Raw genomic sequence first — 72,089 nt, 5'->3', positions numbered from 1 at the left:
GCGTATTCGTTTCAGATTTTTTTTAGAGAATTAACAGATGCTTTTTGACGTTGAATACAGAAATAAATTTATACATAAACTTTAAATTCAAAAATGTAGAATTATTGACAAATTTAACTTTGTATCGTTTCTTTTGTTGACTAGTATAGAAGTTTGAATATGTAAAGATACAGTACAACATTATAAAAATATTCTTATGCTCTGTTTTATCACGTAAACTTAAAATTAAACATTATTAAAGGACCGCAATGTGATTATTAAATAGAATTATTGAAGAATGTTAATTGCGCCATTAAGGTATGTTTGCAATTGTTTTAATATTTCTTTATTAAAGTTAGTGTATTCCAATAATGCAACCATAATCTATTAAATTACATAAATCAAGTTGTCATCATAGTTATTTTTTTCCCTCATTTCGATCCTCCTAAAATAATGTTTTCTTAACTAGATTTTGTAAAAACTAAAACAGTATAGAATTGTGCGTTCGCTACAAATCGCCTTTAATTAAAAGATCTTTAATATTAATATATGCAATCAGCCATAAATAAATGCATGAAATATCCCCATAAACAACTAAATACGAAACTAGGAAGTTTTATATAACACGGTTACACGAGGTGGGAGGGTGGGAAATAGTATTTCGAACTAACTTTATCCCTACTATCTTGTAACGAACGTTGCACTTAAAAGGCACACATTAAATTTGCTTTATATACCGAGCGCCTAAATCGTCCGTGAAGAAAAGGATTCAAAGGGTATTACACTATCTCATTTAGAGACTGAGAGAACGTAATGTAAAACATAAGACAGTAAAGTAATATAATAACTTGGTTGAGTACACAAAAGTTGTATGTTTTATAGGTTCAATATTTCTGTATTAAATATAAAGTCATACAGTCTCGTTATCAACTGACATAGCGGTTATTCCATTACTGTTTTAACAACGTAACATAAAACGGCATAAAAGAAATGCTTGTAAACGTAAGACGATTTTAAACAGCAAAGCGCAATAACAAATTAGCTGTTTTACAAAACTCAGTATTTTTTGTAACATAAAGGCTAATTTTCCACAGGCATAGATTACCTCAGCTGTATTTGACAGAACATGCATTTGGGAATTGTTAATCCTCAGTGCTCTTCAACTTCGTACTTTAGTTTGGACTTTTTAACTTTGTTTTATTCGAACGTCTCTGATGACTCTTCTGTAGACGAAATGCGCGTCTGGTGCAAATACAAATTATTATCCTTGTTACTATGATGAATTATTTCAACCCTAGTTCTAATATCTCATCAAATAATTTTGAATATTGAACTTTTTATTTTCATATGCAATCATTGTAACAATTATGTGTTTATTAACTAACACAAGTGATTAACTAGCTAGTGCTTTTAAAAAAATCCAATTAGATTTTCACAATAATTTGACGCCAAGCGATAAAGTGAAGACTGGTTTATGACTCATATATTTTTTTAAAGATATTCTTTTAAGGGTGCAAACTCTAAACATTCTGTTGTGTTGTCTTTAATCGAAAGTGTTTAAAGAAACGAAGAACATTGAATTGCTTTTTATCTGTTTCTTTTATCTCTAATCCAATATTGCAGGTGGAACAGTTGATATTGCCGTTCATGAAATCATAACAGATTTGCGATTGAAAGAAATATATCGATCAACTGGTAGCAACTGCGGAGGAACATCAATCGACAATGCCTTTTTGGACTTTTTAAAGAACCTGTTTGATAAGGACGACAAGTCAGTGATGGAAAATTTGAAAAAACGACATCCGGAAGAGTATTTAGAGTTGTTTCGAAGTTTTGAATCGAAAAAGAGAACAGTTAAGACGGATAATCAGAAAGTTGTCAGAATGATGATCCCTATTACGGTTTTGACTAGTTTGTGTAAAGAAGTACACGGCAAAAATCTGGATGAAGTTTGGAAAGGTTCTGACTTTTCCAAAGAGATCAGCATAAAGGGCGATAAACTAAGTATAAGTCCAAAAGTATTTGCTGGATTTTTCACACCGACAATTGAAAAAATACTAAAAATTCTTGAGAGTATACTTAAAAAAGAAGAAATGTCTGACGTAAAAGATGTAATTTTAGTAGGAGGATTTGCTGAATGCGGCATACTACAAGATAAAATCAGATCTACTTTTGAGTCAAGACAAGTTTTAATTCCCCTTGATTGTGGGCTGGCTGTACTTAAAGGGGCAGTTCTTTACGGCCACAGACCGTCAGTTATAGCAGTAAGACTAATTCGTTACACATATGGAGTCGATGTCACAATTCGATTTAACGAAACTTGTCATTCGGAAAGACACTTGATTGAGATTCGAGGCATGAAATATTGCAGAGATGTTTTTCAAACTCTCATTGAAAAAAATACAGAGGTACAAAACGATCAAATAGTGACCAAACAGTTCAAATTGAGACCTGGCCAGGAACGTGTAGCAGTTAAAATTTATATGTCAACTGAACAAAGTCCGAATTATATAGATCATATTTCTTGCTGTCTTCTTGGTCAGCTGATTATACACATTTCAAATCCAATAGAACGTGAACGGATGATTGATGCTAACTTTATGTTTGGAGGAACTGAACTAAAAGTAACGGCAACTGATCGCGAGACAGGAGAAATATTTCTCACAGCTATTGAAATGGTAGCAGAATAGCTGGTAAATATTTGTCATTTCATACCAAGTTTTCGTTGTTTATATTAACGTGAAAATTATTTTCTATTGCAGGTATAAACAGGTTCTCATATAACATCAAAGTCTCAAGTATTTTCGACTAAAATTAGTTAGATCAATGTGTAAGCAGAATCATTGTTGTAATACATATACTTTTCACTCCTATCAAAAAAAAATTGTGTTATATATAATTTTTACTATTTTAAATTGAAATGAAACAATTGTTTAATGTTATTCCTCAATATATATATATACATAAGTTTGTGTTTGATTGTTTTTATTAGTATACATACGTATACCATGAAAGTTTGTTATGATGTATGTGAAAAATAGCATTATGAAGATTTCTCCCGGATTTAAATTTTAAATTTGACTTAATTCATCTATATCGTGATATTTTTGTTTTTATATTGTAGTTTTTAAGTACACCATATGTGTTGTATACTTTAACTGATTGTCATTTATTCATGTTATTCAGTATTACTCTTCATGTAACATCTTGAGTGAAATCATTTGGAAGAATTAATAACTTTTTTTAAATATCTAATATTTTTTGCAAGTCCAGACGAGAAACAACTGTTTCATACTTTGACAATGTTCACAGTTTCAAAGCTTTTAATGAGTTGTGGTATATATTGATCATAAATAACATTAGACGATTTTGTATTGGCCTTTCCTTTTTTTTTTTTGTTATTTCTAGCATTCATGATTTATAAGAAAAAACTATCAGTATGTGTTACGTTTAATAGTAGGTAGACAAACTATTTCATTTACACTTAAGTGCATAAAGTGTTTTTGACTACAAGGCAGTACTCTCACCCGAAAAGAGGGATTAATACAAGTTGCAAAACTTGTTTACCAATCTATAAATAAATATGCTTAAACGAATCGTTTTTGAGAAGACCGGAATATGTCCATTCGTTTGATTTGTTTGGGCTTTTGATTTTGCCATTTTATTTAGGATTTCCGTTTCCTCGGTTTTTTTTTAGTTATTTAATTTTTATATAATATTTTGCACTTTAATTTCCTTCTGAAAACATGATTATCTGTATGTTCATATATAAATGCATGGTATCCAATATTGGAATTAAGCTATTTACGTCAGTCAAATTTAACGATGTATGCGCCTCCGTTTCAAAATTCTAATCGTTTTAAAAGAATACTATAAATTTACCTAAAAAAAAGAACGAAACTTAAAAAGCAGAAAAACAAGGTCCGCGTCTTTATATGTATTAAATTACTTTAGATTTAAGGGAAATTATAAGCTTTTTTGTATCTGACAATTGCGGCTTTTTATTAAAGAAAACTAATAAAAATAACAAACAAAAGTATAGGTTAACGGACACTATTTTTGATGGTATACAGGGATTACACTGGAGTAGCAGCGGAACCATAGCTCTTAGTTCCTTATGTTATTTTTGACTATTTGCGGACCATAGAGCTACGGAATTTTCATATTTCAAAACGTTCGGAATTGCGACCCAGGTTCAGGTTGCACTTATTGCCGAAAAATATGTTTTTTATCCACGAAAAGCTTGTCAATACATAAATTTTGTTAAGTTAGATATTGTTCTAGGATATGACGTAACTACTTATGTTTGAATATTCATTTCCGTAACACTCTTTTTAATTATTTCAATGTGTATACATTCTTCGAATATTTTGTTCAGCCATATTAAATCTCGTAGTGACGTCACGCAAAACAAAAAATAAGTGCGACCTGAATCTGGGTCGCACTTCCGAACGTTTTATAATAGGAAAAATCCGTAGCTCTATGGTCCGCCAATAGTAAAAAACCATAAGGACCTAAAAGCTACGGTCCCGCAGCTAACAGTGGGGGATTCCGAAAATTTCACAAAAATTCAAAAACAAAAGAGTAGTAAACATCCTTTAAATGACTAGCGTTTCCGTAGACTATCTTTCATCACCTTTTCGAATTCACGTTTGGGTTTAGGAGTTTATTTTCATAGTTTAAGTTGAGTGCTGCGTTGAATAGTATTTTAGCTTTAATGTCCGTTCTAACTGTTGCTTATAATTCGCAGTGGATGACATATGATTAGATTTTACTAACACAAATATTTTTTAAAGTGTTTTCCTCTGTGAACAACCCTTTATTAATTTAAACTGTGATAAAAAAAAAGCTCGTGATCACAGAAGTGAACTTGTCAAAACTGGAAGGGTTTTTCTTATTTTTCACAAAATTATATAGAAATTGTATATGTTTTAAATCAGTGTGAGAAACCTTTCATTATGTACCAATAATATCTTTGAGTTCACCAAATTGTAAAAGTTGATGTGAAAAGACCTTTAGTTTTTCTCTGAATAATTGCGTTTTAATAGTATTGATCTGTTTTGTTCTATATATAGGCCAAATACATTTTATAGATTTTTTAATAAAGAAATATATATGGTAGTCGTTTTGAATTATGTGCTGTGTGATGTTTTCTAATACATGTGTTATTAATTTGCTTGTATATTCATTAAATTAGAAACTCCTTGGGTTTTTCTCAATACTCGGAGCGCAAACATCATTCTCGAAACATGATATTCATCATTTTGATTGTTTGGTTTTGCAGTATGAGTTCTGGTATTATTACTGTAAATATTGAACAGGTATGATGATGATATGTAGATTTTTCAGTCCGGTAATCCTGCCTGGATATTGCGGACTAGCTGAAACGTATTGTTTAACCTTGCATCTAGGAGTGTGGAATGTTGTATCTGGCCGTTCAAAAATCGTAATTGCTGTTGATACTGCATTTGCATGCCGACGCAACTGAGCAACCTCGACCCTCTGTCCGTCCCGTATTCAATTCCTCACTATTACAGACATAGTTTTAATTTACGCACTGAGTCATTTACCTCCATAGAGCTATGTTCTTTTATTATTTTTAAAAAATTAGCACAAAAATACCTCAGACTAGAAAAATAAAATTATTTAAAAAATACAAAACAAAAAAAAACAATGATATCAAATGATTTCAAAAAGTTTTTTCACGTATTATAGCATGATTGAGCGGGGGATTCATGCCTTTATTATATTTACATATGAGTCCCTGCTTTCATATTATGTTTTTTATAATTATTTTCCCATACATAAATTATTGCGACGGTAGGATCACACTTACAGATATTTGTATCATATAACACAATGTCTGTTCTTTTTTGCAGTATGCATCACATTGCATTATTTGTAATATTAAAAATCTGAAACAATTTTTGAATATAGCAATGCCATTGGTAAAGTTTGAATATATGTTGGTACAGCGAGTTTAAACTTTCTATGTTCAGTGGGAGTTGAGGAGTACACTTATTTACTAAACATCACGAAATTCGATTCTCTGCATCCTCCCTTATACCTTCTTCCTAAATGGTATATATATAGTACTGAATTTATCAACTCATTGGCTTGTTGGCATTATATATCACGTTAAATATAGATAAAGGAGATGATGGGTATTCGTCATTGAGACAGTTATCGATCCAACGACCATAATAATCAAAAGACATTGGTATGTCATTGCCTTCAACAATAAACATGTAACTGTATGATAATTTAAGCCTCAATGTATACACGTTATTAACAAATTTAACAAAAAACGACGATTGATCTTCAATTAGCAACCATTTCTCCAAATAACAAATCACGTTTACATTATATGAAAGACAACAGTGCCGACATTAATTTCCTTTTTCATTCCACTCATCTCACAATTTACCCAACAATATATGCAATGTATATACTAAAGGGGAAAGTGATTTTCAGTTTAATAGAAATTAGTTTACAAATGCTGAAATCGGATATCGTACATTTTGCATTCGACATCTAACTTAGCACTGTCCCAATGGATGAGTGTAAGCTATTTACACTTGACGTTCGTTGTCCGTCTTTCGTGACCTTTTCATTAATTTTGAAACAACTGAGGTAATTGGAACCAACCATGATCCACAATCATATTCAGGGTAACCTGCTTGCTAACCAACTAAACCAGCAGAAAATGAAAGAAAGAGGGATGAAATACTAATTCAATTTGTCGGTCTAGAACAAAGCAGGGTTCTATTTATATCACAGACATAAAATTTATGTTCGTCGTAATATCCGTAATATTTGCCACTGCACATTAAAAAAAAGCACTCCACCTGTCAAAGTACGGTATGGGTTTTTCTCATTGTTGAAGGCTGCATGTTTGTTTTTATTTGATTTACATCTATTTCATTCGCAGGTCGTATTGGAAATTCCTATCCCTCTTACTTTTACTTCTCTATCTTTAATTTTTAGCTGGTTACCAAGGGGATTATTGGGTATATTTTGTAAGCTAGATACTCCAAAGCTGATTCGCCAGTCTCATGTTTGGGGAAGGTTAACGCACTCAAGCATGTTTAATCCCGTTGTCGTTAGTTCATATCTGTCATGTCTGTTTTTCATAACTTATTTTGTTGTTAATTTGGCCGTTTAGTTTTTCAAAGGAATTATTTCATATATCACGTCGAGGCCGATTATATGGTATTGGTTATTTTTCATTGTAAAGGCCGTACGATTCACTATAATTGCTTACATCCACTTCATTTGAACTTTGGAAGCTAGTTGTCACATTCACATTCACACCAAATTGCCTTATTTTTATGTGGTGTAAAGAATTATTTATTTTGATGAAAATTAAAGAAAGATCAAATATGAACACGATGAAGGAAAAGAAATTATTGTAATTACTAAATCTACCTACTGACTACTTTGATCAAAACTTTCTGAAGACACCTGATTATAGCTATTGCCTCTATATAATGATTTTCACCATTTGTTGCAATCTGTTTTTTGTCTTCAAAGACACTGTAAATACTTGTGTCTTTTTTAAAGTCGGCTTTTTTGTGTCCTGATGGGTCAAGTTATCTTCAACTGAATTTAAAAATTTTGTCTTGTGTTGTGATGGTGTGTTGTTTGAGTATTATCACAGGTGTGGAGCAATAAATGTCTAATCCCATGTTTCATTTTCTATATAATTGTCCCATATCAGGAGTCTGTAATTCAGTGGTTGTCGTTTTTTACTGTCTTTTATTTCGTCGTTTTTAGTCTATTGTTTTGTCATAAAGCAGGCCGTTGGTTTTTTGTTTGAACTGTTTCATATCGTAGACTTTTACAGCTGACAACGATATATGTTTTCCTATTGCGTTTAACATGTTTAAGGTCGTACGGTAATCTTTAGTTGCTTAAATAAGCCTCGTTTGAGCATGTTGGTTATCTGAGACCACGTAGGGCCAAATGACAGACACTTATAAAGTAAGAAATATTTTATTTGGCAAAAGAACAAAATTATACAATTACGGTTTGACAAAGAATGGGACTACCGAGAAACATAATTGGCAATCCCTAGTATGTATAGTTAAACCTTATTGTCCATTCCGTATACCTGATTTCCACATTATTGTCCATTCCGTGTACCTAATTTCCTGATTATTGTCCATTCCGTATTCTTTATTTCCACATTATTGTCCCTTCTTTATACCTAATTTCCATATTATTGTCCATTCGGTTTTCCTAATTTCCACATTATTGTCCATTCCATGTTCCTCATTTCCACATTATTCTAAGTTCTTATTTACACTTTGCTATTATTCCTTATAATGTCATTTCCTTATATATCACTATAATATCCCTATTAACATTATTGCTTCTAAAATATATCGGATGCTGGCTCTGGGAAACAGATGGTTAGCGAATGCCTCATTCCATTTCAAGAAGAATGATAGATTTGTAGATTTTGTGTCGCTATTTTCGCCAAATGGTCGAAGTCTTAGTTTAAAGCTGTGACGAAGAATTTGGGATAACAATCGAAATAAACTATCAATCATTTCAACCTGAAATATAGAAGGAAAAATATATAGAAAATCGAACAACATGATATTACATATAAACATATTAGTTACATTTAAAAAATAAATCTTAAATTGTAGTGGTTTGGGTGGGTTTGAAACAACCTTTGTTAACTCATACGGAATCCAATTTTTTACGTCTTCCTCTCTCTGCTGCAGCATGGGAAAGAAAGAATGATGTCAGAGTTATCAATGTTATTTTATGTTAAACCCTCCCAAGTGTATACATAACCAAGCGGCAAAGTTGTTCATTCTTGTAGCTGCTATGTTCTTTGCCTGTTGGTTTTTACCATATCTCCAATTAAAATGCTGAAGAATCTGGGTCCACACAATGTTTGTTTGGTGTAGTGTTTCATGTATTTTCAAAATATTAGACTTCAAGGTTTCCCTCAAATCAAAGAGTGATACAGCCCCTATACTATAACAACCACAATGTATAACGGAAATTTAGAATTGGATTCAATTTGGAGGAGAAATTTTCTTCTAGGTACAAGCTTTACCTTATTTCATGCCACCTTTACCTTGCCACCATACCCTGTATTGTTTTCTATGCAGTCCTAAGCTACAGCCATATTACGATCGCGTTAAGTTTCTACCATATTAATAATTATTCATTTTGTCCTGTGTTTGTTGTGAAATATTTTAATCTGGATTATCATTTACACTAACTACTGGCAAACTACTAGAACATTGTTATACAGGTATTGCGTTGTTGTCTTTCATTGGCTGAACCAGCTTTCATTGACTGAATCAGGAGATGTAACAGTAGCTGGAGAGTTAATAAGGACATAGACAGTCTGAATAGCTTCATTTCTAAGTTCTGGCGTTATCTGAGCTGAACCTAAAGCTCCAATGAAATATCTAAGTAATTATAGGTAATCTTAAAAGGAGAAGAAAAAATAACCTCTACTTTTTGGATCAAGACCTTGTGTTGTTTCTATCTTCCAAACTTTCTAAACTTTTTCAATAAAATGTTTTTGAAGGGAAGATATTTCTAAATACACCAAGTTAAAGAAATCAAATACAATATTCATCCAAAGTTTTTTTATCTTTCAAAAATCTTTTGAAACAACATTTTTTATTTCATTCGCAACCCAAATTTTTACGTCTTCTTCTCTCTGCTGTAGCGTTGGAATGAAATGCTGACGTCAGAGTTATCAACATCAAAATAATTAACGTCACTCATATTAAATTAATTCCACCACGTGCAAGAAGCGGGACAACTCCCAAAACTTGAGCCCACTTTCCTACAATAATCGGTTGTTCATAGAAATAAATCTTACTATTTGTCTCATTGGCAATCATATCATGTCCTCATCTTCATACTGTATCTTATATCTGACCAATTGTTTTTATTCTGAAATAATAAGTAAGGGCACAAATCAGTGTGCATAGAAATAGTTGGTTGGTTGGAGTAATGGTACTTTTGGATTTTCAAGCTTTCAAACTGAATTTGTGCGTGATATGCATGATTAAATTAAAAACTTTTTTTGGGTAAAACCCTTTATTTCTTCCACCTTCTAGTATAATTTGTACATGCTATATGGCTTGCATGTTTTTTCTCATTGGGTTCTATGTTTAACTATGTTCCACTGGACGACCATCTTGTGTTTCCGATTGGCAAATAATACTCAAAATTGTATATTGTATTCAAGATTTGATTAAATGTTTGATATACATAAAAGAAGATGTAGAATGATTGCAAATGGGACATCTCTCCACCTGAGACCAAATGTCAACGAAGATAACAACTATAGCTCTACGTACGGCCCTCAACAAGTATATGCTGCTTATATGCATTTATCAAGAAACGAACTGAAATTTAGTTGTCTTTCTTGTGAGCCAAAACATTAGTCATCTTTGATAAATTCTAGTATATAAAAATATACTCCTATGTCCGAAAATTATTTCAAAATAAACTGAAGCTCAGAATTATGTTTCATAGTGTTTTTATTTATTTGAGTCAAACAATAGTTTCCTAATCATCATAACTGACGTCTTGGCCTTGTGTTCCCTGAAATGAGCCCAGTGTAGTCTCCTGCTGAATTTTCCGTTAAGAGCACTATTGCAACATACTGTTAGCCACCATGGTCCACAATTATTTAAACATTTTTTTCCACTTCGATCACTATCCTTGTCTTTTGTTGAAAACACCTTTCCGTTATGGTTGACCATATTATCCCCTACATGTATGAAAAATGTTTGATTGATAGTTTATATATTAAGATAAACAGTGATCATATTGACCATTTTAATTGTATTTCTTTTTTCCAAAATCAAAACCTTGACAATATATTTACTCCGTAGTTGAGAGCACCCTTTTTGCAATGATCGTCTACAAAACAGTTTAATGATATTTTTTATCTGTAGGGCTGGTCATCATTATGAATGTCATGTGTTATTGATAACAATGCTCTAACACGTTTAAACTTTAAACAATTAAAGGTTTTAGAAGGGCACAATTTACGAGACATACAAAATCTAATTTTTTGTTCAATCATTAATGAAGGTAAAATAGTGAATAATAATTCGCATTTAGCAGCCACTATGATTCAATTTGTTCAAATGAACTAACAAACATTAATGATAAACTATGCACTTGCTAGTGAATATTTCGACCTCATTGAATCCGTATTCATGTGAATTTTAACCCTTAGCTAGAGATGGATAACGTATGAATTGTGTGTGTGTGAAAATGAAACAAAGGTAAATCATCTGATTGACTGATTTGATCTGCAAAAAAATCTTATAAAGGACCAAACGATGATTAACATATTCATGATATTATATATTCAATCTATAATATGAAATTAAACACACCTAGACAAATCCAATTGAACGACTTCCCTTTCTATTTATATCTATATTTATGTTTGCATCGCTTTTATGTCCATTGGATGTTTCGGATGTCAATCCAATAGTCAATTAGATGGCATCAAGACTAAAATACACACGAAACAGAGCTACATATAATCGAGCCCATGCTATGTAAATTGTTTGTTTTAGACTTTCCCAATTCGGATAATTTTTTTACATGGTCATGAATCAAATATGAGAGTTTGACTCAAATCGGTGAACATGACTTTGACAGCTAGTACACTTTTAACACGAACGTTTAAATTTGAACTAATCACGATCGATGGAAAGAATTGTCAATTTTAGAATGACTTTGATTTAGAACTTTCTTATTTTCTACATGCTTTTTATTTCATATACAAGTGAAAACAGACACTATTCAATGATTTGTCGAAATGATTGGAGAATAATTTCAATACCTATATATTGTAAGAGAAATTAAGGTATTTTTTTTCTTTTTGTCTAATCAAGCGCAGGAGGATTGAACCTTAGTTATTGCAGCATCAAAATTATAATTCAAATCGGACTAGATAACAATGAGATTTACATATGTACGGTCATTTATATTATATAAGATACGCTTCATTTTCACTTAGCGACGCTTAGTTGTATTTGGCAAAACCTTTCAGGTTGCATTTCTGTAAATATTGACAATGCAGTTTCCCATAGGAACTCCTTTTACGCCTCAAACTGTACCACTTTTACTATGAAATTTTGAAAAAATCTTATCCTAGAATTGAAATTTCATATGCACCACAATTTTTTTCAGAGGTCAAAATATATACCTTGATTTTTTCAGAGTTTAAACTAACACTAATTTTCTTAACTACCCCTACCTTGCATGAAGGGTTACCACAGATTTCAATGTGAACAATACGCACATTAATATTTACTGGTAACATTTCCAAGTTATGTCTTTATGAGATAGAACACAGACAGCATAATTGGGAAACAGTATGTAAACAACATTAATTTTCAATTATTTGTAAAAAAGGATAAAAGTATGTTGCAGTTTCCTTAGACAAACGGCTAACAATAATCCTAAGGCCGTCTAATATAAGATTTTTAAGCTGCATTTTTCTGTAATCTTTTCAGTGTTTGACAAAGACACTAAATGTAGAAGCATTTTATATACACGGTATTACCCCATTTTGATATGCCCTTGCTACAAGCTTAAGTTGCTAGAACAGGAAATTCGAGAGCTTAAAAAAAATTCATGAATTCTTAATTGATATGAGTAGTACATATCCTACTAAACTGTTTTTCTACCTATTGAAATTATCACAGTAAAAGGATGTGTTAAAATAAGTGAGAGATATATTATCATTACCTGCATTTCCACTGTAATCCCCAACGGTCAGTTTATACTTGGACGCTGCATCGCCTACTATAAACGTCTTATATACAGCATATTTTTTGTTATTGGACATGTCCGTAAGATCGATTCTCAGTTCATATTTCACGCTGGATGTAAGGCTGTGTATGTTTTTATTTCCTTAAATATATATGATACATAAGTGTCCTTCTTAACTTTATAAACGACAATTTACGTTCTGACAAAGTGAGAACGTTGAATTAAATTGCTTTCATTTATCAAGTATGGTTAAATAAATGTGTAAAAATGCATCAACTCTTATTATTTTTCCATTTCAAAATATTAAATGTAAAGACAAGTAAAATCTTCTTAGAAAAATGGTCTAAATGGTCACGATTTTTATTCGCATACTTTGACGTAGCGTTTTGAACAATGGAGTTCTTACAAGATTACCTTACCCGCCGTTTTTCCTAATGTACACTTTGTGTGTTTGATTTTTCTCACCTAACCAGTATTCTCCATTTTTATCACCAAATCCATTCTCATAATCTTTCCACAATCGGTCAAAGTTTACAGATCCATCGGATCGTCTCTGGATAACCTAGTATAAATGGTAACAGAAATAAATATTTGGAGGAATGATAAAATTAATCTTACAAATTATTTATAAAACAAAACAAAATGCCGTTTAACTATTTAAAATTGCATAAAATTATAGAATAACTCTTAGAATAACTTTAATGCATCACGTTTTGAACCGAACTTGATGAAAATATCAGAGTTTATCAGATTCGTTGGTTGTTGGCTTTTCAAATCACTTAAGTCTAAATAATGTGTGAACAATCATGAAAAACTACGCTTATGCAGCTTATTTCGTCGTTTTAAAGACGTTTTACTTTCTGTAGATAGATTAACAAAATGTGGACTTAAGGATGGACCTTCTCTTTTAACTACCTGGTTATGTAGCAACACAAGAGTATGACAACACATGTGTTTCCCCTAAGAATTGTAATCAAACTCGATGCACCTTCCTTATTTTAGAATTTTTTTTAACAGTTTTAATTCCTCAGGTCATATATAATTTGAAAGCCTTCACTTTGTAATATTTTCAAATATCTCGTTTAAAAGAAAATATTTGGCTTAAAAGTTTATTATGCGATTCCTAATTATATAATGGGTTTTTTTTTTTGAAATATAGAGAAGATGTTGTATGAGTACTAATGAAACAACTCTCCATCCAAGTCACAATGTATAAAAAGTTAACATTTTCGAATACTAGCATGATATAAATTACATGGTTACAGACTATAGTAATACACACTTTTATATTTTCTCCTTTCCGACATTAGATAAAGATGCTGAAATTGGGGTAATGAATGGATAAACACTTCATGCACATTTTTAAGGGTTATTATAAAAGTAACCACTTTCATCATAAAAATTTATCTCTGAATGTTGAGGATCTTTCAAAACATTATTATAAAAGAACAGTGGCTTCTTCTCCCAATAAAAATTTACCTCCACAAAATAGCACAATAGAGCTAAAATAGGCGTTATACACCAATCAATTAATCAATTAATCAATTTTATCAATGATCATGAACATTAACATTTGTTTTTTGTAAAATTAAGAATGGAAATTGGGAATGTGTCAAAGAGACAACAACCCGTCCATATAACAGACAACATCAGAAGTTCACTATTTTTTTTAAGATTTCACTTATAGTTTTACTTTTAAGTAGATAATTCAAGTCTTGCACTTCCCATGCCTTTGCAGCCAAATGTAAATGTGTATGGACATTGTGGTCAGTCGGTTTTAAAATCATTATATTAAACTTACAGTCCATCCTCCTCCATCTGTTGTCATGTCACAAAAAACTTTGACCTCAGATTTGTCTATCTGTATGTTGTATACACCAGACTGTGATTTCGATTTCTTCAAATCAGTACAATCCTTTGTAATTGTCTCTCCACAGGTCTCTGAATCAATTATAGATAAATAATTATCATTGTGTAGTCATTTAAACAATCATGCGCATATTTAGCTTTTGCCTGTCAAAGCTAATAGTTCAACTGAAATATTTGAGATCAAAACAATTTTGCCTTCTATTTCCTACATCAATTTGTGTTGTGACATTCAGTCTTCTGACAAAATAATAATTATATGTTGGTACTAGATAAAAAAAAAAAAGTAAATTCATATTTCACTTTACAAAATTCGATATTTTCATGAATTTTGAAATTGAAAGGTATATCATAGCTTTACTTTAGACAAATACCCTTCCGGAGCACCTGAGATCACCCCTAGTTTTTGGTTGGGTTCGTGTTGTTTATTCATTAGTTTTCTATGTTGTGTCATGTTTACTATTGTTTTTCTGTTTGTCTTTTTCATTTTTAGCCATGGCGTTGTCAGTTTGTTTTAGATTTATGAGTTTGGCTGTCCCTTTGATATCTTTCGTCCCTCTTTTACTTTAGACAAATACAAAACTTGCCTTTTACGTCAAGTTTCAACAATCCCAGTAGTCTATCAACTTGCTTTTCACCATGCGATTCTGAAAAATATATATGCTTTTTTAATTCATCAACGTCAACTTTCAGCATTCTGCCAACGTATAAATCGTTTAAAAGTGGATTAATGTATAGTTGAGTCAGGATTCGATCTCAAGTCAGTTGTTAGTTGTAATGACAACGTTTATTGGTTCTAAAAATTATCTAGGAAAGTTTTAGTCTTTATACAAAAATGATGAAAAAAAAAGCCATTTAAAACCGAAATATACTACTTATCGTAAAATACTTTTGCTGGATACAAAATAAAACTCATTTAGGTTCCAGTAGTTTTTCTGGACCTATTTTCGAAACTTAAATTTATAAAACTGCATCTTAAATGTCATCAAAAACAAATAATAAATAAATAAAATTTTCAAATTTATAAATGTGTTTCGGTTGTTCGTTTGTACATGCTTGTTCGTTATTTATGCCTTTCAATCTAGAACTATGCATTTACAGAATGAAGATACCTCTGAGAATCCACTTAAGATCGTTCTTTAATTGGCCAGTCAGTTTGACAATATCCTTGTACACTGCTATATCTTAAAGAAAAAGCATAATGTTAATATATAGGTGTAATACCACCAAATCATGGTACGTCACATCCGGTTGCATACGAAAGTAGGTCTAAAAAATATTCCCTTGAATTTGACAGTTGTAGAAAATTAACCCTGCATTTCAATGCACTTAAATTTTTCTGAGTCATAAACATGTATGTTGGGTGTCTGAAAGCATCATTCTTTTTTTATTTGATGGTCTTATAAAATATTTTGGAAAGTTAAGGTTACATAGTTATCAAAGCAGGTAACCAGTAAATAACAGTGTAAAAATTGGGTTGTTTACTTCTGGTGCTGGTTACTTTCTTATATGCAATGAAATGTAGTGTGAAATGTTCACTGTATCACTGGAAAGGATTAAACTTTATTCATGCAAATTATTTCTTTGGTTGAAATAAAGGTAAATACTGTACAATTTTTTTAACAGTGCCAATTTAACAAAGACTAATAAGGGAAAATCAATGGTGGTATAACACCTATATGACCATGAAAAATATCAGACTCTCAAAATTAAAAATAAGTTATGAGGACATTTATTTGATATTAGAAATAAAGACATGTTGCTTATTACTGTTTACAATTCGTTAAAAGTTACATTCAAATATTAATATGTGTTCCCCTAGTTATATCTTTGTTCTTCTACTTACTGTTGACCATCGTTTGTGTGTCCTTTTTAAGGTCCTTTGCAGATTTGTAATGATTTTCCGGTAAACATATTCCTGCAATTGTAAAATATATACACATATGTATAGCTGACTATGTGGTATGGGCTTTGTTCATTGTTGACGGCCGTATGCTGAACTAAAATTGTTAATTTCTGTGTCATTCGGTCTCTTGTGGAGAGTTGTCTCATTGGCAATCATACCATATCATCTTATCTGTTTATACATATTGCATTTTAAGAACGTACTCTCATGAAAAGTTTCTATTAAGAGTAGTTTTATTCACAGATAAAGATAACAATGCATTGCATTTTGAAAAACAAATACAGCAAACAAGTACAGTCCCATCCCATTATAACGATATGCAAATAGATACAATATCTAATAATTTTAGTTGTTTAATAAAAACATTTACAGACACAACGAATTTTCACAAATAAATGATTGTAATTATACAAATATTGGTTAGTAATTGGAAAAGAGGGACGAAAGTTACCAGAGGGACAGTCAAACTCATAGAATGAAAATAAACTGACAACGCCATGGCTAAAAATAAAAAGACAAACAGACAAATTATAGTACAGGAGACAAAGCATAGAAAACTAAAGACTAAGCAACACGAAACCCACCAAAAACTGAGAGTGATCTCGGGTGCTCCGTAACGGTAAGCAGATCCTGTCTCACATGTTGCACCTGTTGCTTATGTTATAACAAATTCGGTAAAAATTCTTATTCGGTAGGTCATAATCGCGATAAATTGTGGAAAATAGCATTGTGTTTTTTTTTAATGCAAGATACGTATTTACGTTTTATTTTTCATTTTATCAATGTTCAACAAGTAAGAATAAAAGGAAAGATATGGCAGACAAACAAAATATCAGAAATATAACAAAATAGCTTGGTCCCTAAAATGTTTAATAACTACGTCATAAGGTGAAGAATGACAAATTTGTATTTGTTTTTCAATCATTCCAATGACTCAATGTTCGCGGAATTTCTGACATCTTTTTTCGTCGAGTTGCTGTATTTTTGTAGCTGTTCACTCCAAATCAGTGTGAAATATTAAAATTAACCGCAACCGTAGAAAATATCTCAGTTTGCACATTGTGTGGCTTCGGCAAAACTTCAAGTATTTAATCACTAGAATTGCTAATTTTGAATTAACAAACATTATCATGTTGAATGGACACTGATTTATTTAATATTCTTGAATGTACTAGAGGTTTGAATATTTAGTACTGTTTAAATTTATTTCCCATTACTAGTCATATAGACTTTTTTAGGACATATGCAAACTCATTTCTAATAAACAATTATACAAGCCTGAAAACAGTTGCTATAGATAGTTACGACCATCTTTTTTAGGAAACCTAATAATCCAGTATACAGCTTAAAACTATGAATAAATGTTACGTTCTGAAATATTTTAAACAATTACATGGAGACCTTTTTTTGCAAGTTTACCAGATGACAGTAAATTCAAAACAACAAAATGTATGTGGTGTAATACGAACAATGTACATATATTTCTTGTAATTTTTTTGTCGTTTATTAATTAGACGGAAAAAGAACTTAACAAGTTAGAGAACAACTGGATACCAACTTTTACACAGATTCTACAAAGTTTTGGTTTATCTCAACAATACCAAACACATGTTTTTAAAGATTGATAATCTTCTTAATCTGTCTACATCAGCATTGATCATACAGTTATCTGGTTAAAGACAGTTTTATTGTAGAAAAGTCAAGCACATTGACTGTAGACATGGTCAATAATGGTAGAGTATACAGTTCAAACAAAATCAGATAAATTATAGAAAGTTAGTATATAAAATCAATCATTCAAATCTACCTTGCAATTCGTGAAGAATATCGTCTACTCGTGAATCCTCCTCGCTTGATTTTCGAACATTTCTCACTTCTAAAGAAGAAAATCAAAAGTTGGCTTTTAGACTATATAACCGGAATTAGGATAACAAGTGAACCAAGTTCATGTTATGTTGCTATGTGGATCTGAAACATGTAATATTAAAAACAAAGAAATGGTAATCTAAAGAAATGGTTTCATATAACTTAAATATGAATTCAAATAATTTACAGTTTTCTCTCAATACATCTTTATAGAATTATATGTGTTACTTTTGTGTCATTTGCAGTTTGATAATGACTTTAGAAAAAGTCAAGTATTGTAGATTATTAACCTTAAACATAATCAGATAAATTGAAAAAATAATACTTGTATTTAACCAATTTCTCTGACTAAAGTCGCTCGTTGATTATTGTTTACGAATCCACTACTACTTATCAATTCTCTAATACAGAAAAATAATTTAAAAAAATCTACCTTGTATTTCGTGAAGGATATTGTGCACTGTTGGATTCTCCTCGGATGATTTTCGAATATTTCTCTTTTCTTAAAAAAAAAGAAAAAGAAACATTTTGCTTAAAACTGTTTCAGTTTTTATACATCCTTGGCTTTCAAATATTTAGCTCCCAGCGTTTTTTTTTTGTGGATCTAATTCAAGAATAAGTGCTTCGGACATATGATAATTGTTATGAGTTGTTTTCAGTTTTTAACAAATATTTCTAATAGAGGGAAAAGTTTAATATTGAAATATGAAATATCTGTAAGTAAAAGGTTGATATTTTATTCAAAGATTTTAACATTTCCTTTTACATATCGGCCCTTGTGTCAATCCGAAGCAACCTTATAAACCCAGGGCGCAAGATGTGATCAAATATTGATCGATAGATGATACCGAAACCTATCTAGAGAGGAAAAATAATAAATTGTTTGTCACTTATTGACCAAATACTTTTTTTTTTAAAAAGGGTAACATTTGAATGTTTCTCTGGCACAATACACAAAAATATTTCTTCCACTTAGATATATTAAGGATTATCAAATTCCGCCACGATTCTATATCATATTCCTAAAATTAAAAAAAGTGATAGATATGCGATGCACACAAATTTTGGTATATTCTATTTGTCATATGTTATTAAAATCATCCTCATGTACAAAAAGTACTTAATATACCAATATCGGTTCAAGACTTCCATTTAGAAAAAGAACTAATTGCAAATTTTCTTTTTCATCACAATCGATAGTTTAAGTATTTTAATCTTATAATAATCACACTTAACAAAATCCAACTGATCTACAGGCATTACAAGACATGACTGCTCTAGAGGGTGCATGCATTTTCATTAAAGTAAAACATATTGGCATTTTAATGCTATACATTTTTTGAATGTTTTTTCTCATATTTATTCTTTTTAATACAAAAAATTAACCCTTCTAGTTTATATAATATACCAACACCAAATGACGGTTTAAATTCAAAATTTAATCCTGGTATCTATGATGAGTCTTTTTTTTTTGGTTCCATGCAAATGACAAAATAACTGCATTCGTCTACAGAGCAAACGTATATTTCAGCATCTTTATCCTTATATAATTCAAATTTTATATAAAAAATGATTGAAAGGCAATCAAACTGGTCGTAAATAACGATGCACTAATCATGATGCTATATGGACGTTTGAAACAACATGAACAATGCAATCACATTTTATATAAATAAGAAGATGTGGTATGAGTGCCAATGAGACAACTTTTCATCCAAGTCAGAATGTGTAAAAGGTAAACTATTATATGTCAAAGTACGGTTTTAAATATATTTGTAACACTCAGAAACATGCCCATCCCCCTAAACGTGTTTATATGACTTTACTGCACTTCAAAAAGATATCTAGCTGCTAAAAGGCACCAAAACGTTCCATTTTAAAATCGTTCAATTGCGTCCATTTATTTAAGACATCCACATGTGTATTCAATCCCCAAATTGTGTCCAATTGAAGCCTAAACGTCCCCTTTTTTGTGAACGCTCAATTGTGACAGAATTTAAAACAACCAAACGGGTTCTACCTACTGAATTAATGAATAATATGTGCTTGAAATGTTTGCACTTGACTTTAAGCATCCAACAATCAATCAATCTTTTGTCCTCAATATGCATAAAATAATTGCCACAAAAAGTTAAGCAAGCAACAATCGATTAACCCATTATTTTCTGTAAGTTGATTATTTAAAGATATATGAAACTTCAAATGAAAACAAAATATGCCTATGCTCTTTATAACTAAATAACTAGTTTTTGTTATATAACTCACTACAAACCAATAAAAGTGTGAAATTGCATATATATGTACTCGACGGTCTGAATTGATCTGAAATTTACTTGATAATACTCGACTGTAGTCTGAGCCATACTTAATAGTCTGAACTTGTACTTAACCATTTTAAACCCGTCTGAACCATGATCGACGTAGTCTGAACCATGCTTGACCTAGTATGAACCATACTTGACCTTGTCTGAACCATACTCGACCAAGTCTCAACAAACCTAGACTTATGTTTGTATCTATACATCGTATTTAATCAATTTAGGAACTGGAAACTTGAACAACAGTTTCAAATTATAAATGTATTCATTATGGAATTTAAACCAAAATTTTTAAGTTAACATAATATTACTTCAACACCATATGTATCAACAGTTACACATATATAATATTTCAGATAAAAATAAAACAAGCTGATCAAATTATTTGAAAACTGAATTTTGATAAATATTTTCAATGTCTTTTTTTAATTTTTGAATCTTTCAGATATATTTTATGGTTGTTGAACAATTTTAATCATATAAACTTAAGCCTAGTATAGCTTTTATAGGGTGTTAGTTGAGGAAAGTCAATAATGCAGTGATTTTTTGTTTTCTTAATAAAGTACATCTACATGTAAAATATTTTATAAAGCTACTTAATCAATTTAAAAAATGACACCTTTGTTTTTGTAAAACCATGAACGGAGAACCGGTGCTTTGCTTTGACGCCAATTGGCATTTCATTTGTGCCAAAAAAAAGATCTTCCATTTGCGCCACAAACCATATTTCATTTGCGCCCATATTACAGGTAAATACAAATAGATAGTATAAGAAAAACCTTTTATTAATAAAATTAGCATAACTAAACATATTCCTCAAAATCAGTCATCATAAAACTTACATGTGTGGTCATCACAAATTACAAACTTATCCTCTGTATGTCTCTGTTTGTTTTGCTAAAACATTAAACATGTTGCAATTTTGGGTGAATGTTATTTAAATTTTATACTCTCTGACCAGGTGTGATCTGTTTAATGAGAGAGCCCCAATCAGGAGGTATTAATTTGTAAACAATTTCTTCTGAATTTCTTTATTATTTTTTTTATTTATTTTTTCAATTTGATATACATCACATATAAAATATCCCAAATTATAATAAAAGATGTATTTCTAATATAAGGTTGAAAAATTTAAGTGATATTGTTGGCTGTTGCTTCATCTACCTCAGTTTACAAAAAGATAATTATATGACTATAATATGCAACCATGAAATCTATGTAGGTTTTTTTTTTAGATTTTTGGAAAATTAAGATTAAAATTAAAACTAAAACACTATGTCAAACAAGAAGCACCTTAATAAGGTTTTATCATCCTCATGGTAAGTGTAGTTTTTATGTAAAAGAAAATCTTTTATTTAACTAAGCTCTTAAACTTTAAAATTAATCAAATTAAATTATTATATAAGATATTCTGATTTAACCTTCTCTATTGGATAAATCTGAGAATCATGTAAGGATGTTAAAATCATAATACATCTTTATTCTATTGTGACTGCTGTCATGTCAGTTAAAAAGAAATTTATTTTAACAGTTAAAATTTAGAAAAACCCAGAGGTTATTCGGTCAACTATAGTTCAGACAGGTCGAGTATTGTTCAGACCTTTAGTCGAGTATTGTTCAGACCTTTGGTCGAGTATTGTTCAGACCTTTGGTCGAGTATTGTTCAGACCTTTGGTCGAGTATTGTTCAGACCTTTGGTCCAGTATTGTTCAGACCTTTGATCGAGTATTGTTCAGACCTTTGGTCGAGTATTGTTCAGACCTTTGGTCCAGTATTGTTCAGACCTTTGATCGAGTATTGTTCAGACCTTTGGTCGAGTATTGTTAAGACTGAAAAAATAGGTCCAGTACAGGTCGGAAACGGGTTAATAGATAAAGGAAGATGTTTCAGACTGGTCAAGTTATACTTCATGCTATTTTCAATGTCAAAGAGAAGGGTCAAGTACAAATAAGTACAGTCGAGTACGGTTAAGAGTAATGTCAGTACAGTCGATTGCGGATATAGGCCATTTCAGACTGTTACTGATTTGTAGTGACTTATTTCAGTATTCTTTTTTCTGAAGTTTATTCCTTAATTGGTCCAAATTTAGATGAAATTTTCTCTTTTTTAAGTGTTCGCTTCCAGACTAAAAATTCGCCGACATGTTTTCCGTAACTTAAGCGTGCATGACCTTTCTCGTGAAAATCATGTGGTCGCAATACGCAAATGCGAAGGGAAACACCACCGCGGCCGAGAGAGTCAACAAACGTATTCATCTCTCTGTCATCGAAATCAACTATATCTTATTTGTAAATGTGCATATTATGCATATACGTGCTTTCTCCAATATTCTTGGTTTTTTGTTGATTGTTTACAAATGCTGCAATCAGTAAATTTCGGCTTCAAAACACGACAATCAATTACCTGCCATATGTTTCACATCAACACTGACCGACTGAAATATTTTTTTGACGATTATATGATATGGATGCGTAAAAATGATTAAATTGTTCACAGAAGACTTTCACCGGTCACTCGTTTCATATGACTTTAACAATAGAACACAACGGGACAGTTAAAAAGATGATGCACATTTAAAATTATTTAAATTCACATCTTGTAATTAGTAACGCATATTGTTAAATTATTATAACGTATCCTGTAAATAAATACATGTTTTTCTTACGATTGTGTATACGTAGTCACTTATTCAAAACAATCAAACAATCATTTAAAATTAATCAACGTTATAAAAACAACTCATTGTAAAGACATATGACGCAGACGCAATTTGACACCTTAATTTTATCAAACCATAAGTAAATAAAAGAATTTACGAGAAATTGTGAAATTTTTTAAAGAATTTAAATAATCACAATCTTTATAAACATTATGGTTCCTTTTTAAAAACTGAACATGTTTGAATCGAAATATGAATATACATCTCACCTCCGTTTTCTTCAATTATGGAACAATAAACTTTTGATATCAAGACACAAAGTAATATCCAATGCATTATTCTGATTTCGTTTGTTTCTGAATGAATACCGTAAAATGCAAATGTGAATCTTTACCGTTTTCTTTCGTGCAAACTCTCATCAATATGGCATGACTTTTTCAAAGTACCATATGTCACATTAGACATTTGATACTTTTTGATACGGCAAAATTTGATAAATGATATCTTATACATCAATGATGTTGATTAAATTTCTGTAACAGAAATTGTTTGTATAATAAATGTATTTTTAAATAACTTTACGATCTTGCTATAGGATTCATGACTTGACACAGGCATTGCAGCATTTAATGTTTTTTTAAGCCTTCAATCCACCATTCTTAAACCAATTTCGTACAAATAAAAACGTGTAATGAATCATTAACTTTTTTGTTGTCTATATACCATTTTGTTTTTCTATGTTGACATATTTTTTGGATTTTTTTCATAGTAATTAAGATAATAATCAGCTGACGAGCGGTACGTCGAAAAGAATCACGCATGATCCATTATATAATCATCGCACAAAGTTGACAATTATTTGTTATAACATAACTCACATCAATAGTAAAAAGAAATGACGTAACATTCTCCGATGTGTGTGTCATTTGTCCCACGCTTCAGAATGTCTAACTGTCCGTTCTTTTCTGATTATTGACATTGTTGTATGGTTGATTGTGTGTGTGTTTTACATTAACAACCATTTGAACAGTCCAGTTTGGAATTTGCGCCGTAAAAAAATAGATAAATCCTGCTGTTCGTGAGCAGAAAGGGTGTTGCGGATCAGAGACTTGAACACATAAAGACGAAGCAAAACGTCATTCTTAGGTCACAAAAGGTCATACACCACTTGTCAATAATCAATAAACAACAATTATCCGGCAGTGGGTGAGATTTATCGCGATATCTGTATAGTATACAAATACAGCATAACGATATCTGTTTGGCTGTTTTATGTGTGTTAAGACACTCAATTGCAGGATAAATAAATATACCTTCCTTTACCTTGTTATCTTAACCAGTTCAGGAAAAATGCATAATATATGCAAGATAAGTTTAAAACATCATTTAAGGAAACTCTCATAAAATTTAAGAAACTCACTGTATACCTTGCAGAAACCACACCATAGATGTAACGAAGTCTATTTTGTCTTTTAAAATATTTTCGTTTTATTGTAGTTAAAAATTTGTAAGGGTTCCGTAGAACCCAGTGTCTCGCCTACTTGTGCTGTAAATTGCAGGATCAACAAAAATGAGGGAAAAAATTAATAAAAATATTCCGCTTGATACCATGTTTGGATTGTAGGAAGCATTTGTCCAAGTTTGGTAAAAACTCCTGGATGGTTTATGAATCTAATAAATGTTTTAAAAACTTTAACTGCAGACTGGCTGTAATGTTAACTAGAAGAAAAACTAAGTCCATTTATAAGTAAAATACAGATACACAGGTACAAAATATTAACAAAATTTCCTTCCAGATACTAGCTTTTGATCATAAACAAGCTTCTGTCTTAGTTTGGTACAAATAAAAAATAGTATAAGAAAGTTATCAAAATTTTAAAAAATTTAACCACAGAGTGAATGTGTTGTTTCCTGGCAGAAAAAAAGTCCATTTAAAGTAAAATATGGAAAAATGAATTTGTCATTTTACAAAATTTACTTCTGGATACTATCTTATGATAAAAAACAAGCTTCTGTCCAAGTTTGGTACAAACCAAGGATAGTTTTAGAAAGTTATTAAAATTTTAAAAACTACAACCACAGAGTGATGTAATGTTTTCCCGCAAAAAAACTAAGTGCATTTATAAGTAAAATACGGACAAAATAGAATTTTATTTTCACAAAATTTACTTCTGGATACTATCTTATGATAAAAAACAAGCTTCTGTCCAAGTTTGGTACAAACCAAGGATAGTTTAAGAAAGTTATTAAAATTTTAAAAACTACAACCACAGAGTGATGTAATGTTTTCCCGCAAAAAAACTAAGTGCATTTATAAGTAAAATACGGACAAAATAGAATTTTATTTTCACAAAATTTACTTCTGGATACTATCTTATGATCATAAATAAGCTTCTGTACAAGTTCGGTAGAAATCCTGGATAGTTTAAGAAAGTTATTAAAATTTTTAAAACTACAACCACAGAGTGATGTAATGTTTTCCCGCAAAAAAACTAAGTGCATTTATAAGTAAAATACGGACAAAATAGAATTTTATTTTCACAAAATTTACTTCTGGATACTATCTTATGATCATAAATAAGCTTCTGTACAAGTTCGGTAGAAATCCTGGATAGTTTAAGAAAGTTATTTAAATTTTAAAAATTTTAACCACAGAGTGTATGTAATGTTTTCCCGCAGAAAAACTAAGTCCATTTATAAGTAAAATACGGAAAAAATGGAATTTTATTTTCACAAAATTTACTTCTGGATACTATCTTATGATCATAAACAAGCTTCTGTCCAAGCTTGGTAGAAATCCAGTTTGGTTTAAGAAAGTTATTAAAATTTCAAAAACTTTAACCACAGAGTGAATATTTGTGGACGCCGCCGCCGCCGACGACGACGACACCGACGACGACGGAATGTAGGATCGCTTAGTCTCGCTTTTTCGACTAAAGTCGAAGACTCGACAAAAATGAAGTAATGTGGTATGATTGCTAATGAGACAAATATCCACCAGAGTTCAAATGATGAAAATAAATATTGTTAAAGGTAACTGTACAGCCTTCAAAAATGAAAAACATTCATACCGAATAGTAGGAAATAAAAGACTCCGACAGGAAACATGTGAAAATAGACTAAAAACTGATCTATCAATATTAAACTTAAAGAATGACAAGATTATTTTACTTTTGACCGAATCGTGGATCTAGAGCAGAATTGGTGTCAACTTCATACGATATCATGATCTGCTCTAATAAAACATGAAAATGACAAAAGAAACTAAACGTAGTAAGTTTTAAGTTTATATAAAACGGCTAACAAACAGATAACTAGTATGGTTTAGAAAATCACTTGCCAATTAACAACTTCATGTTTAGTATGATTATGGAAAAAAGCTAAATCAGTATTTTGAATTTTACTTCCAATTACAAGATTTTGACAAGAGTTGATGCCCACAAACATCTATTCTATGTTTTTATTTTTCAATGTAGTCAATACAAGAATATGTCAACTATGCGATAAAATAAATGCACATATATATAAAAATGGTTTTATTAAAGAAGGAGATGTATAACGGCAGATTTGAAAGAAAACAAAATTATGACATAATCAATAATAAAAATTGGCACTACCGTCGTATCAAAAATCTAAGTACAATAACATTAACATTGTATCATTTTAGCCAATAATTTTTTTAGTTTTTCTTATTTTCCTGTCATTTTGTATAGATGCAATACAAAATAATCTCATCAATAACGTTTTCGTCGTTAAGGTTTTTGCGTGTAAATGTTTCTGTTCAACAACCTGCACACAATTAATGACAGCTAGAATATTCTGTTAGGAGTTTACCCGAGCCAGATTAATAAATACCTAAGGAGAACTCCACTTGAACAACATTCAATTTCTCCCGACATGACGAACAAGAAAATAAATGGTTTAAGAGCGGGGATCTCAACAACTGACAGGGGTGGGGATGATACGTTGAATTTATCCTGAATTTAAAAAGAAACATTATTGACACAAACTTTAAGAAAATATATAGGTACTGGAAAAAAACTCAACATAAATACGAATATTTCTTTATTTCAATTTGATGATTTATTGTTTCAAAATTATGAACGTATCTTCCTCATGTTTATCTCTAATTCATTGTCCGTTTCTGGCTTCATTGTTTGTCCTTTGGTTTTATTAGCTTTTCAACTCTATACCTTTTGTATCAGGTTTTCAGTAATCAAATAAGTTGGCCTCCAGCATGACTGACTGAAGAGACATGAATTGTTGAAATGTGCATATGGTGTAGTAAAATTTGTATTTTTAATGTTAATACAACACGTGATTGAACGTTAACAAATTATTCAATGTTTCATGCAATTCATCTTGATATGTCAAGCAATCACAACAAACTGTTTTTGTGTAGCAATCTCAGTTCATTTTAACTTTTATTAATTTACACCCTTATTACATGTATTACTTCACATGATTTTTGTTGTAATGATAACTGTTTTTCTTTTTGTAGATTCTCCAATTTTTCTAGCTGGGGTGACAGGTGACGTTTTCCTGTATGACCCAAATTTTGACCATATAGATCCATAATCATTGTTAAAGACCTTATGTCTCTGTCAATTTCTGTGTAAAAGTTATAAGAATAATTCAACAACAACTAGACTAAATCTACTTTTGTTGTGTATCTGTTTTAATTTTGCATCAATTATAGTTTGTTCAGACCTTTTGTCAGTTAAATGAGAAACCACATGATAAGATTTTACCAAAAAACATTTTATTAAGTTGTTGAATTATATTTACGGAGATAACGTATCTCAAATATCATTTAGCCATTCAACATGGCCAGATTATGTCGTGATCATGAATTTTATGTTATTTTGTTACACCGTTGTAGTGTGTTTTGGTAACTTGCAAGTACGCAAACTTTATGAATCTCGTCTGAAGTCTGACGTTCAGAGACCGACAATGCACAATTTTCGTGCATACTATTATGCTTAACATCGTCGTTTTTAGATATCCCTGACATTTTTTGTCGATTGTTGGTGACAATTTCTTTCAGTCCCGTGCAATATAGATATGAAGAATCGTTCTCCATTTCTATCCCCATATTGCGTTGGTAAAGGCATGTTCTTTTCCTTTTCTTTTCATCTTTCCGAGCTGTAGTGGTTTCCTCAAAGCTGCTAAATCGATGAGAATTTCTTCTCATGCTTTCTTTCTGCTTTTTGGTTACATTAATAATTCTTGCCATTCTTCTTCTATATAAAAATTTTATCCTCTTTAACGCTGTAAACCATGTCCTTAATAAAAGAGAAAATGAAAAGGTAAACCGGGTTAAACAATAATTTATTGATAATTAACACATTTTTAAAATATATATTGTTGCAATAATTAATTACTTTAATTCTGACTATTTACTTCAAATAAAAAATATTTCATGCATGTTCAGAACGAGAACAAATTAACAATAAATACAATAGGTAAGTTCTGTAACAGAAACAGTCCGTGATGCAGGCCAGACTGCCACTTGAATATGAAGGGTATATTTAATATAAATTTACCTGACAACAGGTAGCTATTGACCCTTCAAACAGTTGTTGCAGGGGTTCTTAACCTGCAACGAGCGTGTCGCTCTCTTTACACGAGACATAGGATTTAATTTTGACCGGACGTATTTGTACAACCCACACTTCCAAACGGACATCCCACTTTTGCAAGGGTTTTACTTCTGGTTATAAGACTTCCAATGTTACCGCATATCTATTTCCAAGTTAAAGTCTACATAATTGAGGAGACAAAGGCTTAAAAGTATGTCAAACTGAAAAGCCAATAAGCATTAAAAACATCCACGGTTGCAAGGTTCAGTTGACAATTTTGTTCCTAAGTTAATAGTTGAAACATTCAAATAAAGACAATATGAGTATACCGCTGCTCAACAGTCATCAATCGATTTAACTGAAGCAAATATTGGTCATAAAACAAAACCGAGGGAAACACACCTATTAATACACCTGTAAGTCATATCAATGGAAAATCGCTTTCTACTGGGCTGATGATATTCTCAGGGACTTACAGTCCAAAAGACAATACAGTGATGATAATCAGATGACGTTTGTTCTACTTCAGCATTTTTGCTAAGAGGACGCTTATCTGAATGGAACTGGACGAGAAAGCTATACGTTTCATTTTCAAAAGATCTAGAGTTCAAGACACTTTATTATTGCAATAGTATCAAAACATTTGACTTCTCTTCATTTTACACAAGGATTCCTCATTCCAAACTCAAGGAAAAATTGAAAAAGGTCGTATTGCTTTGTTTCATAAAAACGAATGGTCAACGTAGATAGGGATAAATCCTACTTTGTAAAGGATCACTGAGATTCAAACAAAAACTTCTCTGAGACTGACATTATCAAGATGCTTGACTTCTTGATTGACAACATATTTTTTACGTTCGGAGGACGTATTTTTCAACAGACTGTCGGCATTCCAATGGGAACCAACTGTGCCTCTCATCTTGCCGACTTGTTTCTTCATTATTATGAGGCTTACTTCATACAGGAACTTCTTATGAAGAAAGATAAGAAGTTAGCAATATTCTTAAACTCCACTTTCGACTATATAGATGATGTTCTTTCACTAAATAATTCAAAATTTGGTCACTATGTTGAACTCATCTATCCCATCGAACTAGAGATTAAGAATACAACAGATACAGTTAAGTCGGCCTCATATCTTGACTTACATCTAGAAATTAACAATGAGGATCGGTTGAAAAAAAAATTTACGACAAAAGAGGTGATTCCAGCTTTCCAGTTGTGCACTTGTCATTTCTAAGTAACAACATTTCAGCAGCACCTGCATAGGGGTTATTTATCTCCCATTGATACGATATTCCCGTGATTACATTTCCTATCATGATTTTTTTTATAGAGGGTTACTGCTCATAAGACAGCTTTTTAACCAAGAGTTCCAGATGAAATCATCCCTTCGTAAATTTTACGCACGCCTTCACGAGATGGTTGACCGTTATGGAATAACCGTTTCTAAAATGATATCGGTTATGTTCCTTACGTTGAAACTACAATCCCCTTCCCTTTCATAAATATGAGCTACCGATAAAGACTTTTTACCGTATGTTTTATAATAAGAGCAACACGACGGGTGCTACATTTGGAGCAGGATATGCTTACCCTTCCGGAGCACCTGATATGATCTCAAGTTTTTTGTGGGGTTCGTGTTTCTTATTCTTTAGTTTTCTATGTTGTGTCATGTGTACTATTGTTTGTCTGTTTGTCTTTTTCATCTTTAGCCATGGCGTTGTCAGTTTATTTTCGATTTATGATTTTGAATGTCCCTTTGGTATCTTTCGACCCTCTTTTGTTAACAAATATGCATAGCATAATAATTACTGAATTGGCAGTTTCGTCCTATTAAACGGATTACTAAACTGGATATTGATGATAAGTCATCCGATTATGCTGAATCAGTTTGAGATGATTTGACTTGGAACCGAATTAAATTAATCAAGTACTAGTAATGGACGAAATATAGATGAGAAAAAAATACTCATCACTGTACGCATTTTTCTAGCTGCCCAAATTTTAAACTGACATAGAAAATAAATAAACACACTGTGTCAAAATAGTGTATACAGATTTAAAACAAACATTTCTATAGCATATCTATAAAAGTAATCGTTGTACCTACCCATTCTTTTTTGTTAATAGCTCTTCTATATCCATTTGACTTATAACGTTAGACACAAGCATAGGCGAATTGTCGTAATTACGTGTGTTATACATCGTACATATTTCATCTAAAGTGTTGCTTTCATTCATCACGAGAGCGCCTTTTTCATTTCTCCTTGCATTTATGCACTGAACACATGCCTATTATAAAATCAAGTTTGATATGTTTATATTTTGCAATCTGTGTTGCTAAAACAGCGTTACACGAGAGGTCGCAATGTTTTGCTTCTCTGTCTGTAATTTGTATATGTAAGTAACACTACATGTTGAAAGAAAAGTTTGATATTTATTCACAAAAATTTAAAAAAAAATTCTTATTATGAAATGTTTAAATCATGTTTCAGAGGCATTTGGTAAGAATTTACAAGGATCATACAAATTTAAAAGCATTGGTGGACCTGCACTGTTTTCTCCTCTTTGCTCAGATGTTGTCTCTTTTACACCTTCCCCGTTTCAATTCTCAGTTTTATTTGGTTGAAGTAATAAATACAAACTAATACGTTTTGTAAACTTATATTATCATGAATTTCATTTTAATTGTTTTATATCACAGGTACTTGTACTCTGTTTAATCTTTAACATCGAAAAGGGCATTTTATACTTGACTGGATTCTTGCACGTCTTTCGTTCGGACTTATAAACTTGTATTCATAATTGTCTTCAAACGTAATACCCTTAAAAAAGCGTATACTGTTAAGTTCAATTTAACCTATGACCTTAACTTATTTATGAAACCATACGATATATTCCAAATTTTTAAATATGCTTTTAGATAAATGTTATTAAAACATTAAATATCCACGATTTGCTGATTCACCTATATGAAACTGTCAGTATGGAGTATTTATTTATCCTAACATAGTTTCCATTAAAAGATATGCTTGAACATTTGACAACTAATATTGTCTGAATTTACTCATGCATAGGACATATACCTGTATGTCAAATATATTCTGAAGTTTGATTCCGTAATCTAACAAACTGGTGAAGTCTGCTCTCGGATTAAATGTTATCTATAAAAATAATTTAAGAAATGCATATTTGTATAACATGTTTCTATTGTAGGTAGTTTTCAGGTTATGGATTCATGTTTTAAGTTATATATGAAGATGATGATACCTTACACACAAATATATTAATTCTCAATTGTTTTGACATCCGAATCAACGGGAAAAGGACATAAAAACTGCAAGTTATAACCCCAAGCCAAAGAAACAATCTGTTTAGTATACTTCATGTTAAAATATCAAGTTTTAAATAATGTTTTAACCCACCATATTTTCCGATTATGTCACAGTCAGATTAAGGCAGCTGTAATCTACATTCTCTTCATGAATATTTTGGCGTTGCTTTTGTTGTAGTTTTGTGTTTCTGTTGTTCTGTTTCCTCTTATTTATGATATGTTTTCCTTTGTTGCAGTTTTTGTTTTTACCCTGGTTTGCTTTTGCTTTATTGAATTAACTATTGGGTTATACTACTGTTGTCTTTATTGATAAGTCAATACAAGGGAGATAATTTGCTCTATTTCATGTCTTATACTCTGTAACCCTTGCTGATAAAATGATAAATACGTTTCTATCTCTGAAAACATCAGATAGATACTTTTTATATGTCTATGAAAAACGTGGGTTGTAGAAAATTGGCATAACACTAACCTTAGGTAGAGTTCTATCCTCAAGGATTTCTTTTATCTTTGAAAAAGTGCTTTTAATATCATTCTCTTCTATAGTCAAAACATTTCTTTCAAATATCTTGCGGTTTTGTGTTGTTGCCCATGCGATAATGACTGATGTCAATGCCTTTGGTTTGGAATGTACTTCCGTCCAGTCGAAGGACACAGCTAGTTTCTGACTTTCTTTCTTCATGGTTGTGATGACATTCGATAATTCCTCCGTAGTCACGGTTTCAGAAGTTATTATTTCTCCCTCCAGCGTTAACTTGAGAAAAGTAGATTCTTTATCAACAGACATGTTTTAAATGATGTTTGTCTATTCTCTGTAACTATTCTTACTTGTAATTGGTAAGAATTATTATGTAGGCCTCTCCAATACTTTGGCGACGCTAAGGAAATCTTGAAAAAAACAAAATTTAAATTATCGAATTTCCGATTAAAATAGAAAAAAGGTTTTTTTTTAATTGATTCTTGTTGTGATGATTTTAGATTAGAGAATTATTTTCATATTAATAATGATATACTTACTTATTTATTCGTTTCTGTCAAACAAAAAATTGTCGTATGAAGTATTGTCCCCCAACCCAATAGTTCATGACCATGTATTATGAAATTTGTCTCCAATAGGGATGGCAACGAGTATTCAAGTACTTGGGTACTCGATCGGAAGGTTTAGTACTCGGATACTCGTTTGACTGTTATACACCTTGATATAGTTCTCTTCACATTTCCACTCACTTTAGTTCCGTTGAAATATTCCCGTCGTAATACTAAATAAAACCAATTACATGAATTAACAACATACTTATGTCTATCCTGAAGATACAATTTGTTATAGTAGTACCAGCAACGTCCTTTCATTCTGATGAAATGGTTTCATATTCACTACTTGTAACAAAAAATAGAAAGCCAAACAGTCCTTAGTCTGATATTGTTGACCAGATCATATTCCTAAAGAAGAACAAAATCAAAATCACCTGTGTTGAACCCTACGCAACCGATTAGAGCCATTTTTAACGGTGTTTGTACACGGATTAACACTTTCATTGATTAATAATTAACTCATCACAAGCAGTAAAACTTACCTTTGTTTGTTAATCAAGACTTCTATGTAAATGTGATTGGTATGAGATATACATTTAAATTTATTTGATTTGAAACCTAACTATATTTTTTTGTTTAATTTACAATTTAAAGATGGCGAACGCAAGGGATCGACATTCAAACCCAAAAGTCGAAAATTAACTGACAACGTCATCGCTACAAAAAACAACAGACAAACGATAGTGCAAAAAAACAAAACACAGAAAAAGTAAGACTTAGCAACACGAAAAAGTACAAGTGATTTGAAGTCCAATATCGTTGTTGACAAATTAATGGACAAGTCATATTATAAAAAGAACCAACCCCTCAGGAACAGATGATACATATATTGTCTATTTTGTCGGACTTTATATGCAAACATTTTTAACTTTATTGGAATTTGGTTCATGAACACTTACACAAACAATAATTGCTATAATGATAGGTTATTTGTAGAAACGGCGGTCGGCCGGTAATTCATTGTTTAATTGAAGCAAAAAAACATAACATCAAGCTATGTCAAAGTGTTAAATGTTGTCGTTGTATTATGCTAACGATCATTATGACGACAAATGGCACTCGGGTTCTTCTTCGCTTATAATTATAAGCCATCTATAAGTAGGAGCACCTTCATCATGTTCATACGGAGTATATACCTAGTAATTTAAACCAATTATGTTAAGCAAGTGCGCTAAAAGAATGCAAAACAAACAAAAATGCATGTTTACAGGATTCCAGTTTTATTTTGTTTACTGAAGACGACAGGTGATGTTTCGGTCAAGCAAAAACTATATTAAAATACTTCCCGATTTGTTCAGTCCCTTTACGTAATATATTTGCGAAGTTGATAAGGAAATCCATTATAGCGACACATCTATTTATGTTATGATACATTTCCTTTTATCATGTACTTTAAAAAGTTATTTCTTAGTAATTTACCCTTTTACCAATTGATAACAGATAAATAAAATAACAGTTCAACCAAGTTATACGAGGCCAGCGCTTGATCTGGATCTTTCCCTATTATTGGCATTGTTGGCCTTGTCAACCAATGATTTATAAAACAGAGGCAATATATACCAAACTCATGCGGCGGAAAAAAAACTGACAAAATCATGTCGAAAAGATAGAATAATAAAGACATTGAACAAACCAGAACAGTGAAACAGAAGACTAAACATCATGAAACCTTATTGGTCTCGCGTGTTCAGAAATAGGATAAAAATTTAACTGCTATTACAACTAATTCTAATAAGTAACAAAGCCTCAGTTCATGAAGTTAGCATATACATCAATACGTTACGCACGCCGTTTCCACATTATGTTGACTTAAAGGTGTGATATGACGAGGGAGGAATATCCCGTCACGACTTAAATTGATCAAAGGATATTTGTTGTCGACACCACAAATTGCTTGAATGATACAAAAGGTCTAACTCCCGATAAACCTTATATATCGGTGCTTGATCTTAAGCCACCAAAAGGGTTGTTGTATCTATTAAATTACATACTATCTTTTTGGGTTTGTTATAGGGCATATCTTAAGTTTTCTGAGATCCGTTCGACTCACTGTTTTTTTTCTCTTTGTTTGTATAATAAAATCGATTTTCGACTAGAGCAGCACGACTTTTATGTCTTATTTTGACATCCAAGATGACGGTATTATTTTACAATCGTTAATTCTAACAAGGAACAGTGGTGTTACGGGTCATAAAAAGAAGTAAGCTCTTTTGGTATGATGTGTATTATTTAAAAACAAAATTCCAGCAATATTGACCGAACATTGAAGGATAACAAATTGTCTATTTTCCTAATGATACAGTAAAATGGAACCAATGATTAACAAATCAATTCGATATTGATCATATTCGAATTCGAATTCAACCGTTTGTCACGTTAATTTCTGGATGGGTCAAATGAATAAATATGAGCAACGTATTGTTTAATTTCGAAGCGTCTTATAGACGAATTCTAGAGTATGAAGATTGGTATGCGTTTTGTTTGCTACAGAACATAGGCAGAAAAAAGTGAGTAATAAAATGACCTATTTTTTTCTAAAACAATTTAAGTATGGATAATATGGTTTTTCTTAGAATTGATATTGAAAAATATTAGCCGCGAGCTTTTGTTAGCGAACATGTGAAGTGAACGAGTAACAAAGCTCCACATTGTGTCGAGGGTTGACAATTTCGATATTTCTATCTATAATTCTATCGAACACCATATTAACTGTTTATCGTTCTATTCCCCTCATTGTTGTACCGTTTTGTGCCTTATAAAAACTAAGTGTTACAACGTCTTCTAATATACTGTAACGTAGCTGATAACTTCTATGACATTTTGTCGTTGTTGATAATGTGTGATCTCATCTCAAAGACGTGATACAACGATTAGGAAATGACTGAAATAGATGATATATGCGAAGGGATTAATGGTAAATATTGTTATCATGACCTTTTATCACAGTTGTGTTTTACTCGATCAATAGTACCAATCGTAAAATTTATCTACTTTTTGATGTTCATAATTATTTGCAGGCATTCATTGTTTTCTTCAACTCAATTTTACGTATTCGCTCAATATTTAAATAATGTGATTCAATTTACATTATGATGATATGACTTTCTTCAAAAATTTACGTCTATGTTGACATGAATTATCATTGATATGGTCATAATTAACTGTTTACAAAACTTTGTGTTTTTGAACTATTAAGGGTTTTTAACCATGGGATAAAATTACCTTAAGTTAGATGTGTTCGGCAAAACTGTATGAAGTTTTGGTCACCAATGCTCTTCAACTTCGTTCTTTATTTGGGTTTACTTAAAACTGTTTTGGATTAGAGCGTCACTGGTGAGTCTTTTGTAGACGAACGCGCGTCTGGCGCAAATCCAAATTTCAATCCTGGTATCTATGATGAGTTTATTTGAGTACACCATGTACACACTCGTGGTTAATTTTGAATATCTATTGTTTGGGCTATTCCAGTCATACTCCCACGTCATATGCTATTTTTGTTGATGAGCTACCCGACGGCATTGAACGATGACGTGATAACATAGCATTTTACGAGAAAATTCACGATTGTGAAACAGAATATCAATACATCAGGAACCGTAATGTGTTATAAGCCTATCGCTTGAGGTAAAATATTCAGCATCAACGGCCAACCACTAGTAAAATCTGTACAAATTCAAACTCCCTTGAAATATTTTGTAATTATTATATAGCATAGTCGAAAATAAACTGACAACCGCCATGGCTAAGAAAGAAAAAAGCCCACAGACAAACAATCGTTCACAAAACACAACATAGAAAACCAAAGGCTAAGCAACACGAACTCGACCAAAAGCTGGTGGTTAACGTATTATTAAAAGAAATAAGTCATCGTATATATATTAATGCAGGTGCTTGTTCTTAATATGAATAAACATGGTTAAGAACCAAATTACCAATAAAACAAGCATAACACTTGCATCACGAACATTTAATTTCCAATGAGGTTTTTTAAATACCATTTCTGTTGATCTTTTTTCATGTATTAATAGATACGGAAATATGTCCCTAAATTTAGAAATAATATCAGAATAAACGTTAACAGTGGTTAACAGAAAATGGTTTCATTTTTTTCAAAATTTATTTGTCAGGTCATATGACAAATATATGCTAAAATAGTTAATAGATCGTATAAATAATAATATAGCTCCTAATGTCCTATGGTAAAGAACCAAATTAACAATAAAACTACCATAACACATGCATCAATAACTTTTGATATCCAATCAGGATTTTTAAATATCTATTTGTGTTTATTTTTATTTCATGTATTTATAGATACGGAAATATTTGCCTAAATTTAGAAATAATTTCAAGAAATTGTTTGCATTTTTTCAAAATGTATTTGTCAGGTTATATGACAAAAATATATGCTTAAATGATTTATAGATTGTCCAAGACAACATTTTCAAGATTCAAAATGTATGACCTGTATGTATATTTAACAGTTCAACCTTTAGAAGTAGTAAATAAGCAGCCTGGTGAATCTCATTCCAAGTTTGTACGATCACGAAAAATAAATGAATTAAATTGGATTAAAAAATTACAGACAGTCTACCCTCTCGGTCTTAATGATAATATCATGGGAATTGGCAATATATCAAGAACCGATTCTGTTAACATTTTGGATATAGTTTCTAAAACTGTTCGTAAAAATCGTTCTCATGGACGCAGAAATAATCGCAATCAAAGAAAATTTCGGACCAACCATACAAATATTTCGGACCTAATTTCCATTTCAAAAAACAACGGCAGACATTATCTGTTAACCAAGCTTTGTTCTTTACCTATAAATAAATTAAATAAAATTTTAGAGGATTGCAACACAATTTCATATTACAGTCCTAAGTATGAAATTGTCCAAATTATAATGGCATATTGTTATTCTAAACTGTTTCCAAAAATTGATCGCCCTGAAGATCATAAAAAACATTTTATTAAAATAAAGTATGTCAATAAAGGTTTTGATTTTGTAAATATTGCCGGTATTTTTAACGACCATTCTGTTAAAGACCAAATTCCTGGATATTTTGATAATACTGAACTCCCTCTCATTTGTTATATTTACAAGAAATCTACCCGAAAATATGTGTTTAATTATAGCCAATTGTGTAAAGATGTAAATATCACTGAAAATACACCTATGTCGTGTAATTGCAGTAATTCAGAATACACCTATGTACCAATTTCCCATGTTATAACAGGAGACCTTAACATCGTTCGCGACCGAGAGTTAAAATCATTTCTCAGTAAAGGACCTAAATATCGTCCCCCGTCAACTATTAACTGGAATGAGTGTCGTAATATCATCAACGACTCACTCCGTGCCTACTGTTTGAAATGGGTAAAACGGGAAAAAGCTGACAAAAAATCTTTGGACTCTTTTTTTAATTCAGTAATGAAGATAGTTGATATTCGAATACAACATTTTAAAGAACATTTTACCCTCAACAAAAACTATAAAAACCCTATTTCGCGTATCAAAAATAAACTAACAGAACTAGCCAAGGAATTTGTTTTTGTCCCGGCTGATAAAGCTGCTAATAATATCATTATTGTTTGACGTAAATTTTATATAGAGGTTCTGCAAAAGGAAATCACGAATTCACCAACATTCCAACTGACTTCATTTTCAGAAAACGACATCTGTAACAAACATAAACTTTTAGCTACTTCTTTACAAGCAGAACCAAACACAATGAAAGTCCCAACTATGTACTGGCTTCCGAAGCTGCACAAAAAACCTTACAAATATAGATTTATTTCATCTTCTAGCCATTGTTCAACTACTAAATTGTCTGTTTTACTTACTAGTACACTTGGTACAATAAAAAACCTGATAATAAATTGTTCAAATAAGGCCTTTGAAAATAGTGGAATTAATTACTTCTGGAGTGTCAAAAACTCGTTGGAAGTACTTGATAAATTGCATGCATATATTGGTGATTTTGAATCTGTTCAAAGTTTTGATTTTTCTACCCTATATACCACTTTGCCTCATATTCTTATTAAGAAAAAATTCACATCCCTAATTAACTGGGCATTTAAAAAGTCGGAATGCGAGTACATATGTTCAAACTCTTTTAGATCATTTTTTAGTAGCAATAAACAAAAGAACTATGTCAATTGGACATGCTTTGATACTATTTATGCACTTGAATTTTTACTTGATAACATTTTTGTTCGCTTTGGAGATTCCGTATATCGTCAAGTTATTGGAATTCCAATGGGGACTAACTGTGCACCACTTATTGCGGACCTGTTTTTGTATTGTTATGAGTTACAATTTATGACTAAAATTAGCAAAGACCCATCAAAACAACATTTGATACAAAAATTTAACAATACTTTTAGATATTTGGATGATATATTGGCTCTAAATAATGACGACTTCAGTATGTATACCAAAGAAATTTATCCTGTAGAACTTACTTTAAATAAAGCTAATGATAACAATGACCACTGCCCTTTCCTCGATCTTGATATCTATATCATAAACGGGAAGCTTAATACAAAAATTTATGATAAAAGAGATGATTTTTCATTTCCTATTGTTAATTATCCATTTTTAGATGGTGACGTTCCCTTGTCACCATCTTATGGTGTTTATATATCTCAACTTGTACGATTCGCTCGTGTATGTAACAATGTATTAGATTTTAACGAGAGAAATTTATGTATTACTGAAAAATTATTACACCAGGGTTTTCGATATCACAAACTGGTCAAAACATTTACTAAATTTTATCACCGGTATAAGGAAATAATTCGTAAATATAACTCAACATGCAGACATCTTATACGTTCAGGTATTTAACATCCAAAATTTTATGGAAATATTCTTTATAAAGCACAAAAATGTCAGTATTCTCCTCAGAAACTAACAAAACCTTTAAATAGACTTATTAAAAGGGGATATAGTTACGATACTGTTGTCAGGTCATTAAAGATTGCATATTTTGGCTTTAACATTGATTCACTGATAGGGTCTTTGCATCAGAACTAAACACATTTATTTCTAAAAAAACAGTTGTTGGCATGACACGGGTTATGTTCTTCTCATATATTTTATGATAGTATGATACTAAACCCCTAAAGGGAGGGATTGTACCTGATATTCATATGATGAAGACATAATCTTTCTATCAGTTTAATTGAGGTCTGGAGCTGGCATGTCAGTTAACTGCTAGTAGTCTGTTGTTATTTATGTATTATTGTCATTTTATTTATTTTCTTTTGTTACATCTTTTGACATCGGACTCGGACTTCTCTTGAACTGAATTTTAATGTGCGTATTGTTATTCTTTTACTTTTCTACATTGGCTAGAGGTATAGGGGGAGGGTTGAGATCTCATAAACATGTTTAACCCCGCCGCAATTTTGCGCCTGTCCCAAGTCAGGAGCCTCTGGCCTTTGTTAGTCTTGTATGATTTTAAATTTTAGTTTCTTGTGTATAATTCGGAGTTTAGTATGACGTCCATTATCACTGTACTATTATGCATATTTTAGGGGCCAGCTGAAGGACACCTACGGGTGCGGGAATTCTCGCTACATTGAAGACCCATTGGTTGCCTTCGGCTGTTGTTTGCTCTATGGTCGGGTGGTTGTCGCTTTGACATATTCACCATTTCCTTTCTCAATTTTATTGCACACAAACACATCAATAAGTCATTTAAAATCATTAAATAGTTGTAAATTTATAGAACTATCTTAAAATGCTGAACATGCTAAAGCAGTAACGGTATATCATTATAATCAATAAATTGAATACAACTACTGTGAAATAGTAAATATATATACATTAAGATTTGTGGAATTGTATTCTATATACGAACTATATATACAGTATAATGGGAAAATATGTTAAATCATGTATTACTAAGGTAATGAAGTCATCACATCTATTTGTGAACCGGGAAGTAAATGAGTCATGTAATGTTACAGATCTAAATAGTAACAAAAGTTCCAAAAGGGGTTAACGACATCATGGACCATATTCAATAAAGTCTTTGTTTTAAACTTCTTGGGATAAAATTGTTGTGATAAGAAGAGACATACATGTTTTATTTACCCTAAACTTGAAATATTTATATAATTACAAATGAATGACATCATTCGGGCAAATTTCTACTCAACAGGGAATAGGAATTCAGCAAAAGTAATTGACAAAATTTCTAATTAATACCAATGTATTTAATGAAGAAGTCCAAATTAAGAATGTCTGTATAACCAAGAGGTCTAATGCTAAGAGTTACATATCATTAGACTGATACATTTCTTTTCTGTTAAGACACAAACGCGCTTTCTCTTTCGTGCGAAGACAATGAACAAATGATGAAGGCGAGGGTAACGTATATTTCAGTGTTTCACGTGTTTCTCTTGAAAATAGTGAATAAGTAAAGTTAATAAACTCATCAGAGATACCAGTGATTAAATTTTGTATTTGCACCAGACGCGCGTTTCGTCTACAAAAAACTCATCACGAAGTGACTCACGAATAATAAAAAAGTTAAAAAGGCCAAAAAAAGTATGAAGTTGAAAAGCATTGAGGACAAAAAATTCCTTAAAAGTGTTTCCAAATACAGCTTAGGTTATCTATTTCTAACGTATAGTAATTAATGGAGAGGTTTTTCATTTAACAAAACGAAAATTATTCTTATCATATCTAAGCTTATGTATAGTAAATCAATGTGGACTTGTTTAAATTGTATATGTCCTTCAGGTTCTTGTCTCATTTCGTCAAATCATATTTCTTTTTTAAATTGAAACCAATGCCTTTTTCATATACATGTATCTCTAATAAAACAAAAATCGATTGCAAATAACTATATACAATATAAAACTGATCATGTAACCCTATTATGTCATTTCGACAAAACGATTGGTCAACTAAGAAGTAACCGGCACTGGATTAATCAAAAGGTGGGAATTTGGACATGGATGAAAGACGACTAGATGACTCAATTAAGGTATCATCACAATTGGCAAAAGATAATAATCAAATTAAATGACATAATAACATGATCATGGTAGGATTAACTCTGAAAATACTTATAGACGACCAACATCGTTGTTTTTTTAAACAGTACAATCATTTTTTTATGACTTCTCCTTTAACTTGAAGGGTGATAATTGTAAAGTGCAAAACGATATAGAAACGAGATGAAATAAAAAAAAAACGAAAAGAGAAAAAAGAACAGAAAGAAAAGAAGTTAACGAATAAAAAAAAACGCAATGAGCATACATTACATGAAATTGATCAAATAAAAACAGAACAAACCTTTATAAGAATGAAACAAAACATTATATAATGATAACGAAATATATATCTTTTCCGTTTCATTTTTAAAATGCATGATCATTTTATATTTGAATTCATTTAAACAAAGTTATCATTTTTTTCAAACTCTTTTTTCAAACATTGTGTTAAACCATAGTCTTAGTTCTTCAAAAGTTTGTATAATATGTAAGGCCATGTACTCTTCGGCAGCACAAAAGACTCGGTTTGTAAAGATCTATACTTTCCCGTTTTAATTAGGGGTAAAAATAATAATACCAATTCAATTAGATAGAATAGAATGTGATGAAAATATCAAAAAGCTGACAGCCCCATCAAGTTAACAAAAAAGAAATGTATGGTCGTTTATTATTTCGTTAATTTTTTTCTCTCGCAGTTTTAGGCACCCTACTTGCACCCCTATATAATGAATTAATATTGTGTCAGCATAGGCTACAATTTTTGAATAAAATATTAACAATTAAGTTAAAAGTTTTGTCTTACATATCGTTTTCTGCAACTCTTGTCCAGATGAAAGACATTAATGAAATAAAAAATAAAAAGTAACTGCAATATATAAAAAAAATAATTGAATTATAAATGCTATGTTTAGAAAAAATAATTTACGGGGAATTCACCATATATCTATTTTTAGAATATTATTTTCCAAGATAACGAATGACAGGGATAATCCGTATTGTAGAAAACAATAATATTTCTCTAAACATTTTGTAAGCAGATACAGAGTTCTTCTAGCCTTGCAAATAAAAAAAATACTCTTGTAAAAAGTGAAATTGAAACCAAACAAAATCGATGTATTTAAAAAAAAATCTATTTATAAATTGTATAATTCCCTGGGAAATTTCAAAATAACACGTCATGCAATGACTTTTGTTTTTTGTATTTGTGAACCGTGTTATCATTTCGGAATATATATCTTCAAGTGATTTCATGGCAATTAGTATAATTATATACAATAGAAAAAATCTAGCTTAGATGAAGAAAAAAATCCAAAAAATATATACTTAAAACGTCTTTTTCATGTTCCTGTAAATATATATAAAAAAAATATTTCATATGATAAATTTAAACTTTCTAAAGATTTATTTGACAAATAAAGTAGAATTCAAGAATCCAAAATGTTAAATGAAAGTACACTGTGGAAAGTGCAAACCCTCATATGCATATAACGGTAATCTATTCATAGTGGAGAAAATATTCAGTAGTATGTGATAGTTATCAAAGGTACCAGGATTATAATTTAGTACGCCAGACGCGCGTTTCGTCTACATATAAAGACTCATCAGTGACGCTCATATCAAAATATATATAAAGCCAAACAAGTACGAAGTTGAAGAGCATTGAGGATACGAATAATAAATTTAGAGGACAGACGTCACATTAGGAGGAATACTTAGATTATTTATTATCTAAGAGATCTTTAAAATGTTTTAGTCTTCACATATTCATCTGAGTCATACCACTCCTAGAGTAGTAAACACCACAATCAAATCAAATTTACGTTTTATTGCTGATACATTAGAAGTTTAAAAGAGCTATAGTGTTGATTATTACACCAATAACAATTTAAGTTGTTTATTAGAACACTTGATTTATTTGGATAAATTTAGAGATCGATATTTAGATAGCTATATAAAAAAATGTATGTACCAAGTCAGGAATATGACAGTTCTTATCCATTCGTTTAATGTATTTGAGCTTTTGATTTCGCCATTTGATTAGGGACTTGTGTTTTGAATTTTCCTCGGAGTTCGGTATTTTTGTGATTTTAATTCTTTTTAAGGAATCCATTTTAAAAATTTAATCTTTGGTTGAGTTCCAAAGTAAGATATAAACAGACCGTCCAATAGTTAATTTTTCAAGTTTATTGTTATATAGTGTATTGTATATATTTATATAATGTATGAGTATAAAGAGGTGTTGTATTATTGCCTACTAATCAACTGTCAAAATATACCCCAAAAGAGCAATAAACATCTACGAATATCTGACAAACTCAAGAAAAAAACTAGAGGCTCTAAAGAGCCTGTGTCGCTCACCTTTGTCTATGTGAATATTAAACAAAGGACACAGATGGATTCATGACAAAACTGTGTTTTAGTGATGATGATGTGTTTGTAGATCTTACTTTACTAAACATTCTTGCTGCTTACAATTATCTCTATCTATAATGAACTTGGCCCAGTAGTTTCAGTGGAAAATGTTAGTTAAAATCTACAAATTTTATGAAAATTGTTAAAAATTGACTATGAAGGGCAATAACTCATCAGGGGGTCAATTGACAATTTTGGTCATGTTGACTGATTTTCAGGTCTTACTTTGCTGTACATTGTTGCTGTTTACAGTTTATCGCTATCAATAAAAACAGTGGTCTCGCTAGCCCAAAATAGAAGGGCGCCGCGCCCTGGGTGCCCTCAGCCGCGCCCTGTGTGCCCTCAGCCGCGCCCTGGGTGCCCTCAGCCGCGCCCTGGGTGCCTTCATCCGCGCCCTTCTGCCCTGACGTCTTTTTCCCAAATTATCTTGTGCCGTTTTGGTAAAATTTTGTTTCATCGATTTCTGATCTCCAAGTTAATTACATATATGACACCTGTGTGATTGCCCCCAGGTTAATCATGTCATTACAATCAATTACAATGATAAAGACTTCAAAGGTGTTAATAACTAGGTAATTTAATTAGGACAATGTATCTTTTTGTCATACTTTTGATGAATGTGTCAGCGAGTGTGTTTAGCTTGGGTCGGCATTTTCGATCTCCAAGTCACAATGGAAGAGCGTATATAAATGAAGACTTTCATGACTTTAGAATTTACTGAAATGCCTTCCATTTCAACTTGTTAGCGACAAGCACAGTTTTTAATTAACCCAAACGTGGTGGAAATTGATTTTGGAGTTACTTCCCCTGTTTTAGCTTATTACAAATTTGTGCTCTAAAAATATTATCTAGTATCAAAAAAAGGAATAAATTACCAATTGAATATATAATAACATAATAATGTTACCTTAAAGATATTAACTGTCTTTGAACATATCAAAAAATATATATTGCAATTTCTACTTGATAATTATACTGTTAGCAATCCATGTTCTAAACATTATTAAATTAGTAATGCTCTCAATTTCAGTTGTGATGATGATTTAAAAGCTACAATTCCTTTATAGATAAAAAAAACACAAAAAGACTCTGACACATAATCTTTGATAATGGGTAGAGTGAAGTTAAACTGTAAAAACATAATATGTTGATGACGATGTACTATATCATTCATAACTACACAAACAATGAAATAAAGACTATAGTTGAAAAGCGTCTTTATTTAAAAAAAAAAACATATACCATAAAAAAAAAAAAAGATTCGTTAACTCGTGATACACACGGAAACATAGACAAAAAAATTAGCAGTGCCTTTTCTTATCATAAAAAGTGCTCTGCCCTCCACTGGCACCCTGCCCCTTTTGATTTCTAGCTAGAGCACTGAATAATAATATTAAAAAAAAACAGAAAAATTTTCTTAAAATTACCAATTCAGGGACAGCAACCTAACAACCAGTTATCCGATTCATCTGCAAATTCCAGGACAGATAGATCTTGACCTGATCAACAATTTTACTTCGTCAAATTTTCTCTAAATGCTTTGGTTTTTGAGTTATAAGCCAAAAACTGCATTTTGCCCCAATGTTCTATTATTAGTCATGGCGGCCATTTTGGTTGGTTGGCAGAGTTATCAGACACAATTTTTTAACTAGATACCCCAATGATGATTGTGGCCAAGTTAAGTTTAATTTGGCCCAGTAGTTTCAGAGGAGAAGATTTTTCTAAAAGATTACTAAGATTTAAGAAAAATAGTTAAAAATTGACTATGAAGGGCAATAACTCCTAAAGGGGTCAACTGACCATTTTGGTCATGCTGACTTATTTGTAAATCTTACTTTGCTGAACATTATTGCTGTGTACAGTTTATCTCTATCTATAATAATATTCAAGATAATAACCAAAAACAGCAAAAGTTCCTTAAAATTACCAATTCAGGGGCAGCAACCTAACGTGTTGTCTGATTCATCTGAAAATTTCAGAGCAGATAGATCTTGACATGATAAACAATTTTACTCCGTCTGATTTGCTCTAAATGCTTTGGGTTTTGAGTTATAAGCCAAAAACTGCATTTTACCCCTATGTTCTATTTTTAGCCATGGCGGCCATCTTGGTTAGTTGGACGGGTCACCGGACACATTGTTTAAACTAGATACCCAAATAATGATTGTGGCCAAGTTTGGTTAAATTTGGCCCAGTAGTTTCAGGGGGGAGAAGATTTTTGTAAAAGTTAACGACGACGGACGACAGACGACGGACGACGGACGCCAAGTGATGAGAAAAGCTCAATTGGCCCTTTGGACCAGGTGAGCAAAAAGGGAAACCAAAAGCTTAGGATAAACAACGGTCTACATTTTTGGGGGGGATGATCGAGTTTTAAGACGAATCGTGTACATAATCGTAATCCTGGTATCGATGATGAGTTCCATTTATACACTATAAAGTTATAGAAAAATATTACACAATAGATTTGTTCACTTGATCTCAAGAAGGTGAAGAATATCAAGGAATGAACAAGGGATTTAAATGTACACTTCATATAAAGGATATAGTGAAACATTCATGGACTTAAAAAAAAGTTTACAAATCCACTTCAACTTGTATCTTTGACAAGTCATAATAAACCAACTCTTACTACATTTTTACCAATTCGTAATAGCTATATGCATTATTGGTGTAATTTATTTACTAGTATTTGAAACCAAAATATAGTAATATTTAGTTTGAAGCAATTATTATGGTTTAGAAAGTATTGGCTAAGAGAGGCCAAAGATATCATAGGGACATTCAAAAGACACACAGTATAAAGAATGAGACATGCCTCAGAGGGGTAAGCAGATTCTGCTCCCATTAATTGTTGTCATTACTATGTTCATAGTTCATTAATAATGATAATATTATATAATTGAATACAGTATTTGAAAATTGATGTTATAGTGTAAAATCACTGATCTTGGTTTAAAGGAGAGTTGAACAAGAATGTGTTCATAGTACACGGATGCCCCATCCACACTATCATTTTCAATGGTCAATGGACCGTGAAAATGGGGGGAAATCTCTAATTTGGCATTAAAATTAAAAAGATCATATCATAAGGAACATGTGTACCAAGTTTCAAGTTGATTGGATTTCAACTTCATCAAAAACCACCTCGACAAAAATCTTTAACATGAAGTGGGACGAACGGAAGAACGGACCCACAGACCAGAAAACACAATGCCCATTAATGGGGCATAACAAGTGAATTTGCAGCTACTCATTTAAACCTTATTTTGTGATGAAATATATAACCAGGTGCTCCGCAGGGCGCAGCTTTATACGACCGCAGAGGTCGAACCCTGAACAGTTGGGGCAAGTATGGACAAAACATTCAAGCATGATACAGCTCTGAATTTGGATTGTGATCAAATTTTTGACATTACATGGTTTTTTTTTACACAAAACAAATGCCAAGATTTTACAAATCAATTAAAGATTTCTTCTTCAAACTTTTTAAATCTAAAATTAAATAGTTGACACAGCATAGGTTTCTGACACAGAATGAATGTGGTCTAATGAACTTAAAAGGTTTTTTTTGCCTTTGAGCAAATCACTATGCTGTTGAATATTAATCCTCTCAAAAAAATGTTTGAAGAAATTTTCTTTTTATTTATGAAATCTGAAATGAGAAAAATTTAACCCCCCCCCCTTTTTTTTCACATCCCCGTTTCCCTTTTTCAAAACTGATATCAATTCAAATTTCTAATGGAGTTTGCAACAATAACTACTCATTTAAATACATCATAAAATATTAAGATGTAAAAAAACTGCTTGTTATCACTGAATGGTAAAGATTATTTAAATTTATCAGTTGGTAGTAAAAAGTGTATATACATTGTATATTGTATATAACAAAGATTTAAGTTGATTCTGGACAAAGAAAGATAACTCCAATTAAAAAAAATTCTTGCTATTGCACAAATAGGATATTTCTTGCTTACTATTCTGGACAAAGAAAGATAACTCTAATTAAAAAAAAATTTGCTATTTCACAATATTGTGCAATTAGATATTTCTTGCCATTGCACAATACTGCAATTGAAAAGACTTGCTATTGCACAATACTTAATATAATAATTTTAGATCCTGATTTGGACCAACTTGAAAACTGGGCCCATAATCAAAAATCTAAGTACATGTTTAGATTCAGCATATCAAAGAGGCCCAAGAATTCAATTTTTGTTAAAATCAAACTTAGTTTAATTTTGGACCCTTTGGACTTTAATGTAGAATTTGAAATTTGAAAACAGGACCAAAAATGAAGAATCTACATACACAGTTAGATTTGGCATATCAAAGAACCCCAAGGATTCAATTTTTGATGAAATCAAACAAAGTTTAATTTTGGACCCTTTGGACCTTAATGTAGACCAATTTGAAAACTGGACCAAAAAAACTTCAATAATCAAGAATCTAAGTACATTTTTAGATTCAACATATCAAAGAACCCAACCGATTCATTTTTTGTCAAAATCAAACTAAGTTTAATTTTGGACCCTTTGGACCTTAATGTAGACCAATTTGAAAACGGGACCAAAAGTTGAGAATCTACATATACAGTTAGATTCGGCATATCAAAGAACCCCAATTATTCAATTTTGATGAAATCAAACAAAGTTTAATTTTGGACCCTTTGGGCCCCTTTTTCCTAAACTGTTGGGACCAAAACTCCCAAAATCAATACCAACCTTCCTTTTATGGTCATAAGCCTTGTGTTTAAATTTCATAGATTTGTATTTACTTATACTAACATTATAGTGCGAAAACCAAGAAAAATGCTTATTTGGGTCCCTTTTTGGCCCCTAATTCCTAATCTGTTGGGTCCTAAACTCCCAAAATCAATACCAACCTTCCTTTTGTGGTCATAAACATTGTGTTTAAATTTCATAGATTTCCATTTACTTAACCTAAGGTTATTGTGCAAAAACCAAGAAAAATGCTTATTTGGGCCCTTTATTGGCCCCTTATTCCTAAACTATTGAAACCAAAACTCCCAAAATCAATCCCAATCTTTCTTTTGTGGTCATAAACCTTGTGTCAAAATTTCATAGATTTCTATTAACTTAAACTAAAGTTATGGTGCGAAAACCAAGAAAATGCTTATTTGGGCCCTTTCTGGCCCCTTATTCCTAAAATGTTGGGACCAAAACTCCCAAAATCAATACCAACCTTCCTTTTATGGTCATAAACCTTGTGTTAAAATTTCATAGATTTCTATTCACTTTTACTAAAGTTAGAGTGCGAAAACTAAAAGTATTCGGACGACGGACGACGACGACGACGACGACGACGACGACGACGACGACGACGACGACGACGCCAACGTGATAGCAATATACGACGAAAATTTTTTCAAAATTTGCGGTCGTATAAAAATGCTAGATAAATTTACTGGAAATGTGATGAAATGAATATAACTATTTATGTTTTCCTTGAAATATATGAGTATAGGTTTTGCAGTGTATTGACTGGATTTAGTTATTATATTTGTGTCAATTGCATCACTTTTTCCTGCGTGGTTGTAAACAACAGTTTGTGATCAAAAATAGTTTAAGATTTGTCTAAATTTCTTTGAATAGAAATAACTAAGTTTTCCACAGGAACTGTATTTGTAATAAATCAATACTTATAAACTCATCATAGATACCAGGATAAAAAAAAATTGAAAGTAGACACATTTATTACTCTTCGAAAGACTAATCAGTGAAGCTTGGTTCAAAAACAAATTAAAAAAATCAAATAAAGTAAGAAGACTATTGAAGACTAGATTGTTACTATTGCTGTTTGAGGTTTAGGAAAACATCAGGCATCAAATAAACACTAATCATCATTATCTATAAATTGTATTATATCAAAGCTCATAACAATTTTGTGATTAACAAATATATATCTATCTAAAATCTGATTTACATAATATATTCAAAACATTTTAAAAAGCAGTTCAAATCTTTTGAATCAAACAAACAAAGACACTTGTATATATAATATACATAACAATGTAGGTTTACAGTATACGATGTTACAAAGAGCTATATACCACTGTAAAACAAGACTAGAATTTTAAAACAGATATGAAATAAAACTAAGCAACAACAGAAATATTGAACTAATCCTAAAAGTTAGTCAACTATACTGAAGCAACAAGGGCAATACAAAATAGATGATTGAAAGAATTCAGTAATATATAACTTGATTACACTTTTCTAACTTATTAACATGCATTGAAAAGTAAAAATATTTTATATGGGAAGTTAGATACTACATCATATTTAAAAAAAAACAATGTGATAGAAGAGAAAAAGAAAACACTGGTTTCCTAAACATAAGAATGCAATTTACATGTTTTTACTTCTCAATGGTTACTGTTTGGCTTGAAACAACCAGATGGTATATGAAGTTAAGGATTTCATTTTTTCGTAAATTATTTAAAAAGAAATGAAAAGAATAGATCTGTTATTGAAGAGTTTACACAACTGAATTAGATACAGAAATTTTAGTGTTTTGCTGGTACCCCACTACTACTTATATATTCCTATCAGATCAATAAGAATAAACGATATTGATAAGTACCAGAACAATTACCCTGTATTTGCTACATCTGATTATCTATAAAAATCACTACATTTGTTCATTGCATAAGTATTGTTTTATAGTACAATTTCATCAGTAATTCTTCATACTGTTTTCAAACAGCATAGCAAAGTCCTCTTCTGTCTGTGGTCTTGGTGACAATTTGTTAACTCTATGCTGAAATATAAAAAGAAAATTGTGTTAGGATAAAAATTAGTAAAAGTTAAATTTAAATGTTGTATGATAGACATGAGGTGATACTGAGTTAATGTTAATGAACCCAGCACCAACATGGCACCTAGAGCACTTGCTGAAATGTTCTGCACCACATATAGCAATCTAATAAAAACCGATCTCTCATTGCTCCCGTTTTCTGATATGTCGTGTGGGAGATCTAACGAAACCTGCTTTGAGGTCACATGTGAGTGAACTGTAAGTAATGAATATATAATGATATGCAAATGAATTGACGACCTATTATTAAGCCAATCAAAAAGGTTGATAAATTATTTGGACTGACGATTTCTTCGTAAATAAAATGAGTTACATCCGTTTACCTCACGATAAACTTTCAAGATCGTCGAAGACTCCTTTTCATTGGTTGAAAAAGACACAACTACGAGGTCACTCACATGTGACCTCAAAGCGGGGTTTCCTTAGATCTCCCATGCGACATAACAGAAAACAGGAGCGATGAGAGATTGATTTTTAATTAGATTGCACATATAGTTGACTTACTGCTTATATTATCTAAGAAAGGACAAAATCCACAATGTAAAATCATGTTTATCTATGATGAGGCATCTCTTAACTGCTGCATTATGTTTTAACTGCCTTATATCTTCAGATGTATGCATTGAACAATTTTCTATTAATCCTTCCTTCACCTTATCCCCTTTAATACATACCTGAGGTAATGTTCCCTTGACTAGAGCTGGTATGTCTGCTGATGTGTATCCAAATGCAGCCAGACCATCAGGCATTTCTAGGTCTTGCATGATTTGTCTAAGTCTGTCTGATAAAATTGGACCAGCATCTTCCTTTCTTTTATTTGTGATATCAACACCTGTGATGAAAAAATACAATTAAAGCTTGATTTCATGGTAAATCTATTTGTCTGACTTTGTATAATTTAAAACTTTACTTAATTCAAATCATGCTATCATTGTTCACACCTGTTTCTCTTTATTCCTATCTTTCTATTATAGGTCAAACAATTTCTCTTATCCCTATCATTTGATCCTTGATTACACTATTTTCTCTTAATTCCTATTTTTCATCATTGGTTATCCTGTTTTTGGGGTAAATATTAATATCATTCCTTTTTGTTTCTTGCAATATTGAAATATTTTTCTTCTCATGTCTAAATTTGTTTACCTAGTGACATTTCGTAGTTTGTTCACCATAAGTTTAACTATTCAGTTATAGTGTTAAGTTCACTACTGTAAAAGAATAACCATGTATAATTTAAGATGATTTAAAGAAAGTTCTGAAATATTTTCTTATAGGAAAAAATAACTGAAAATCAAATCATCTCTGATACTTACCCAAAAACTCTGCTGCCTGTAGATGGCGCTCTGGACAAGCTGGAGCAGTAAAGTTGAACACAGCAGGGGCAGACACTATAACAGATAGTCCATGTGGCTATAAGAAAATAAAACATGGGTCATTTATTTTCACACTATGGTGACTTCACTTATATTCCTTATTTTCGTGAACAGGTGAATTATGATTTAAATGTTCGACAAATTTTCTAAAAACTTATATGCTGAATTCTTCAAAACCTCTTGATTTATTAAATGTATGCACAGAACTGATTTTTTTTTAAAGAATCTTCTGTTAGGAGAAGAGAAATTACAACATAAGCCCACATCAGAAGCATACATGCCAAGTGACATGATATTCGCGTGTAATACACGCTTTTTCGACAGTTAACACGCGAGGATTTTGTCACATGGCGTGTACACGTTTTTCACCACTTTACACGCAATTACACGCTTTTTCGTGACATTTTGGTCGTTAGTGATATCGCCAATCTTTGGTTTTTCCCTTGTGAGATGAAAAATACTGAGAATTTCGAAGTAATTGTTTGGGCGCCATTGTTTTAAATTCTAACATGATGGACAAACAGCAAAACATCTGAAAGGTAAGAAGTTTGTGATTAGTTTTTACGATTTTGTGACAATCTTTCTTTCAAATTAACTTATGGGAAATGTCCAAAGAAAGAGGTCGCTTTCAGGGCCTGTACTGTCGTCAATATATACGATTGCTAAGCAAAAACGATGTGTACCCAAGATAATTTTCAAGATTTATAAATTATATTTGTGAGTTTGAGTTTAAATGATGAGTAACAAGGTACAATTAACACATAATTTATATGCACCATGTTGCAATCATAACAAAACATGCGAGAGGAGAACAACAATGTAGCTATTTAACATGTTTAATGGACTCATAGTCATAAATTTGGTAATCAAATTATAAAATATATTTCTTTTTTAGTTCCAAATCTGGCCAACAGTTTTCAACAGGTCATAGGAGATGGTATTTCACTTCCGATAGTACCAGGTGCCATCTGATAAACTACCCAGTCTTGACCAGGCACCATATATGTACATGTATATAGTTTTTTGAAAGCAAAGGCAGAGATTAAAGATGGCATTTTAGATGGCAAAAACATTGTTATGACACCTGATCAAAGCTTGATGAAACTATTTTAGTTCAGCCAAATACCAATTCTAACTGTGAGAGAGTATTTTCAATTATAAAAAAAATTACACTGAATTCTGATCAGAACTTGACAGTTGTGCCTTGTTATCAAGTACAATGTAAATGTAACTATACTGGCTGTTGTTTTGAATATATATGTGCCTAGTGATGTTGCTTCGAAAGCAACAGTTGAATTCAATAAAAGTTCACAGAAGACTATTGTTTATTAAATTCATATGAAAAATTCCGCATCTACATCACGCGTTTTCACACACTTTTTCACATGTCATGACATGATTTCTCTGTCATAGGTTGGCATGTATGATCAGAAGGGCCAAGTCTGACAAAAATCAATCCATTTTATTTTCTAGCCGTTTTTACCTAATAATAGATCTATATATTTTCTACATAATAATAAGGAGATAACTGTATTGTATTTTAAGCTCTGACGGCTTTAATTAGTGATTTGATGGTTGCAAATTAAGTTTACTTGCAAAGCGTTAGTGAAGTGAGTCAACAGGTATTTGTGACCATCAAATCACAAATTGATGCCATTGGAGCTGAAAAACCATATTGTTAGCTCCACTTTCATGAAACTGATAGAAAACGAACCTAAATCATACATTTTTTGCCCTTATGTTTTCACAGCATCAATTATGATTTTATGTCATTAAAATTTGTGACATTATCCAATCAAAATGAACATAACAAACTATGTTGCATTATAATTATCAATGAATCTTACCACCATAGGATGATCATCATCATAATCTTTGGATTTGAAATTCTTAACCAGTCCTGAGATTGGATATGACATTCCATGGCTGAAATATAAAATATATAAATAGCTTGATTTTAAGGTTATAAGTGGAATGCTGAATAATCACTCATTTGAAAAAAAGAATGAAATCAAATGAAAAAACTTTAAATGAAGCATTACATGTTGATAAAGATAAGTTTTTATACCAATTTATCAGGTCTCAAACGTATTGAATTTCATGCGTCATATCATGAATGAATAAAAATTTCTCAAATCTGGTTTTCTGTTAATTCTAAGAGTATTTATCATAAATTTATTTCACAATTTTACAAAAACATAATTAAATTGAAAATAGCTTCATATATCAAATTAACAAAGGAATTAGTTATGTTATTATGGATAAAGTTTCAAACAGCTAATTATTGTAGATTTATGAAAGTGTAAGCAGTAAAATGCATGAGTTATCCAAAAGTCAAATACCAGCAGGAAAGCTTGAAGCATTGCATCAAACATCCACAACACATTCATAACAAACAGCTCAGAAGTAGTAAATGAGTATTTCAAAGAAGCAATATTTAAGGCAGAAGACCTTGTAAGGGAGATAACTCTTTCTTAATCTGTTATGTGTTTTACAATAGTAAGTTTCATCAATGATTTTTATGCATTAATATGAAACAGAATTTAAATAATCTGTGTTATGTGGTAAGTTAGAATATATGTTTTTGAAAACAAATGAGACAAACTTTTCATTGATCTCTCATGCAAAAATAAAAAGTGGTTAATACATGCAATCACCAACAGTTGTTCATTATGTGGGTTTCCAAGTAAATAGGTCATTTAAATGTACTCTTATAGTTTGTTAAATTCTATTTGGAATAGTTTGTTCCAGTTTTTTTTATTTGATTTGATCTTCTTCCTACCATAAATGGGTTCCACTATTACCAAACCCAATACCAGCATAACAGCTTGCCATGTGCATTTCTGATCTAGCCTCAACATCGCCTTTGTCGTAAACAGCTCTGAAGTAAAATACGGGTAAATCTGAAATACATTTCCTTTTTTTTTGGGGGAGGGGGGGGGGGGGATTTCATGAATCCATTGATCACTGTTGGTTGCAACTCTGACAAAATAGTGTATAGATTAAATCCCACATTAACTACAAAAATAATTTTTAAGAAGATCATTTTCTAATATCATAATCTTTTTTTAAAGCCAGATGCAAAGAAATAGCAAAAAGCAATCGTAACTCTATGAACTTTCTTGACTTTTTTCAGGTATTTTTTTTTTCTACAGTGAACTTATTTTTTGTGATATTAACTAAAAGTTGGTCTGTTTCTAGCCAGCCTTTATTCACAATATTGTTCTAACCCCTTAAATCTTGAAAATAAATTGCTCACAAAAAAATAATTTGTTTTACACTGTACATATAACTGTTAGCCTTAGAATATGATATATTTATATTACCGGTATATGATTGGATATATAATGTTAAAGCAGTTTAAATTATTGAGTGCTAACTTTCATTAAAAAAAAACAGATATTTACACTTAACAAATAGTATCTTAGATTCAAAAAGTTGTATGTGCTTTATAATTGCAAAAGAATTTGGAAATGCTGCATGCAGAAAATCATCTTGCTATAAAAAATTTAAATGCAAGGTCCTCATTTTTTGTGAGACCTTTTTTTTGTCATAATTTTTCACAATTTTCTCAGCTTTATTATTTACAACATCTCAAATGGGAACTTTAAAAGTCATGGCCGTGAAATTTGCTTATAACAATTTATAAAATTAATTTCATAAGAAAAAGAACACTGTACATTACATATTTTCCCTTTAAATAATTTCCTCCATACATGATCTTCGTTTATGGCCATCACGAAAGGTGTATAATCAAAATTATTAAATCAAGGAAAGGTTGTTATTTTGACATGCAAATGTGCTATAAATCAATAAATATAAATGCAAATGTGCGACAAAAACAATGAAAATCATACAGTAAATTACAGTTACATATTTTATAAGTGGTTGCTATAGTAAATAACACAAATAATGCAGGCAAAGACTACCAGTTATTAAAGAAAAAAAGTCATGCTGTTAATCATGTTAGTTAATATTAAAATAAAGAGAATTGGTTTGCTGTTAGTTTACCATCACATCTACAATTCTAGAAAGTACAAAGTCAAGGCAAGCAGTAACATACATAAACATGATCACAGATGCTCATGTAACCACACAATTAGAAGTATTGCATTAATCATTACAGTTTGGAATCGCTTTGGCTTTATCAAAGATATCCATTATATATTTTCAGTGATAAAAAGTTTCCAATTCTTAACAGAATTGTTGCATTTTTCGTAAAAAATACTTTCCCCATTTGACACACATTGCTTTTAGAAAATGTCAATCCAAATTTTGACCCATTTTAATAAATTTGCAAATGACTAAAATGATAAGAGCAATAAATCTATCAAAATACTATGAATTCATATATTTTTTTCGTGGAAACCAATTTTCGTTGATTGGTGAAAAATTGCTTATTTGTTTAAATTTAAATTTGTAGTTTTACCAAAGTCATAAAATAAGATTATTGAAATTTTGTGTTTTGTTGAACAATTTTATTTGTGGTTTACCTGTTCCCACAATATGCACAAAAATATGCACAAAAATTGGAATACCACAAATAGTAATGAATTTACAGTAAGCAAGCAAACCAATAAAAATGGAATACATTAAAAATATAAAATAATTCTTGTTAATGGTCAATCTTAAGCCTTCTTCATAACTGGATGTTAATTTCAAAAGTCTTAAATAAAACATGTTAAATAGGCAAATTCATCCAAGGATAAATTCGTCCGTGGCAGTTCTTAATAATTTTGTACTTTGGTCAGTTTTATTATAACTGGTATAGCTTATATCTGCTTTTTGTCAAGATTTGTATGTCACAAAATCTTTTCAATTCAATTTTCTCAGCTTTCAGTTATTGTTTAACTTCAAATGAAACTATGAACAAGACAAATTTTTTATGTATTCCATTTTATCACTTCCAACCAAAGAACCATTAAAAGAGCAAACAGGAAATAAGAAACATGAAATGTGGTATTCAGTCGTACCACAAATGAACACCTCCATTACCAAACCCAATGCCAGCATACGCTGATGCTAATCCCATATTTTGTCTGGCTTCATCATCGCCTGCATCATAAACAGCTCTTTGAATTAAAATATTCATTAATTTTATAAGCTAATATTCTATAAATAAAAAACATGTACAACTCTAAATAAAATAAAAAATATTATATGATATACTGTCAGTTAAGAAATAGAGGTGTACAAAACCTTTATATAAAAGGAAAATTACTACTAAAAATTATGAATGCAATTTTTTATTTTTGCAATACTGATACTGTCGATAAATTAAAACCTTGCAATATTTCTTTATTTACACACGTGGATTAACAGTAGTTTATCTATTAACAGTTGCTAAGCTCTTAACCTTTTACCTTTTGACCCCCAAATTAATAAAGTCTTTATCACCTTATGGGGCATTACATAAAGTTTTGCTCAGAAATAAATATATTGACATTTTTTTTTCTAAATCTTATTACCTAACTTTCAGTTTGCATATGCATACCTTTTAAGATATTTGTTTGTCATCTTTAAAGCATGCATGCACCAGATATCACTGATTGGATTACAACCTTGGTAGGCGGGTCTTAAGTTTGGATTGGCAGGTCTTCCAGTTACTCTGTCTCTGTAGGGTATTGCTGTGTATGACTCAATAGCATGACTGAAAAATAAAATGAAATAACGTGTTATTTCTTTCATGCATCTGAAGTGTTGTCTGAATTTACCTTCCTCATGGAATGCTCAAAGCCAAATATTTGAAATCCAAAGATGTATAATATCTGAAACAGTTGAAGGGCTATATGAGCAAAAAGAAAGGAAAGAAAGAAATTCAAAAGAACTAAAGTAGCTGAAATTAGGATTGGCAGTCATAAAATTAACAAGTCTAATTACAGTTAGGGGTAATATTTGGTGTTTTTTTTCTTTTTACTGGTAATTATAAAGGGAAATAATTTGTGGAGTAGAATTATCTCCCTTAGACATTCAGATTTGTTTTAGGCATGTTTTGAACACTCAAAGTATGATAATATCAGGGATTGTATCCATAATCTATTTATTGGAAAAGAATAAGATGACATTATTATGTCAGATTAAGTTATACCAGTAAATACAAGTGCATCATCATGATCATATGGTTTAATTATATAAAAGTATTACCAATTTGATTGATAGCAATTAAATTTCTTCAATACTACATTGATTTAATTCAAAAATAATTTTAAACACTTTTTAATGCTACCTTGTCATTGTCATTTGACAGGAAAAACAAGTTCAAACTTTTTGACTGCAAATGATCTGCTTGTCCATGTAAAGTCATAAAAGTGTAAACATCCAATTGATATTTTCTTCCCATATTTGCCATTCATAGACTGCTAAATATATCTGTTAATATATTTTGTGCTATTATCATTTTCTCTCATGTTCTAGTTTCTAACACTCACTGTTTGGAACAAAATCAAAGTTTAGATATTTTCGACCAAATATTGGAAGGAGGTGGTAATAAAATAACATACCATAATACATCTATACCACTATAAGCTGCTACTCTTTCTGGCATAGTACGTAAATGTAGAGGATCTACAATGCCTAATGTTGGTCTAATAGCTCTGTTGGATATACCTACAATAAAGGTAAATGAATATATTGTAAAAGTCCTCATTCTATTTCTCTAAATTAGTATGAGTTATTTCTCTTAGATATAATAAAAGACAGTTGTGGTATTGCTTAGTGAAAAGGGGCTACTACATTTCAGAATGCAACTTTTTTTTTTTTTAATTTAAGTTCTGTAAGACTAAGAGTTATTTAAAAAAAGCATTTATATCTTTTATTAGTTAATTTCTGACAATTCTTGCCGTTTGCTACTTTAATTAAGGATGTACTTAGGTGAGGTTCTGGATTTTACACTATTTATTAATTAGTTAAATTATATGATGTCACAAAGCAGAAGCTAATTTTTATTGCAAATGTCAATAAGTCAATCGGCTAAACAATCAGGTCAGTCCTAGACATGATAGAGCAAAGTTTGGAATATGGGTTAATTAATATTCTGCAATCATGATAATGTATGTACTAATTACCTATCAGATGTTATTTCCCTTGACTATATATGAAATAAGAATTGGTTGCAGGGAAATAATATCGTTATAAAACATGAATTTCGCTGATATGTAACAGTTCTACAAATTCCCTGAAGTCAATATTTGAAAAATACCTGACATTCAATTAAATCATTAATTTTTATAACTTAAGAGTATCAATTTTGAATTCTAGATTTAGAAATTTCAGCTAAGTACATTCCTTTGACATGATCTATATCAGCTTATGGTAATTGTTCTTAAAGATTTGAACGAAAGTGTGATCTTTGAATATTGTCGTTATCGGTTCTGGTTTTGATTTTATTTAAAATGATTTTACACATAACTAAACATGTATTTCTACCCAGCAATTTAGAGATATAGGTCTACATCTTATTGATACTTATAGTTTGGTATTTCAAAAGGTCACCATTTTGAATTTCATCATCTAACAACTATAAATGTTTTTGTAAATATAATTCCAGCCTTTATTACCAAAATGAAAATATATAGGACTGTTTTATGCTGGGATTTTTTAACAATATAACTTTCCTTAGATGAAAATTGATACAAATAAGCCATCGCAATTTTATACACAAGACTGTGAGTAATTAAGAAGTGAGTACCCATTGCATTTCAGACTCTTGAAGAAATGCTGTATAAGAAAACCATTGTTTTACATTCTATAATACTGTAACATAGTAAGACACAAACCTGTTTTAGATTTCAAGGGGAGGTAATCAAACACTGATGTTCCAGTTGTTTCACTCCCGGTTCCTGCTGTTGTTGTTACTGAAAATAATTAGAGGATGATATGGAATTAATGCAAACATTACTGACAAAACAAAACTATAATTCTAATATGACGTGCTTCTTTTGCTTTGTAAACAACACCCTGATTAAATTCTCGATATATATATATTTAGCGCAGACTCAGAGATATACATAATAATGGCTGTTAAAATATGCCTACCACATTAATCCACATGTATTGTTACCTATATGCAAACGTTTGTCGATTTTGCTGTGTTAAAAATTTTAATTGAAATTAAATCCGTAGAACCCTTATTTTTATTCTGAGGCTTAACAAAAAAAATAAAAAATTAATGCATTAGAGCTAAGGAAAATGTACCAAAATAAAAAAGAATTTTGCGAAAATTTGGTAAAGTTCTTGACGCATTAACATAATTTCAAAACATGACGCTTACGAATGAAACAACAAAGTTGAAAATGTGCTGTCTGCCCTCTAAAGATGGCAAAGTGAAGACTCACTAAACATTAAATCAACATGATCCAGAGATGAATCATAATTAACCAAAAAAATCTAAGCAATTAGCATTCGTTTTAAATTAGAAAACAATTATTGGACATTTGGTACAAAGAGGTCTCATTCTTCTGGTCCGACAATGGTATCACTGGTTTTGACTGTCTAACTGGTGTCCTTAATAAACTTAGGTTTTCCCTCTTTTTTTCTTCTTTCGTGTACTTACTTGCAATAAGTGGCTTCAATGTATGAGTAACAGGTAAACCTTTGCCAATAGGAGCATTGACATAATCTAACAATTCTGCTGATGGATTGCTGGCATACAAATTGGCTGCTTTACAAGTGTCCATCACTGACCCGCCTCCTACACAAATATACAGGTCAAATTGTTCTTCCTTGGCATAATCTATGGCTGCTTGAAAGCTGCAAAACAGGAAAGGATAAACAAATTTTTACAGAATTTAAAGATATTAACATAAAAATAAGATGATGCCACCCGCTTCCTTATAACATTTTAAAGGGACAAAACTTGATATCAATATTTTATTCAACTTTATTGAAATATTGTGGTAATAAGCAATGATAAGCATTGTGTATAAGTTTCATAATATTTGATTGTGACTATCTTAAGTAAGAGAAGGGAAACAAAAAATTCAGCAACTTTTCCATTTGTAAAGGGGCATAACAAAATAACAGGAAAAGTGAGGCCACCAAAATTCAAACTTGACATGTGTTTTGTGGTACATGTAATAAATATTGAACATAAGTTTTATAACATTTGTTTTGAGGCAAACTAAAGTTAGAGAACAGATTTGTTATTGGGAATAACTCTAGAATGGTTAAAGTGATGTTGCTACCCAAATTCAAAGTTGATCTGTGTTTTGTGGTAATAGGCATTGCACATAAGTTTCATAACATTTCTTCTTCTTCTTCTTCTTCCCGTTACGAGTCGAACTCTGTAGTAAAGTGTAATTGACTCGGGCGCATCTCAAACAGAGAGGCAAACTAAAGTTAGAGAACAGAAACCAATTTTGGGAAGTACAAACAGACATTCAGACGGACAAGAGTAAAACTTAATGCCCCCTCATCAACTGCAGAGGCATAACAATATCTTAAAGTTATTTTAAAATCAGTGACATTCCATCACATTTTCAAGCATGATGAATGTAAAATAGATGGATATTATTTTTAATTTTAGTTTCTTGTGTACAATTTGGAGTTTAGTATGGCGTTCATTATCACTGTACTAGTATATATATTTGTTTAGGCGCAAGCTGAAGGACACCTCCGGATGCAGGAATTTCTCGCTACATTAAAGACCTGTTGGTGACCTTCTGCTGTTGTCTGTTCTATGGTCAGGCTGTTGTCTCTTTGACACATTCCCCATTTCCAACCTCAATTTTATGATCAATTGTTGGTGTGAAGAATGACTTTCACCCTCTATGCTCTCTTGTTGGGACAAGCTCTTATTGGTTGATGAACCTATACTATGTATTTGTCTTTGATCAAACTACATGTACCCCACTTAAACAATACAGAAGGTTTGTACTTGCCTTTCATTGGTGGGCTCCACTCTGACATTAGAGTACAGTTTATAGTTGACTTTATGGTCATCCAATGATTGCAGAACTGTTTTTACACAATCTAAATCAACCAGATGTTTGTCGGTCATCAAACATACTTTCTTAGCACCAAAGTTATTACAATCCTGTAAAATAAAATGTCTGTCATAACATTTATTCTTAAAGGTCATTGCGTCCTTGTAAAAATATATTATTGTCAGCGTCTGCTTTCACAAATATGTCATGAATAACAGTAACCAATAACAACCACAAGTATCTGCTGGACTATTGTCTGTCCATTCCTTAAGGTTTTTTTGGCTTCAATGGAACGGATTGATCTAATATTTTGTATTCAGTTTGATAATGGTGAGTTGTAGTGTGTAAGCAATTTTTTTGCACAGTAGTTCATGGGTAATTTTTACATCGGCTGTGAGGCCATTTCCTGTTTGCTGATACTTTGAAATTTAAAAACACTTATTTCTCATGGAAAAAAAATCATCAAATTTTCTAGGCTTCAATAAAAGGGAATGATAAGAAATGATTCAGTATAAATATGTTATCATACAAATTTCTAAGCCATCATTCTTAGCTTACAGGGATCAGATGACACATTGTTTGTTACACATCAGTCAATAAAATTAAGGTTTGTATGATGATTACCAGAGGATCCTGAAAGGTCATAAAACAGAAAGTAGAATGCTGCATTGTCAGTATGTTGGTTCCCTCTGTAAAATATTCAGTATGCCTTCTGAATATGCAAGCCACTCAATAACAGTTGGGTACCATTCTTAACTGTCAGATCCTTATTAGAGGCGGGTCGGAGGGGTCCTGATCCCAAAATTCTGGGCTTACAAACATGAAATCCTGAAGTCCCGAATTTAAAAAAAATTAATTCCAACATCCCAAAATTCGAAAAAAGAAATCCCAGATCCAGAAAGGGAAAATCCCGAAACCCGATCCAGACGTCCAGAAAAAGGTCCTGCCCCCTTCTTATTAGGTAAGCAATGCATAGACACAGAATCTTTATCTAAATCAGATTGACCTATAACCTACCATTCCTACTTCCTTTGTTACTCCCTCTCCATATCTGATGTTTGAGCAAGCCATCTGAAAAATATTATGAAATTAAATCATTTCACTCTCAATAGGAATAATGTGTTTAAAAAAATGTAATATAATGTCTAAAGAGAAAACAAGAAAGAATCAAAACTAATTATCAAAGAAAATAAGTGTGAAAAATGTCACGACAGTGGTGGGTTCTATGTTTTTTATTTATTTTTGGTTGATTTTTTGCTTTCCTTTATTTTTCTTAACCAATTGTTCTCTACTTTGTATCCCATACCAACCCTTTTTCATGAGATCAATTTTTCTGCTAGATTCATAAAACATCATTTAATTTCAACCTATTTTTGATTTCATAAGTACATGGTATAAATATGTGAAAAATCTTATAATGCATAAAAAGGAAAGAAACAAACAAAAAACCTCAAATGCATATTCTTTCTCTGCAGCAGAAGTTCCATAATGACCTGAAAAAAATTCAAAGATTCATTTTTTACATCAGCATGAAATCCATTTTTGTACAGCAAATCCAGAAAATTGTTGTGGCTAGTGATTCAATATTAACCTTTGCACTTTTTGAAATGTGCTGACTTTGACAAATTTTAAAACATGTTGGGAGTCTTTAGTGTTTTTTACTTCCTATACCAGCTGGCAACCTTTGAAATGGATCCATTTAAGAATCAAATTCAACCTTATTGACGAAGTTGAATTCAGCACCTTCGGCAAATCTGAAACTAGTCCTTTGTGTTTAGAGGGGTACCACAAAATCCAAGAAAACTGATACTGCACCAGCAATATGACTTTCAAAGACTTTTTTGTTGAAGACTCTATGGTGTCCTCTACCTGTTTTCCTTTCTCACTTTAAAGTTTTCAAATCTGCACAATTTTGTAAAACGCATATCACTGTGGTAATAAAAACTGTGGTTGTCTTATTTGTCATTTATATCTTAAGTTAACATGCTTTATATTTATGTCATTTGAACTGAAATAAAAATCAAGATATATACTCTATACCTTTTAATTGAATCCCAGCTATCTCAGGTTGATTAAATTTTCTGAAATCATAAAAATGTATGAATGTTTTATTCAACAATCCTAGCTACATATACCATTCATGATTAATGTAATTGTCTTGACAAGTATGGTTATAGTTATACACATACACAATATTTTGTAGCTTGAAATTGTCTTGAATATCTGAAAAGATATATTCAATGTATTTTACTGCTTATAAATTTCTTAAAACATGTAAAATCGTGAATGGTATATGTTTGTAAACCAAGCAAAAAAGTATGTGTGTTTACTGTATCCCTACCTACACTAATTTTTATCCCCCACCCTAAAGTTTTTTGGACCATTTTTGATTAAGCACTGTCATGACTGTTAAAGTCACAATGTTGCTCCCATAAAATGCCATAGACGTCACATGATCGACTCAATGGAAAAAAAATATTTAAAAAATCCCTACCTACCTTCCCTATTTTTTTTTCAACATGTGACAGTAAACACATACTTTTTTGTTTGGCCTAAATGTGATCAGCAAATCAAGGTTAAGAAAAGGAGGAGACTTGAGATCCAAAAAAAAGTTTTTTGACAGGTATAAATTACACTTACAATTATCTTTGATCTATGAAAATGAGTTGAATAAATCTGTAAAGCCATAAATTTGTCATTTGAAGTACTTTATAGTACTTTGGTTTTTTCCTCATTTTTGAGTCCCCCCCTTTTTTTCACCTGCACTATGTGTCTGTTCCTCCCCTTATATAGTTCTAGATCCCTCAATAATAGCAAAGATTGAAGAATGTCTGAAAGAAATGCACTGCGATATAACTGTGCTCTCGGGCCATAACCAATTTAAAAATTGAATTTTGTAAGGATCACCAACTTGTCAGAAATTAGAATCCTTGAATTTACCTTGTACAAACTGTGCGTAGCAGCCGAGAAAATCTGGAAACGCTTGTAGAGGCCATATTCATGTGCTGAGACACTTAATAGGTATCAGGGTAAAGGACAGGTGAACTAAAGATAACAGAAAATTTAGGTCACTGAAGATTTTGAACAGCTGATTTTCCTTTTTTCATTGTGAAATTATCTCCCATTGTCATCGCGACAAAAACGGATGAAAAGTCATTTGGAAAACGTACGGTATAATGTTCATTTAATGTCTGATTTGTTGTCGATTATTTCTATGGGCTCTGGAAAAAAGACGTAGAAGTTTGTGAAGAGTCCCAAGACATAACTTTATTTCTTAGTTTAAGGTTAACACATTCGTGTGATGAGTCAACCGACTCTTTACGGATGTAGATGTAGATGTAGATGTAGATGGCAGATTAATGGTATACCGTCATCTTGGATTGTACTATCGCAGTACCCAATCGGTCTATAGTTATTTTCCCAAATCTGCAAATTTAAAGACAAATGTGCAATTTAATTGGTTAGACTGTTTTTTATATGAAGAAAACTTGCTGATGTATTGCATTAATAGAAATATTTAAAAAAAAAAACGAACATTTGTGTTTTAGAATCAATTTTTCAACTAAGCTAAGGGGAAATAACTCTTTTAGTAAAAAAAAATTATACTGGAATGATTAGGACTTTTTAATTTATACGTGTAGCAAGAAAAAGATTTCGGTGACACCAGTTTTAATCTTTATTTTCTCAGTAAAACATATTATAAAACCTATCTTCTCACAATTTATTTCAAAGTTCTAACTCGTTTTATACACACAAATGTGTTTTGTCATGATCACTCTAAGCAAATTTAGGTAATTTGCAACAAATTATTGCTTGAAAAATAACACGGTGACCCATCATTTTTATTATATTTTTGAAAAGAGAATAGTACAGTCTTCATTATGGAAAAGTATAAGTAAACATTGAACGGGTTATATTGGTAATCACCGATTTTATCCGAAATTCAATTCTGTGATTACGATTTTGATATTCTCTTGAAATGTAAAGTTTTGTTAACAGTTAATTCATAGTTATGACCATAACAAAATGCATAACTGATTAAGTCCATAACTCTTAAAAGAGGGACGAAAGATAACAAAGGGACAGTCAAACTCATAAATCATAAAACTAGGGGTGATCTCAGGTGCTCCGGAAGGGTAAGCAGAACCTGCTCCACATGGGGCACCCGTCGTGTTGCTTTAAAACATGTAAAAAGTAATTCAGAACTGCTCGATTAGCCATTAATAATTTGAAAATGATCAAATTAATGAGAATATATGTAGTGGTAGTATTTAGAAAATTGACAAAGTTGCTTTAAATCCAACTGAGCTACTAAGATACAGACTAGCTGGTATGGGAAATAAGTTCCACAAAAAAGTTGTATGGCAAGCACCCTGAAACGTAACAAGAGCATTAGGAACGACCCAATTTTTATGACAAGATACGCTTTAATCCGTGATTACGAATTTTATGTTCATGTTCTAGCAAAATCAGTAAAAACAGCAATTGGGAAGTAAATTTGACTTAATTTATAAAAGAAAACAATGTACAGGGAAACAGATACGTACCCCTAGCACCACAAGGGTAGTCAAGGGTAAAGAGATACGAACGGGGTGTCCGTTTTGCCGTGCGGGATGTATAAATATGCTGCAACGTCCGATCTGGTCTACTTATGATTGCGCATTTGTGACAATTGAGCAACAACAAAGTAAAACTGCAATGGAATACAAAACAATTTATAAATTGTACGTTCTTGATGTTATACAGAATTATATCGTTGCGTGTTTTCATATTATTTGGATCCACAATGAATGCAACGTCTAATTTTACATAAAAGGTTACCTGTTCTGACATCGGACTCGGACTTCTCTTGAACTGAATTTGCGTTTACTTTTCTACATTGGCTAGAGGTATAAGGGAGGGTTGAGATCTCAAAAACATGTTTAACCCCGCCGCATTTTTGCCCCTGTCCCAAGTCAGTAGCCTCTGGCCTTTGTTAGTCTCGTATTATTTTGAATAGTTTCTTGTGTATATTTTGGAGTTTAGTATAACGTCCGTTACTAGTATATATATTTGTTTTGGGGCCAGCTGAAGGACGCCTCCGGGTGCGGGAATTTCTCGCTGCATTGGAGACCTATTGGTAACCTTCTGCGCTGTTGTATGTTCTGTGGTCGGGTTGTTGTCTCTTTGACACATTCTCCATTCTCCATTTTCAATTTTATACATGCATTTTTAACAAATCTTATAATTTGTGAAATGTAAATCCCTTCAGTTTATATGTGGAGAAAGTATGATTGAATTCTGTTGTCTATTTTAACATCGGGTTCCGACTTCTTTGAAACTGAGTTTTGCTGTGTGTATTCCCGTGTGTTTATTTTTCTACATAAGCTTGAAGTAAAGAGGGAGATTTGAGATCGAACAAAAACATGTTTGACATGCATGCAGCACTGCATTATTGTGCCTGTCCCAAGTCAGAAGCCTCTGGTAATTGTTAGTCTTGTATGTTTTATTTTAAATTTTGGTTCATTCATATGTGTCTTATTTTAATGTGACGTTCATTTTCACCGAACTAGTACACATTTTTGTTTAGGGCCAGCTGAATGCCGCCTCAGGGTGCGGGATTTTCTCGCTATGTTAAAGACCCATATGTGGCCTTCTGCTTCTCTCTCTGGTCGGGTAGTTGTCTCTAAATTGTTCTCCATTTCAAATTTCAATTTTATTGGAGAAAAGGATGCCATATTGTTCGTACTGGTTTAATAAAAGTACGACGAAGCAATGTCAAAGCGTTTCGGACGATTCAGTGATGGATCCAGGGGTTGGAACCCCCCTTTTTTGGGACGATGAATGCATTTGAATGGGAGCATATAGTTGGACCCAACTCTTTTTTTAAATGGCTGGATCCTACCCTGCAATTTTATACAAACAAATATTTTTTTTCAATAAATAATGGACTCGTTCTTTATTCAGACCACCTTGGACCGCTTGGAACATGGGAATAACCCTTTTTAATGCCAATTTCAATATTTTTCTATCATAGATTCTGCAGAGATTATATTCGTGTGAACTATATATATATTATATATATTGACCTGGGAATAACACTTTTATTATAAACCTGTACGTGTCCTTGAAATAATTAGGTTTTGTTTACTATAAGTTACTCTAATCAGATAGTTAACGATACTGGTCTATAAACCGACCTTGGTGACAAAATAATTTGCTGTCCTTGTGTGACGTTAATTCCACTGAATCCCCGTCCGTGGCATTGGACACAGTGTTTTTATTCACGATGTTTATGATATGTGTTTAATATTTTTCTCAGATAACATCATTTCCCAAACCGAGTATTGTTCCCCGGCGTGAGACCCTCCGCTGTTTTCTGCTCTTGAGTGGCATTCCCCATTTCCATTCTCAATGTTATGTTTCTTTTAAAAGTATATGAATGTTAACTGTATAAGTCTGGTCCAATTTTATTTATTAATTTCTACAATTTATCTAGTAAAGTTTATAAAAGTTTACCATGCATGTATACTTTTTTCTTTCCATGTGAGATGGGCCTCCCACAAAGTCCTACATTTGACACTGAGATTGGACTTATATAATGTCACAATATATTAAACAAATACTTACTAGTATGGTCTTAGCCTTAAAATAAACTAGAAGATTTTTAGCATATATCTGTTATTTTCGACAAGTAATTAAGACAGCAGTCTAACCTGGCCCCCTCTTAGGAAGTCAGTGGGTCCCCTTATGAAAATTTCTAGATTCGCCACTGCCTATAGGAATTATGTTCATTGGATAATTCTCTACACAATTTATAAATATCATGCTCTATCATGGACCGGTAATACATTTGGATTGGCTTATATTTCAAATGTTTAATTAGCAGAAACCACAATGCCCACTGGAAAAAGTTCTGTTACATGTATTTGTGATCATAGAGCTCCGGGCAGATCTAATTTTCATATATCGAGTTAAAAGTCATTTACGATAGTCATGTGTTTGGTGCCAATTTGAAGTAAAAATGTATGGCTGCCAATTCCTTTATATACGAACTATCATATATTCGTATGAACACTTCATGAATTAGATTCAGACTGAGAGCCATCCGAGGCTGTGTTTAAACCACATGGACATGCAGGAATCGTAATGGTATTTTATTTAGTGGTAAATACTAAGACAATTTGAATAATTTCATTGAGCTTTTAGGCGGATCCAAGGGGGGGGGGGCCCTTCTTTGGAAAAATTTGGTTGATTATATAAGGAATCACTGAAGCATAACTGGAGAGCCCCCCCCCCCCCCCTTTTAGGTCAGTCAGAGGACACCCCCCCCCCTTAGGAAAAGTTCTGGATCCGCCACTGAAGATAACTAGAACACACCCGCGAAATCGCAGGCATATACAGCTTGTAAACTGTTGTAGGATGATATTTTATAAAAGATATAATGACTGGAGAATTTCATATAAGGTATCAAAAGCCCTTTCCCTTTTTCCCTAAGTCCGTTATGTGTTTCCTTTTTGTTAAATTCAATTATTTTCGTATTTCTGGCCTTATACCACAATTATTTTTCCCCTTTGCTACAATGCATAATCATTGTTTCGTAAAAGCAAGTCTCACTATACACATCCTTGGTAAAAGTCAAATTAAAAAAAATTGCACCGCTTCAAACATGAAATAAATAAAACTGCTTATAGACCATTATTGTTCTAATAAAATGTGCTTCTAGGACAATCCATCATGCAGTGCTTTTCCTTTTGAGAGCCATATTAACATGCCAATGGTAGGATTTGAATCTCGTATAAATGACTAAGGCTCATTTGAGGGGTGGTCTGAGGGGCCCTGATCCCGAAATTCCGGGCTTAAAAACATGAAATCCCGAGGTGCGTATTTTAGCGAAATGCATATCCCGACATCCCGAAATTAAAAAAAAAATATTCCCGCATCCCGGGTTGTAGTCAAACCAACTCGAAACTTAGTAAATGTGTTCCCTATCATGATATGATCTTTCTAATTTTAATGCCAAATTAGATAGATTTTACCCCATTTCACGGTCCACTAAACATAGTAAATGATAGTGCCAATGTGGCATCCGTATACTATGGACACATTCTTGTTCCCACATGTTTTACTTATTTCAATATATATGCAACTGGTATGACCAATAAGATAGTAAATATTTCAGAAAAAAAGTAGAAAGAATACAGAGTCTCTATATATTATAGTAGTGTAATCGTAGTTTACATGTGGATAAACGCGAAAAATAATTGTCTCTAACGAGGTATAATAGTTGTGGTTCTTGCTATCTAAAAAAACATGATATGGAGAACGCTCTGATTGGCTTATTTTTTTTTTTATTTTTGTAATCTATCATACGATTGGTTGTTCTTGTGCATGTTTAAAACCGGAAGTCTCATCTATAACTAAAAGTCAGTCTGATAACGGAAACAATATGCGGACACATATTTTGTCGTTTTCTCCCAAAATAACTCAATCTGAATAATCCTAAGAATAGATGACTAATGCGACTATGCATGTTACTCAAAGAACACAGAGGCATGATGATTAATTTATTGTGGAAGGAAGAGAAGCGACACACAAAATGAGGTCTTCTCGTTTAATAGTATAGATGGAAGAGATTGTTTTTTTTTTTATATTACTGACCATTAAGGGTTATTAAAGGGGCACTAGCTGTCAAATTCATTGTAACCGATTTGACTCAAATTCTCATATTTGGTTTATAACAATGTAAAACATTTATCCAAACTATCAAAAGTCTAAAATAAACAGTTTACAGAGCATGGGGTAGATAATATATAGGTTCGTTTCGTGTGTATTTTAGTCCAGACGCCATCTAATTATCTATCGATTTGACCTCAGATGACCATATAAGCGATGTAAACAAAAATAAAGATACGAATAGATTAAACCAACACGTGCAATTGCATTTTTATAGGTCTGTTTGATTTTATTTTATAGATTAAAAATAGATGTTTCTCATTGTTTTTAACCATATAAGAATGATTTTATGTGCATCGAATTAGTTATCAAATGATTTACCGTAGTTTCACTTTCATTGTTGACATTCTTTTTCTTTAAATAACCAGTACACGTACAATGCATGCGTTGTCAATCTCTAGCTATGGGTTAACTTGAAGT

At 31.5% G+C, this 72,089-nt stretch overlaps 4 protein-coding genes across 5 annotated transcripts in view; 1 reads left to right on the top strand and 3 right to left on the bottom strand.

The window, feature by feature from the left end:
* LOC139499123 (heat shock 70 kDa protein 12A-like) overlaps positions 1-2,783 on the top strand; it is an 18,801-nt gene extending 16,018 nt beyond the window's left edge. Inside the window, exon 3 of the mRNA XM_071287807.1 lies at positions 1,603-2,783. Within this exon, the coding sequence (XP_071143908.1) occupies positions 1,603-2,669 (1,067 nt within the window). The 3' untranslated portion in view covers positions 2,670-2,783. The remainder of the gene's footprint in view (positions 1-1,602) is intronic.
* A 7,717-nt stretch (positions 2,784-10,500) lies between these two features.
* LOC139499120 (fibrinogen-like protein 1) lies at positions 10,501-23,805 on the bottom strand. The gene is made up of 10 exons (XM_071287804.1): positions 23,650-23,805; positions 18,837-18,905; positions 18,345-18,413; positions 16,478-16,549; positions 15,744-15,815; positions 15,219-15,278; positions 14,567-14,706; positions 13,231-13,327; positions 12,742-12,906; positions 10,501-10,738 (listed from the first exon to the last, which is right to left on the bottom strand). Exons 1-10 carry the CDS (start codon positions 23,714-23,716, stop codon positions 10,506-10,508), a joined length of 1,044 nt encoding a protein of 347 aa, XP_071143905.1. The 5' UTR covers positions 23,717-23,805; the 3' UTR covers positions 10,501-10,505.
* A 4,233-nt stretch (positions 23,806-28,038) lies between these two features.
* Positions 28,039-43,255, bottom strand: LOC139499118 (uncharacterized). Its single transcript, XM_071287803.1, has 5 exons — positions 43,162-43,255; positions 32,772-33,187; positions 32,052-32,129; positions 31,076-31,257; positions 28,039-28,665 (listed from the first exon to the last, which is right to left on the bottom strand). The coding sequence occupies exons 2-5, from the start codon at positions 33,084-33,086 to the stop codon at positions 28,236-28,238; spliced, it is 1,005 nt and encodes a 334-aa protein (XP_071143904.1). The 5' UTR covers positions 33,087-33,187; positions 43,162-43,255; the 3' UTR covers positions 28,039-28,235.
* Positions 43,256-50,683: 7,428 nt separating this feature from the next.
* Positions 50,684-66,121, bottom strand: LOC139497153 (hydroxyacid-oxoacid transhydrogenase, mitochondrial-like). Of its 2 annotated transcripts, none has more exons than XM_071285243.1 (14): positions 65,895-66,121; positions 64,995-65,035; positions 64,404-64,447; positions 63,972-64,025; positions 62,910-63,064; positions 61,583-61,779; positions 60,807-60,884; positions 59,532-59,637; positions 58,526-58,681; positions 58,005-58,103; positions 54,879-54,957; positions 52,972-53,068; positions 52,333-52,490; positions 50,684-51,601 (listed from the first exon to the last, which is right to left on the bottom strand). In XM_071285243.1, exons 1-14 carry the CDS (start codon positions 65,954-65,956, stop codon positions 51,518-51,520), a joined length of 1,410 nt encoding a protein of 469 aa, XP_071141344.1. In that variant the 5' UTR covers positions 65,957-66,121; the 3' UTR covers positions 50,684-51,517. The 2 variants fall into 2 exon arrangements, with proteins under 2 accessions (XP_071141344.1, XP_071141343.1); XM_071285242.1 differs by lacking the exon at positions 58,005-58,103 and adding an exon at positions 55,814-55,912 and having other exon boundaries at positions 65,895-66,109.
* Between the last annotated feature and the right edge of the window lie 5,968 nt (positions 66,122-72,089).

This window comes from Mytilus edulis, chromosome 12 (genome assembly GCF_963676685.1).
Source record: "Mytilus edulis chromosome 12, xbMytEdul2.2, whole genome shotgun sequence".
NCBI classification, from domain to species: domain Eukaryota; kingdom Metazoa; phylum Mollusca; class Bivalvia; order Mytilida; family Mytilidae; genus Mytilus; species Mytilus edulis.
The sequence above is the reverse complement of the archived record's forward strand: the minus strand, read 5'-3'. Positions and strand labels throughout refer to the sequence as shown.

Bases quoted from the DNA above. Each gene is read 5' to 3' on its own strand.
- LOC139497153 (XM_071285243.1), bottom strand. From the start codon at position 65,956: ATGAATATGGCCTCTACAAGCGTTTCCAGATTTTCTCGGCTGCTACGC. The intron at 61,780-62,909 runs GCAAGTACAAAC...CCTGTTTTGCAG, and splicing joins GTGGAGCCCACCAATGAAAG to CTTTCAAGCAGCCATAGATT. The intron at 58,104-58,525 runs GTATGCATATGC...TTTAATTCAAAG, and splicing joins ACAAACAAATATCTTAAAAG to AGCTGTTTATGATGCAGGCG.
- LOC139499120 (XM_071287804.1), bottom strand. From the start codon at position 23,716: ATGCATTGGATATTACTTTGTGTCTTGATATCAAAAGTTTATTGTTCC. The intron at 18,414-18,836 runs GTAGATTTTTTT...TTTCTTCTTTAG, and splicing joins TATCCTTCACGAAATACAAG to AAGTGAGAAATGTTCGAAAA. The intron at 15,279-15,743 runs GTATCTTCATTC...TATATTTTTCAG, and splicing joins TCTTAAGTGGATTCTCAGAG to AATCGCATGGTGAAAAGCAA.
- LOC139499118 (XM_071287803.1), bottom strand. From the start codon at position 33,086: ATGTCTGTTGATAAAGAATCTACTTTTCTCAAGTTAACGCTGGAGGGA. The intron at 31,258-32,051 runs GTATATGTCCTA...ATTTTATAATAG, and splicing joins AGAATATATTTGACATACAG to GCATGTGTTCAGTGCATAAA. The intron at 28,666-31,075 runs GTAGGTACAACG...TCTTTTATTAAG, and splicing joins CTATTAACAAAAAAGAATGG to GACATGGTTTACAGCGTTAA.